Raw genomic sequence first — 72,089 nt, forward strand, 5'->3', positions numbered from 1 at the left:
TGAAAAAAATCTGAAGAATTCAGACAGGAAAACATCTGTATGGACTCTGTACACATGTATACCTGCCTGCATTTCTGAGATATCTTTGAGAATTCTTTGTACGTGAGATGCATCTTTCCAGAAAAGAGCAGTATACAATACCATGATACACTATAAAACATGTATGATAATTTAATACTGTAAAATATGGTGCAAGTCAGTAATAAATGTGGCGCAACTGTCGCCAGATTTTTAGCTACACTGTCAGGTAGCAACCTGTATACAATTCAAGTCTTTCTAAGGGTAGGCTCACATTTGCATTTAAGGTTCTCTGTTGGAACAGCCTGGCAGAGTTCATCGGATCCGGCCTAGATGGATACTGCCATTCACAGCCGGACCCCATAGACTATAATGGGATCCAGGGGGAGTTCCAGCTAAATGCCAACTTTGAACAGCATAGTCCAGTGATGGCTAACCTCCAGCACTCCGGCACTTGAATTATCGGACATTCTGCAGTCAAACGTATTCACAAGAAGTTGGTATCCTAGTGAATCGAAGGGGGATTCCAGGCTCCGGCTCTGCAATTACCACTTGACTTAACAGATTTTCAGCATACAGATATCCGTATTTTTGGGATTATAAGATACCCCCCTCGTGAGGGAAAAATGGCAGTGCGTCTTATAGTCCGAATGCTAATGGGAACGGTCATCAGCATGCGGGAGGTGTGGGGAGCAGTGAGGGAAATGCTGTGCTGGCTCTACTTCCGAGCCCCAATCTGCACTGTGTCCTGACTGTGTACAGCATCAGGATGTACTGCCCGTAGGCACGCACTATAACCTGACGCTGTGTAATGTCAGGTCATAGTGCAGCATGGCCCAGAAGAAGACCAGGGAGCGGTGAGTGAGTGGAAGCGTCGTCTGGAGCAAGCGAGGTAAGTTTATTTAACATCTGATCTGAGGTCTGATCCGAGTCTGATGGGGGTCTGATCTGAGTCTGATCGGAGTCTGATGGGGGTCTGATCTGAGGTCTGATCCGAGTCTGATCTAAATCTGATCGGAGTCTGATGGGGGGTCTGATCTGAGTCTGATGGGGGGGTCTGATCTGAGGTTGATGGAGGCTGGGGGTCTGATAGGTGGCTAATCCGAGTCTGATGGGGGTCTGATCTGAGTCTGATGGGGGGTCTGATCTGAGGTTGATGGAGGCTGGGGGTCTAATCTGATTATGATAGAGCTTGGGGGGTCTGATGAGGTTCTGATCTGAAGTCTGATGTAGCTTGGGGTCTGATCTGAGGTCTGACAAAAATGGGAGTCTGATTTGGGGGTCTAATGAGGATTGGGGTCTGATCTGAGGCATGATAAAAAATATTTTGTTTCTTATTTTCCTCCTCCAAATTCTAGTTGCGTCCTATAGTCCAGTGCATCTTATAGTCTGTAAAATATAGTATATTCACTGAAAAAGTGAGCTTCCTTCTGCATCAAAGGTAGATTCCGAGCTTGGTCTCTGCACTCACTCACTGATCTTTCTACAGTCAGACATATTCACAGAAGTGAGTTTCCGGCTGAATCAAAATTCAGATTCCATGCTTAGACTCCGCATTCACCACTGGACTTGACATTCACTGGACTATGCACAGTCAGAGGTATTCACTGAAGAAGTGAGTTTACTGCTGCACTAAAGGCAGATTCCAGGCTTGGTCTCTGCATTCACCACTGGACTTGACATTCACTGGACTATGCACAGTCAGAGGTATTCACTGAAGAAGTGAGTTTACTGCTGCACTAAAGGCAGATTCCAGGCTTGGTCTCTGCATTCACCACTGGACTTAAATTACTGCATAGCCCGCAGATGTATTCACCTAAGAAGTAGGCTTCCTGCTGTATCAAAGTCAATCTGACTCGACCTGTCTCGGTCTTTGCGCTAACCGATGGCTTTGACATTCAGTGGACTTTCCACAGTCAGACATATTCACAGAAGAAGTGATTTTCTTGCTGCATCAAAATGGAGATACCAGGCTTGGTCTCTGCATTCTCCACTGAACTTGACATTCACCAGATTTTCTGCAGTCGGACATATTTACAGAAGAGGTGAGTTACCTGCTGCATCAGAAGGCAGATTCCAGGCTTGGTCTCCGCATTTTCTAATGTCTTCTGCCGTCCTCTATGACAACTGCCTCTCATTTTACTCTACTGCCCAGGGGAAGGGCAGTCCTTTAGCCATGGTTCCTTAGAGGTTACCTCCACCTGGGCTTTTTTTAATCCTGAGTGCTGAAGGTGCTGAGTCAATGGCCCATCACCATCAGGACCACATTTAAGACTAGTGCCTTGACTTCTAATGAGAACATCTAAAATTAACACCTTGCAGGTAAAAAAGTCAGTGCACAGTACATGAAGTAGCAGTGTGTCTGAGCCTCCTTGTAGATCTTCACGTTACTTAAAGTGGTATTGCAGCTTCATATTGATGGCCTGCCCTCAGGACATCGTCAGTGGGGGTCCAGCTTACAGAAACCCTGCTGATCAGCTGTTTGAAGAGGTCACCCGTCTGCCTAATATCGGCGATGCATGGTAATGACATATTCGTCCTATTCACTTGAATAGGAGGAAGCTATCATTACCCACTGCTACTATGTTGGTACGATACATTGAAGAGGAGCAGCAGACCCTTCAAACAGTTGATCAGCAAGGGCGCTGAGAGTTGGACCCACATGGATATCATATTGACAGCCTATTCTGAGGATAGTCTATCAATATTGTGAAGCCAGAATATTCCTTTAATAGAGAAAAGGTGGTGAACCTCAGGTTTATAGTTACAGGCGGTGCAATATTGTAATAATAAAATTGCGTAATTTGTCTATCATAATTTATCATAAGTTTATAATACGTATTAATGAAAACTGTTCATTGACATGCCTGTAATTAGTGTCTGGTAAAGCCATGTGCCGGGCTATCGTACCTCCTCATGGCTCTGCAATAGTGATGAGCAAATCGCTTCGTCTCATCAGTAAGAGTTCTTCACCTGTGAGGGGTTGTCCCCGCTGGAGAAGAAGCTTCCCCTGCCACTTGATTGACAGGGTCTCACCCAGTCCTGACAATCTCCCGTCAGAAGAGGATGCATCCCTGGACAGCTAAAAAAAAGTTCCCTTTAAGACCTTATAAGGGTTCATGCACACAAACATTTTCTTTCCGTGTCCGTTCCGTTTTTTAGACGCTGAACTTAAAACACACGTTCGCTCAACACTACTGATGAGTCCACAACAAAAAGCCGCACCAAAGACGTATGCTGATGAAAGGGGTTTTCTAAGATTTTTTTATTTTTTTTTATTTTTTTAACTGATGAGTAGTGTTGAGCGAACGTGTGTTTTAAGTTCGGCGTCTAAAGTTCGGGTTATCGAAGAATCGCGTTATGGATTCCAAATTCCGTTATGGTCCGTGGTAGCGGAATCCATAACGCGATTCTTCGATAACCCGAACTTTAGACGCCGAACTTAAAACACACGTTCGCTCAACACTACTCATCAGTTAAAAAAATTAAAATAAATAAAAAAATCTTAGAAAACCCTTTTCATTAGCATACGTCATACGGCTTTTTGCGCCAAAAAAAAACAAGACCCTGTAGGAGCGTTTTAGGCTCTTGGAATAGGTTTCAAACTTAACCGCGCGACCATTGACGTCAATAGCAGGTGGAAAATAGACATGAAATACACAAAAAAATAAAAAATAAATTTATTTAGCAGAGATTTCTGGGTGGCTAGAATGAGTAGAAGCCACCATGGGTGAACATCCCCTTTAAGAAATGTGCAGACACTGGCAGGCAGGCAGCATCCGGGCTGAATACATAAGGAGGGCTGTGGTGGAGGGCAGCACAATGCAGCATTTCAGCCGAGGTCCCCTGACTGGTGGGAGGGTTCCCCGGCCTATAGGGTGATCCCCCGGCCCCTGGCAGTGACGTGGCGCCGGCCACAATCATTGTGGAGGAGCAGCAGCAGCAGCAGCAGCCTCCCGCTCATCGCATGGGGGAGGGTCTGCAGCCAGCCTCATTCTTCCTGGCAGAGGCCGGCAGACATGCTGAGGTGAGGGAGGCTGCAGCCAGGGAGGCTCATCCTGTGCACGGCCTCCTCGCTCCCCCTGGATGCATGCATGCCCCGGCCCTGCCTCCTCTGCAGCATCCCTTGCCCGTCTGGATCCCGGGCTTGGTGTGCCTTCACACGGCGATGTCTTCACTGCAGCAGCTCTGGCAGCACAGGGACATCCTCATCACTTTCGTGCTGCCTCTTCTGCTCCTGCCCCTGCCACTGATAGCCCAGACCAAGGTAAAGTGCCTGTGGGGGAGGGGGTGCTGGGTGAAGGCTGCTGTCTCCTCAGCTGAACCCTGGGCTACTGTCATTAAAGTTTCCAAGCTGATGGGGGGAGGGGAGCACAATGTAGCATGGCAGGTAACAACAAAGGTTCCTGCTGGTACTGGATGTAAAATGGTATTTTTTTTTCAGGCCTGGAATAAGGAAAAGGGGGGATCGGGGGGGGGGGATTTATTATCCATGATGTGTAGCCCCCAGCACGGTGCCCGCTGCTGCGCATCGCCGGGTCGCTCAGCGTTAGAGAAGTGGTGGAAAAGTTGGATACAATGGAGGCGTACGGCACGAGCAGAAGGCCAGGCTTCCTTTTACTTACGCTTGTTAAATATGGCGCTGTTTTATACGCGGAGGCGCAAGTAAATGGCAAGCGCGGGTATGACCGATAGCGAGGGCGGCCTGAATGGCGTACCTTGGCGCTTGATGAAGGGGTCATTTTTACGCCTATTATTGGCGTAAGGACTAGTGTTGAGCGAACTTCTGTTTTAAGTTCGGCGTCTAAAGTTCAGTTTCCGGTTAGCGGAGAATCCCGATATGGATTCCGAATTCCGTTGTGGTCCGTGGTAGCAGAATCAATAATCGGCCGATTATTAATTCCGCTACCACGGACCACAACGGAATTTGGAATCCATATCGGGATTCTCCGCTAACCGGAAGCCGAACTTAAAACAGAAGTTCGCTCAACACTAGTAAGGACTCGTGCACATGTACGTTTTTGTTTTGTTTTTTTTCATGTCCATTCCGTGTTGTGTTTTTTTTTCTTTTTTTTTTTCTATGGGTCCGCAAAAAATACGGAAATACGTGTGCATTACGTTTCTGTGTGTCCGCAAAAAAAAAAAAGGTAGAACTTGTCAATTTTGTGGATAAGGATAGGCATGGTTACTGTGGGTCCGCCAAAAAAAAAAAAACGGATGTAATAAGGATGTCACATGGATGTCCTCCGTATTTTATGAGGACCGCAAAATACATACGGTTGTGTGCATGAGCCCTAAAATTGTCACTGACTTTTTTTTAATTGCCCACGCGACCATTCGTGGCACAGTGGTTTTTACGCCATGTTCGTCACACAGGAGCGTTAGAAAGGAATAGTAACAGCCAGGCTGGGGCTGGGAGTTCGGCTCTGGCAAATGACTACTCCAGAAAAAATGTGTAAAAATTGCAGAAAAACTAGATTTTCCGGCAGGCCCACAGACTATCGAAGATGCGTCTAATTTCTGACGAGGCGCACGCCCTGCATCGTCTATCGGCCGCGCTGTCATAAAAGGAAAGCAAAAGACTGTAAAAAAAATATAAAAAATGACAGTCTTGATAAGTGACCCCCACTGTGTCATCGTAGCACGTCCGCCTGTAGCTTTCCCCCCCCCCCCAGGAGGATGTCCGCTCTTTAAAAATGAGCCCCCATTTGGAAAAGTGATTGTCCTAATGATTAATGTTAAGGGTGGGTTCACACATGGCGGATATGGTGCGGATTCCCCACCGTGGATTCTCGTGGGGCAAATCCGCAGTGTTTTACAGTATCAGCAAAGTGGTCAAGACTTTTTAGAAATCTCAAACACATGCTGCGTTAAAAAAATAAAAAATCGGCAGCGTAAATTGAATTGCGGATCGCCATCTTGGATTTCATCTTTTGCAACAATGGGAGTGGGGGATATCCAATGCAGCAAAACCCCCCCCAAAAAAACGCATGTAATTCAAGTCGCAGATTTTGCTGTTGTATTTTATGTTCCATGTGGATTTTTTTTTAAAAAATTTTTTTTATGGGATTCTAGGGGATGGGGGGGGGGGGGGGAAACAGTATGGATTTAAAATCCACGTCATTTCAATTTTGGTCATACAAAAATTGCTGAACGCAACGATTTTTATCTGCCAGAATCCCGGCAAAATCCTATTAAGGCCTCTTGCACACAACCGTGTGTCCCCCGTGGCCGTATTGCAGCCCGCATACAGCGGGTCCGCAATACACAGGACACCGGCATTCTGCGTCACGGATGCAGACCCATTCACTTCAATGGGTCCGCATATCCAGAGATGCGGAACGGAAGTACTACGGAGTGCTTCTGTGGTGGTCCTTTCCGCAAAAAGATAGAACTTGTCCTATCTTTTTGCGGAACGGACGGATCGCGGCCCACAGTCGGTGCCCGTGCATTGCGGACCGTAATTTGCGGTCCGCAGCCTGGGCAGCACGCGTTCGATGTGCAAGAGACCTAACTGTCAGAACAGCCTGCCAGATTTCTTTGACTCCTGTGTAAATGTAGCCTTACATGCCTCATGACACCGTGTTCTCCTGCCTCTGTGCTCCACTCTGTCCATGGATATAAACTTCCGGTTTAATGCAACTGCAGCCAATTGCTGGCTGCAGCGTTGATCTTCTCTACTTGTATAACATGATAGTTTGTCATGAGGCAGCTTCGGGATCGGGTTAGTATGCTAGCTAAGGCCAGGTTCACATCACTGTGTGTATATATATATATATATATATATATATATAATATATATATATAATTTATTATTATTATTTTTTTCACTCTTCTGATCCATCAGAAGAACAGAAAAGGGAAAAAAAACAAACAAACAAACGGATCCTGTATTTTAGGATCTAAAACACTGGTCTTAATAAATGACCCCCCAATGTGTTTTGCTGCTTCATTGCCAATCCTTATGAATGTGCCCTTAGGCTACCTTCACACGTTGCAGGTTTTCGTGTGGAAAAACTGCTGCATAAGACGTCATGCACTCGACTGTGCTCGTCTTGTGGTCTGCAATATTTGCAGTGACTTCAAAGTGTCTGTGGTCTGCATTTACAGACATATATTCTATCTTTTTGTAAAACGGACATACGGATGCAGAAAGTACACGGATAATCCGTGTGTCAGTTCCACAGGGGGATAGAACATGTCCTATGCTTGGCCGCAAGATGTGGACCACGGACTTTAATGGGTGAGCAAAAAACAATGCGGCTGCAACACGGACCATATCCGTATTTTGTGGATCCGCAATTTATAGTTGAGTGTTTGAGGCCTAATACAGTACTTTAAATTAAATGCAAACTATTGTCCTTCTGTCGCAGTCGGCATAGAAAGTCAAGCGAGGCTGTCTGCCCTCCCAAAAGTCCAAACCAGGACCGGAAGTAGAACACACAGAGCGACTTCAAAAGATTGAGGGTCATTTACAAAAGACCAGCATTTTTACGCCGGTCTTAATTTCCCTGCTGGAGGATTTGGCTAATATCTAACGAGGCGTGTGCCTCATCATAAATTAGGCGTACCTCCTTGAGTCCATGTTCCCGGAGTGAAAACAACTCCAGCCCCTGACTGGCTTCGTTTTCAATTCATTTATGCCTGGCGTAAAAGCTGTTAAAAAAAATAGCTGCCCCCGCCACTCCAAAGTCACTCCAAAGTGGCAAGAACATATATCCAGAAAACCACCCACCCGTTTTCTTATTTTATTAAATTTTTTTAAAGATCCATATTCTTGCATCAAAAATGTTAATGGTAGCTTGCCTTAAAAATGAAATTCTCATGAATGAGAAGCCCTTTAAAGGGAACCTGTCATCCACTTTATTCTGACCTCACTGACAGCAGCATAAAGTAGTGACTGACATGTTGATTTCAGCCGTGTGTCACACATGAGCTAAAAGTAAGTGGTTGCTGAGAACCAGCATCATAATCATTGCAGCCCAGGCCTGGAAAAGAGTCACATCTACCTGAGAAGAGTCCTGGTTATTCATAATCTCCTGCTCTCTCACCCATCTGCTGATGATCGGCAGTTCTCTCCTAGAGAGAAAGAGAGAAAACTCGGTAGAAGACGGTCAGTCACCAGCAGGAGAGCAGGAATTCATGAATAACCAGGACTCTTCTCAGGTGGCCGGGACTCTTTTCCAGGCCCAGTCTGCAATGATTGTGATGCTGGTTCTCGGCAACTACTTACTTTTAGTTGATTTGTGACACACGGCTGAAATCAGCATTTCTGTCCCTACTTTATACTGCCCTCAGTACGGTCGGCATAAAGTTCATGACGGGTTCCCTTTAAAGTTTTATTGTTGAGAAATTAAACTAAAGGCCCCCATGCCTTTTGCAAAAATGAAGCAGTTTTTTATAAAATGAAGCAGAATTCTTTGCAAATGTAATGTAAAATGTAACTTTTTTTATTTATTAAGTTATTTTGTCCGTGCAAAAGTGGAATACATTATTTTGCGCTCGGTCACGTCGTACAGTCAGGCAGTCCTCTGATGCAACGTGTACAGTCATCTCGTCTGGGCAGAAACCTTATATGCAGAAGGAACGTCTTCCTCCCCGGACACAATGAGGGGTCTGTTCTGGTCTCTATGACCCCAGTGTTCGGTGGCAGCTGAAGGGCCCACGTTCATACGAGTACAGGGAAGGCCTCAGAGTGGAGCAGTATTAAAATTAGCGTGCGGAAAACATTAGAAATCCGTGGTGTGACTTTCAGGAAGTTTGCTCGCTCGTGGTTACTCATCGCTCAGTCAAGACTTACAGTCGGCGCTTGGTTTCACTGATCACTGAATCATTCATTCGCTTCGACAAATCAGTCTAGTATGAGATTATTTTTATAATTTTTTTTCCTAGCTATAAAAGTCTTTCTCGCCTTCAGCTGACTCACAGCTGTGACATACGGAGCTCTGGATATGTTCATTGTCTGGAGTTTTAAGGGGATACTAGATCTCCTTATGGAGAGTGCCTAAACGGCGCGAGGAGTCTTTAGTACATTTCTATGTAATTAAAAAAATATAAAAAATTATTATATAAAAACTAGCACACAGACATCATTGGTTGTGCACACAGTCAGTTGTATTAAAGACTTGTCCCGCCCCTCCCAAAACAGCGCCACTCTAATCCACAGGCTGCGTCTGGTATTGTACTTTGGCTTTAGCCAAATGAATGGGGCTGAGCTGCAATACCAGGAACTGTCTATGCTATTAAAATATATAAAAATATTTTTCCCGTATGGCAACAGGAAAAAAGTAAAAATGTCTGACTTGCATTTTATGGTCGCTTCACCTCTCACAAAAAAATTAAATAAATAGATATCAAAAAGTCGTACATGCCTCAAAATAGTATCATTAAAATCGCCCCGCAAAAAATTTGCCCTCACTCGCCTTTGTACATGTAACTACAAAAAAGAGGGGTCAGAATATGGCGATGAAAAGAAAAGTTTTTCTAAATATGTATGATATATATAATTTATATATATCTATATTGTGTCTAAACGCAAGACAAACCATACATATGTGGTATCTCTGTCATTTTACTGATCTGGAGAACAAAGGTAACAGATCAGTTTTATTGCATAGGAAATGTTGTGGCAGAATGTGTGTGGTGTTTTTATTTATTTTTTAATTTTTATTCCACCCCATTTGGATTAATATATTTTTTATTTTTTTTTCACGCTTCCCACCACATTTTATGCAGCCATATATGGTGCCTTTTAGAAAGTGCATCTTGTCGTGGAGAAAACAAGCCCTCATGTGGCCATGTGAATGAAAAGAAATAAAAGTTTAAACTCTATTACATTTTTTCAATCAGGTTAATGAGATGATTCAGTCTAGTACATCTCTTGGAAGGTTAGGTCTAATTTGGGCAAGGAGACCCTTGTTTGGTTTCTCGGCAGTATAAAAGAGGGAAGATTCAGCAATCCAGGTGACACTACCATTGATCGGTATTGACAGGACAGTGACAATCCACAGCCGTCAGCTTAGCGGACGCGTTTCAGATCATACTAAGCACTATATCCATAGCAATACCAGAGTTCAAAGGCTGCATGACTTTTCCTGTTTTGCTTCTTTTATCTCACAGAATTGACACGGAAATGTTGGCAAGTGGACGGCTGACGTAAAGGGGACCCATCGGCTTTCCTGCTACGTCCGTTGTATTTCAGGCTACTTTCACACCAGCGTTTTCTGCGGATCCATCATGGATCTGCAAAAAAAACGCTTCCGTTACAATAATACAACTGGATGCGTCATGAACGGATCCGGTTGTATTATGTCTTCTATAACCATGACGGATCCGTCTTGAACACCATTGAAAGTCAATAGAGGACGGATCCGTTTTCTATTGTGCCAGATTGTGTCAGAGAAAACAGATCTGTCCCCGTTGACTTGCATTGTGTGCCAGGACGGATCCGTCTTGCTCCGCACAGGAAACGCTGTCCGCGATGGGGACGCAACCAAATGGAACAGAATGCGTTTTGGTGCATTCAGTTTAGTTTTGTCGCCATTGACAATGAATGGAGACAAAAACTGAGGCGTTTTCTTCCGTTATTGAGCCCCTATGACGGATCTCAATAGCGGAATTGAAAACGCTAGTGTGAAAGTAGCCATATGGTAGTGTGAAAGAGGCCTAAGGCTATTTCAGTGTTTTTCTGTCCGTTTTTCACAGATCCGTTTTTTTTTTTGTTTCCGTTGTGTTTCCGTTTTTCCGTATGGAATATACAGTAGTTACATAGAAAAAATTTGGGTTGGGCATAACATTTTCAACAGATGGTTCTGCAAAAACGGAACAGATATGGAAGACATACGGATGCATTTCCGTATGTGTTCCTTTTTTTTTTTTTTTTTTTTTTTGTGGACCCATTGACTTGAATGGAGCCACGGAACGTAATAATTTGCGGGAGCGTGTCTACACTAAGTGTACGGTATTATAATATAGGGACAGACCCTGTTGCTAAAGGGCATGGTAACACCCTTTTTCCATTTATTTTTTTTCCCATACATTTCCATGAGGAATACCAGTTGCATGGTGCAATGTAGACTTCTAAGAAAAGATGCTTTAGAATTTTACAGCATAGAAATAGACATTTTATTAAAACCATTATTTGGGGAAAGTAAGCAGCTCCTCTTTATTTTGTAATTTTATAAGTTGTCATTTAAAGGGGTTGTCTTATCTCGTACGTATATAACTAGGGTATGCCACCTATGTCAGATAGCAGCGGGTCCCAGAGGTGGCAGCGCACATGGCCACCACCCATTCACTTCTATGGAGTTCGCTTGAACTCCCATAGAAGTGAATGAAGAGCATGCGCAGTGCCTGGTTCTGGACATAGTTGCCAGTCCTACCTCTTGCACCTGCTCCTATCTGATATTTTTGGCATATACTGGCGATATGCCACCAGCGTATGAGATAACACAACCCTTTTAAAGTGTTTTAGGATTTTTATATTGATGGCTAATTCTTGGGCTAGACCAGCGGTGGGGAACCATTTTGCTGCCAAGGGCCATTTGGATATTTGTAACATCATTCGGGGGCCATACAAAATTCTCAATAAAAATTTTTTACTGCTGTATTTGGTCAAACATATAATTGACTTAGGGATAAGTTACAGAAATTGCACTTCAATTAAAATAATCTAGAGGGCTGTATTTTTGCAGCACAAAATAGCGCCTGCACTATATATATACAGTATATTACATACAATACAGGCGCCATATTGACCACACATAGCAGTCTAATTTTTAAGTTCAGAATGTTACTTATTTGACATTAATGGCAGGAAGCTAAACCCAGGGGGTCCAGAGAGGGGTTCACCCAGCTTTCACTCTCCCTGCCTCTTTCTTCGCAACTGTCCCTGCCTTTGTCCCTTTCTCAGCAAAATATCTGCCCCCACCTCCATCAGCCTGAAATCAGCCTCCTATCAGACCCCCCAGGCCTACATCAGCCTCCTATCAGACCCCCCAGGCCTACATCAGCCTCCTATCAGACCCCCCAGGCCTACATCAGCCTCAGATCAGACTCCCATCAGACCTCTAAGCCTCAGATTAGACCCCAATCAGACCCTTCCTAGCTTCAGATCAGACTCCCATCAGACCCCCAGCCTCAGACCAGACCCGGATCAGACGCCCAGCCTCAGATCAGCCCCCATCAGACCCCCCAGGGTCATATCAGCCCCTATAAGACCCCCCAGCCTCAGATCAGACCTTCATAATACCCTCCCTAGCCTCAGATCAGCCCCCATCAGACCCTCCCCAGCCTCAGATCAGCCCCCATCAGCCCCCCTAGTCTCAGATCAGACCCCTATCAAACCCCAGCCTCAGATCAGACACCCCCAGCCTCAGATCAGACCCTCCCAAGCCTCAGATCAGACCCCCATCAGACCCTCCCCACCCTTCTTTAGCCTCAGATCAGCCCCAATCAGACATCAGATCAGATACTGTATTTAAGATAAACAAATAAACTTACCTCTCCAGCTCCGTACGGCGCTGCCTCTTGGCAGATTCACTTACCCTCCCTGTTCTTCTTCCTGCCGCACTATATTGTCACCTCACACCGCACAGCGTCAGGTCATAGTGCACGTCTACGTGCACTGCGTCCTGACGCTGGATGTGTCAGGACACAGTGTGGGGCTGAAAGAAGACCAGGGAAGGTGAGGACAGCCAGTGCAGTGCTGTTCTCACCTTCCTGTGCCTCCCGTATGCTAATGACCGCTTCCATAATGGAAGGGGTCATAAGCATTTTCACATTATGTTCTGGCAGGGGGCCGGGGGCCACATGAAATGATACCGTGGGCCGCATACGGCCCTCGGGCCGGAGGTTCCCCACCCCTGGGCTAGACCATCAATATCAGATCTGCAGGGGTCCGCATCCCGCCAGTCGGCTGTTCCCAAAGTTATTTCTGGCGGTCCCATAGACATGTATGGAGTAGCACTGCACATGCTCGATCAGCCGACCATTCATTTCTGGGGTCCCCCGCAGTGTACACGGCCCACGCTCTTGTGATTGGGGGGGCCTGGTGATTGTACCCCCACAATCTAGTTGCTATCTTTTTATCTTGTGTATAGAGGATGAACTTGATGTAACAGAAGTCATTATGTTTTACCCCTGTTTTCTGTGTTTTTCAGGAGGCATCATGTGCTTATATATTACTGATCACAGCAACCTTCTGGATTTCAGAGGCCATTCCTCTGGGTGCCGCAGCGCTGGTTCCTGCATTTATGTTTCCACTGTTTGGTATCATGAAATCAAGTGAGGTGAGCGATTCCTTACTAGACTCCTGTCCCGGCCGCAGTCGTGGCATGATACATACGTAAAGGTGTTTCCTATAAAACAACTATTTTTGCTGTTTATACAGGGATGTCCCTTTTTATAATTTTGAAAATACCCGTACTTTACTTATCGTGCACAGAGAGAGAGAGAGAGAGAGAGAGAGAGAGAGAGTTACTACACATCTCAAAATGCATTGTTTTCTGCCGGTTGCCACTGGAAACAGTCAACAAGCTCATTGACAGACAGAGTTCCTATAATTCAATGTTCTGTGCTGCACTGCATTCTGGGAGTTGTTTTTTATCTTTACATGAGCTTAGGCCTCTTTCACACGACCGTATGGCTTTTTCAGTGTTTTGCGGTTGGTTTTTCACCGATCCGTCCCATTTTTTTTTTTTTTCTGTTTTTCCGTATGGCATATACAGTAATTGCATAGAAAAAATTGGTTTGGGGCGTAACATTTTCAATAGATGGTTCCGCAAAAACAAAACGGATACGGAAGACATACTGATGCATTTCCGTATGTGTCCCCTTTTTTTTTTTTTTTTTTTTTTTTTTTTCGCGGACCCATTGAAATGAATGGTTCTGTATACGGAACGCAACAAAAATGGCTCTTAAACGGGGAAAAAAAAAAGTTGTGTGAAAGAGGCCTTACTGTACAATTCCTGGTATAAGAACCAATCTTCCTAAAAGTTACCCAAGCAAGCCCCTAATAGGGAATACAGCTGTGGAGTTGTAGTACATAATGTAACTCTGGTCTATAGAAAAAGAAAATGCGATGTATTTGCCATCTCCTGAAGGAAGTCGCGTGTCGTGAGCTGGCTTGGTTGGTATATGAGGTGTGCGATCGGCTGTCTGCACACACATCCCCGCGCAGTGTGAACTGTCCTCATGCTGCTGTGATGAAAGTGTCCTGAGTGGACAAACTGCGGAGCACCACGTGCAATTGATGTGAGAGGAGAATGTCTGTTACGAAGGTGCGAGAGTGTGGACTGATGCGCTACAGTGGATCAGCTCACCTCCAAAATAAACCAATGAGCTACCACACGTGTCTAATACAACAGTTCAGCGAACCCTACTGCGTATGGGGCTCTGGAGCAGATGGACGGTCAATGCATCTCTGCTCACAAAGCTGCATCGGTAGAAAAGGCTTCAGCTTTCGTGGCTGTATGGGCATCGGACCTCCACTGAGGGTTTCCTTCTCCGATGAGTCACATTTTCTTGCTTCATGGAACGGATGGACGTTGGAAACATCGGAGAACAAACACCATTGCTGCAAGAACACAAGCTGGTGGGATCAGCGTTATGGCCTGCAGAATGTTTTCGTGGCATTCTCTGGGCCACTCGTCCATGTGGAGAACACCGATTTGCGTATGAATCCATCCTTGCAGATCAGGTACACCCATACATGCTAATTGTCTTCCCTGGGGCAGATGGAAGCTGCCAGCAAGACAATGAGACGTATCGCACGGCTAGAAATGTCTGACATTGGTTGGGAGAGCACGAACAAGACTTCCAAGTACTACCCTGGCCCCCTAGTTCCCCAGACTTGAACCCAACTGAGCATCTGCAGGACCACCTGGATCACCATGTTCACACCATGGATCCTCCCCCCTCACCCTCCTGAAGCTGTGGGATGCACTGCAGTCATCATGGCTCCAGATACCTGTGACCACCTACCAGGACCTTGTTGGTCACTCCCAGCCCGTCCACTCTGGACATTGGCTGGTGGTCATAATATTGTGATTCTACTGTTCATTAAGACATGGTTTTTTGACCTGTGTTAGTGAAGGGTGGCCATCATCTGGTTGTCTGTGGAGCACTAGCCTTTTAGACTTGAAGCTTCTTACTTTTAATAGATGCCGTATCTTGCTGTAGATTTTTTGATGTGCTTGATTATTAAAGGTTTATATAATCCTCTTTCTCGGCTTTGTTTTTGCAGGTGGCATCTGAATACTTCAAAGACATCCATCTGCTGCTCTTTGGCGTTGTCTGTCTGGCATCCTCAATCCAGAAGTGGAATTTGCACAAACGCATAGCACTTTGGATGGTCCTGTCTGTGGGAAGCCAGCCTGGCTGGTAATGCTCTGTCATTTTCTTACTCTGAAGTGCTCTCTGCTTGCTCTGACACGTCAATATGTAGATGACAATTAGCCTCCGCACTCAGGGACTGCATTCCCCATGGTTTCTGAGTACCAGCAACGCTTGTTCATAGAACCGCAGGGCAAGAATAGTATCCCACCTCTTATGTCAAGAGCAGGAACACAAAGGTCTTGTTTCAGATGTTTCTTAGGGCTCATGCACACTGCCGTTGCTCAGCCGTCCCATGCATTGGGGACCGCAGTTTGCGGTCCCCAATGCACGGACAACATGCGTACGGATTCCGCAGACTGATCCAGACTCGTTCAACTTGAATGGGTCCATGGTCCGTCCGTACTGCAAAAAAAAAAGAAAATGTTCTCTTTTTTTTTTTTTTTTGCGGTGTGGAGGCACAGAGAGAAAACCCACGGAAACCTCATTCAAGTGAATGGGTCCGCATCCGTGATGTGGGGTGCACACAGCCGGGGCACATATATTGCGGACCGCAGTACGGGCAACAGCTGTGTGCATGAGCTCTTATGAAAGTCATTCGCCTTATATCTGAGAAATAGAGCATGGGGAATGGATCCAATTGGCATCCCTCTGTAGTTTACCCAATCAATACCCAGAATTTGCACATATGTATAGTATTAAAGGAGAAGTCCATCGAACATAATGATGGGGAACTATTAGGCCTAGTTCACACAACCGTATGGCTTTTTCAGTGTTTTGCGGTCCGTTTTTCACGGATCCGTCGTTTTTCCGTATGTGTTCCGTTTTTTTTTTGCGGACCAATTGACTTGAATGGAGCCACGGAACGTGATTTGCAGGCAATAATAGGACATGTTCTATCTTTCAACGGAAACGGAATGCATACGGAGTACATTCCGTCTTTTTTGCAGAACAATTGAAATGAATGGTACCGTATACGGACCACAAAAAAACAGCCCATACACTCGCAAAAAAAACGATCGTGTGAACTAGGCCTTAGGCTTATGTGTTTTGTTCAATGTTGGATTCTAGGTTACATTCTCCTCTCCGGCTGGCAAAAAACTGTTGCGTGCAATGGTTTTTGTCTGGCCGAAACCCGTTGTTTATGCAGAAAAGCATCCGGGGCACCTCCGGACCTCATTTAGTCAATGGTGATGTAGAGAATCTGGCACGGCCTGCTCGTCAGTGGAGATGAAGAACTGGATTTACATGAGTGATCACCTCCACTGTATGGGGACAAGTGACGGATACTGACATCGCTCGATCTCATACCGATTCATTGTTTTCGGGCAGCAGATCACTGTTCACAATGCATAATCTGCTGCCCAGAAACGACGATTGAGGTGTCTGCTCGAAAGATCATTTCACCCTATGAAAAAGCGCTATGCTTGTTCATCAGGTGATCGGCAGCACATTTACATGGGCCTGCTATCGGGACAAGCGTTCGTTCCCCAAAATTGGGCCATGTAAGTCCAGCTTAAGATGAACTTTAAATGCAGTCAACGCTTGTGGAGATACCATTGGTGATGTGTGTGTGGTATTGCGCCACCATGGATGTACAGGTCTCTATAGAGGCACGCTCAGGTGTTTTGTGGAACGCCTATAGAAACTAATGGAGAGAGCCACGCATGCGCAGTCTCCTCTCTGCTCGCTGAAGGATGGAGGTCAGAGAACCACCATTCGGGTGATAGGTGTGACCTGCATCTATCAGATATTTATGGCCTATCCTGTGGATACCCATAAGGCCTCACACACCCGACCGTATGCCACTCGCAATTTGCCATTCCGCACATCCTGCACTATTGTAGAAATGAATATTCTAGTCTGCAATACGGACAAGAGCAGGACATGTTCTATTTTGCAGAGCCACAGAACGGACATACGGTTGTGGAACGCACATGTGACTTCCGCCTCTTTCGCTGCCCCCTAGAAATGAAGGGGTCCACAGAAAATGCGGATTGGATGCAGTCATGTTTTATGAGGCTTAAATGTCTGGGATAGGAACAGCCCTTTACCATTTCCTACAAAAAAAATGACTACATAGCCAGGTTTGTGGCTAAAATCTGACTCGAGGAGAGGCGCAAGTCTTGAAAATAGGGTGTAATCCTGGTATCCTGGGCTTTCATAGAGTATAACCTAATCGCTGGCTGTAATATTCCAGTTGGGGCAGGTGTTTAACATTGTAGTGTATTACACGTGTCCCAGACAGTGAAAGGGTTAAAGGGGCAACCAAATTCATTATATTGTTCCAGTGCATCTAAAATGAAAAAAGAAGCAACTTGGCAAATAGTTTTAATTAAGATTCACCCATCGTTTGGTGTCTGCAGCTTCAGTGCAGACCGATATACTTGCATGGTAACAGACCAGCTCTGCAGGCGGATTCCACTGCCATATTGTCATCCGTCGGTTTCCTCTTCTTGCCAACTTTACCATAGGTTGGCTAATTAGAGATATGTCCTGAGTGCTGAAGCCTCTGCACTGGATAGAGGGTCTGACGCTGACCTGCGACCGTCTGTGCACTTCTGTAGCGAAGCAAGAAAAACGATGGATCTCTTTAATGTTATAGACATTGCATTCAAATCTGGGCGCCAACTGGAACAGCCCTTGAAGTCTCCTGCACTTCAGTATTTTGACTTCCTGGCAGTGAAAATAATGTGAATATCCTTTTTTTTTTTTTTTAATCTCTTATGCTAGGAGTTATGTCTTCTCCTCCCGAGAACGAGCATTTAGTACCTTGATGACAGTAAAACGTATTTTTTCCTTCTAAATGCAGTCGGTGACATCTGTAACGGATACTGTAAGATACTTATCATTTTGTGGAATCTCCTGTACCCGCTATCTGGCTTTAAACTTTAATGCAACAGAAATCTGATAATGAAGATAGTTCTGCTTTGAGGAGAAGACCTTTATGTAAAGTGCCCTTAAAGAGGTCCACTCACTTCTTCAAATAGCATTTATCATGTAGAGAAAGTTAATACAAGGCACTTACTAATGTATTGTGATTGTCCATATTGCCTCCTTTGCTGGCTTCATCCTTTTTTTCTTTTCCATCACATTATACACTGCTCATTTCCAGGGGCTATGACCACCCTGTAATCCAGCAGCGGTGGTCGTGCTTGCACACTACAGGTAAAAGTGACGGCCTCTGTGGTGGCCGGGACTGTGGGAGCGGGCATAACTCAAGCGCAGCAGCACCCGTCCTGACTACCTTGTATCCGCTCTGCAGCGGTGCTCATGAAAACGAGTAGTGTCTACTGTGATGGAAAAATGAATCCAGCCAGCAAAGGAGGCAACATGGAGAATCACAATACATTAGTGAGTGCCTTGTATTCACTTTCTCTACAGGATAAATGCCATTTGTGGAAGTGAGACAACCCCTTTAAAGTGAACCTCCACTTTTTTTGTGCCCCATGTTGTTTTTAGGTCCAGCATTTTGTAAATTTTTGGTATGTCTTTATAGCGGTCAGTGCTCAGTGTTTCTGACAGAACTTCCAATCCCCTGCATAGATGTAAAATTATGGGTTCCTTCAGCCACCACTAAGGCATCTTTCACACTGGCGTTGCGGGAAAAGGTCCGGGTGCGTTGCGGGAACATGCACGATTTTTCCGCGCGAGTGCAAAACATTGTAATGCGTTTTGCATGCGCGTGAGATAAATCGGCATGTTCGGTACCCGAACTTCTTAACAGAAGTTCGGGCTTGGGATCGGGGTTGTGTAGATTGTATTATTTTCCCTTATAACATGGTTATAAGGGAAAATAATAGCATTCTGAATACAGAATGCATAGTAAAATAGCGCTGGAGGGGTTAAAAAAAAATAATAAAAAAATTTAACTCTCCTTAATCCACTTGATCGCGCAGCCCGGCATCTCTTCTGTATCCTTCTTTGCTGATTGCAGGAAAAGGACCTGTGGTGACGCATGGTCCATCACATGATCTTTTACCATGGTGATGACCGGAGTGACGTCACCACAGGTCCTTTTCCTGCAATCAGCAAAGAAGGAGACAGAAGAGATGCCGGCTGCGCGATCAAGTGGATTAAGGCGAGTTAAATTTTTTTATTTTTTTTTTAACCCCTTCAGTGCTATTTTATTATGCATTCTGTATTCAGAATGCTATTATTTTCCCTTATAACCATGTTTATAAGGGAAAATAATAATGATCGGGTCTCTATCCCGATCATCTCCTAGCAACCGTGCGTGAAAATCGCACCGCATCCGCACATGCTTGCGATTTTCACGCAGCCCCATTTACTTCTATGGGGCCTGCGTTGCGTGAAAAACGCACAAAATAGAGCATGCTGCGATTTTCGCGCAACGCACAAGTGATGCGTGAAAATCACCGCTCATGTGAACAGCCCCATAGAAATGAATGGGTCCTGATTCAGTGCGGGTGCAATGCGTTCAACTCGCGCATTGCACCCGCGTGGAAAACTCGCCCGTGTGAAATGGGCCTAAGGGGTGCTTTGGAGCAAACTGCAGTCGTATAAAATAGCCCTCTGGGCTCCCTCTAGTGGTGGAGGCACCTCCTAAAAATGTTACAGGAAGTCTGTCAGCCCCAAATTCACCTTTAAAGTGTACACACAGCCTGATTGGTTCTGGCAGGCAGCCCTATCATCTGTGGGTGGGCCCTATTCGTTCAGTGCACCATAGCTCTGGCCCTTTCCACTGCCATCCCTTTGACAGGGCTAGGCTTTCGCCTTCTCATTGTGCCTCTGCCCACACGTCCCCAACCGGTAAGACTTTACTGCAGATTACTAGCAATTCATTCAGGAATAACAGAGGGATGGCACAGCATAGTCATAAGAGTAGATGCTCCAGAATTGTTGTTACATGGGGATGCAAGTAGTTACTAAATGAGACTTGTCCGGAGAGGGGACGGGTGCCCTTTAAAGGAAGGATGGATCCACTTCTGACTTTAGCTCGAAAATTGTCCTCCAAATCTGCTCCCAAAAAGTCTGTGAGAATTTACCCGTAGAAAAAACAGGTATTTTTTTCTAAAAAAATAAAATAAATCATTAAATGCCCATTTCGAGAAAATGTTGTAGATCATCAAAAGCAAAGAACCTTTTTTATTTTTGCTATGCTGGCGCCGCAGACGGAGAAAAAAAATCTATATTTCTCTGCAGGTTTTGTGGATGCAAGCACTGGCTTTGCGTGCACTTCACCCTCTGTAAATACCTGACTATTAAAGGGATTTACAGGGTTAGGCTAAAAAAGAAGGGTCTGCTACCCCCCCCCCCCCCCCCCCCCCCCAAAGCAACAGCACCAACATAGGCAGTGTCTGGTATTGCAGCTATGTCCCATTCACTTGATTTGGGAACGAGCTGCAGTAAGACACAGGAGTGCAATTATAAAATATATATATTCTATTTGCAGTCCAGTGTCTTGCTGCAGTAAGACACTATGTTGGTGCTGTTGCTTTGGGGGGGAAGGGTGGGGGGGGGGTAGCATATCCCCTTTTTTTTTTCTTCTTCTTCCCCCTTACCTTGTAAATCCCTTTTTAAATGTCAGGTATTTACAGAGGGCGAAGTGCAAAGCCAGTGTTTGCATCCACAAGACCTGCAGAGAAATATAGATTTTCCTCCGTCTGCGGCGCCAGCCTAGCAAAAATAAAAAAAGGTTCTTTGCTTTTGATGATCTGCAACATTTTCCCGAAATGGGCATTTTAATGATTTCTCAGGAGAGAGGAAAATGAAAAGCTCTTAAAATCTGCAATGTGTTTTGTGGCTCTGGGCATTTAATTGCGGTTCCATATGGTCCTATCTGTGGTGATCTGTGCAGGGGTCTCACGTGGGTGTTCACCAATAACCGGGGGTAAGACGTCACCTGCTCCAGTGTCATGTTACAGGGTGATGATCCCAAGGTGGGAACTGTACGCCGGACTACTGCACACAGCATCGCTGCTTCTAGTGGGGAGATAAGCGGCTGCCCTGACATTGTCTTATTCATCGTGCGCGCAATGGCACTTTTCTTAAAGCTTATAAAAGCGATTTTATTGTGATCCACACATAGTGAAAGAGGAGGAATAATAGAAGAGTTATAGAAGGAATAATATAAGTTATGAATGAATTACTAGCAATCTGCAATGAAGGTCCAGCTGGGTGTTACCAGTTGGGGTTGTGTCCCTGCACAGTTTGACATTGGAAGCACTTATCAGATAATGTCAGACTGTGCAGGGACAAATCCACAACTGGTAACACCCAGCTGGACCTTTATTGCAAACTGCTAAAAATGTATTCATTACTTCTAGCAGGAATAATAAACGACTGCTGCACCATAGAGTCATAAGAATAGATGCTCCAGAATTGTTATTACATGGGGAATGCAAGAAGTTACTAAGGGTCCATTCACACTTCCGCAAGTGGTTTGCGTTCTGCAAATTGCAGATCCGCAAAACGCTGACACCAGCCATGTACATTCAGTATTTTGCAGACCGGACATGGCCGGCACTATGATAGAAATGCCTATTCTTTTCCGGGGCTGCAGACAAGAATAGGACATGCTCTATATTTTTTGGGGGGCTGCGGAATGGAATTACGGATGTGGACAGCACACGGTGTGCTGTCCGCATCTTTTGTGGCCCCATTGAAATGAATGGGTCCGCAAAATTGCAAAAAGGATGCAGACCCATTCATGCGGACGTGTGAATGGACCCTAAAACAGACCTATCAGGAGAGGTGACGGGTTGTCTTTTAAGTGTTTTTGGATATCCTCTTAACTGCATATATGGGAGGTAAAGTGAAGATCAAGGGAGCAAAAAGTTTTCTTGATGCCTTAGAAATGCAAGTACATTCAGATAAGATAAATTTAAAGGGGTTTTCCTCTCTAACTTTTCTCTGCAGAAAGGCCTCTGAAACAGAAGATTTATACTTGCGTGGTCCTCGCCTCTCCGGTGGTCCTCGCTGCCTCTGCTCTCCATCATCCGGCTGGCTATGGACATGGTCACATGCATCTCCCCAGCCAATCACTGACTTCGGCAGTGATGTGAACACAAGCAGCATATCGCTGCTGAAGCCAGTCATTGGCTGGAGAGATGCCTGTGACTAAGTCCATGGGCAACCGGATGTAAACAATACCGAGGGTGGAGGCAGCGCGGAGCGACGTGGAGTATGGATCTTCTGTTTCAGGGGCCATGCTGCAGGAACTTAAAAAAAAACAAAAAAACTGTTTTACCGGAAACCCCTTTAGGGCTCATTCACACGACTGTATGGCCGTGGTGCCCATATTGCAGTCTGCAATGCATGGGCACCGGCCGTGTGCACTCCATGCTGCGCATGCATACCTATTGACTTGAATGGGTCTGCGATCCGCAAAAAATAGGAAAGGGACTATATTTTGGCAGCTAAGGCACGGATCAGAAGCCACGGAAACGCTCAAAAGCACTTCCGTAGGCTTTCGGGTCTGTTCTTCTGTACCGCAAATGATAGGACATGTCCCATCTTTTGCGGTATTTTGCAGATTGCGGACCCATTCAAGTCAGTGGGTCCGCACCGCAATAAGGGGTGGAGGGGAGGAGGGAGGGGGTTCTCCAGATGGACAGACACATTTTGTAGGGGGCTCTCCGCCCTGATTAAAAGGGGGCCTCCGACTATTATATTTACGTGCCCTAGCAGAGCATATGACTAGGGGCTCTCTTTCCCAGACAACCCCTTTAAGTCCACTTTGCATTGCTGTACAGGGCTGTTGCCACTGATTTAAGAAGGATTGCAAGAACTATTCTTGCTCTCAAATACCGAAACCCTGACTGCAAAGTAAAGGGCTCCCTTCAAGTCACTGGGATTTTCCGGTATCCTTCTGAATAAACGGATCCAGCCTGGATATTATGTATGGCTTTCACAAGCCTTGGTTCCCCTGTCTTTCCTAGACTTCGATCAGGGCGACATTTTACGGTGATATATATTCAGACGTTAATTAACATGAAATGCAGAGAGCCACCTGGGTAATGACGCGCTGTATATAGCCTATGCAGATGCGCTCTGCACTATGTATGCAGCATTCAATTTTGATGCTGTGTACATTTGTACACGGCTCCTGCCTCCAGACGGGGGGGGTGCGGTGACTAGCATTTTGCTGTAGTCCTCCAGGCTGTTTCATCACTCAAGTGCAGGAACGTGTCATCTGTGACCACATCGTGGTAGCTTACGATTAATGTCGGAACACAGCGCCACAGGTCTCGCTGCAGTAAGAAGCTGACCCCGTTTTATAGAGAGGATCGTAGTGAGCCGGAGAAGCTACAGATTGCACAGCTGGTAACCGGCATCTTGTATGTGTGCCCAGCACAGGTGAATAATGTGGTGCATAAAAAGCCTACCACTTTGAAATAAAGTGGAGCAGAACTTAAAGGGTTTTTTCCAAGACTTTGATATTGACAACCTATCCTTAGAATAGATCCTCCATATCATATTGGTGGAGTCCCACTGGCATTCACCCCCCCCCCCCCGATCCGCTGACGGCAGAGCACACAATGCACTGGATCCGGGCACAGCTCCATGTACCGCGTCATGGCCGCGTCTGGTTACAGCAGCTCAGTCCCATACAAGTAAATGGGGGCATAGCTGCAGTAATCAGGCACGGACACTATACGGTATATGGCGCTGTGTGTTCTGCAATCGGCTGATTGGGGGGGGGGGGGGGGGGGTTGATGACCTAGTCTAACGATGGTGTAAAATATGCCAGTTGATATCTGGTTAATACTGACTCTAATGGGTTGTCAAGGCTTAGAATAAAATGGTATGACTTATTCACTTTCATGGGAATGAGCTGCAGTAGCAGGCTACTCAGATAAGAGTTGTACTGTTTCAGGGGGTGGAAAAATCTGAATTTTTTTTTTTTACTTCTTAAAGGGGTTGTCCTACGAAACATATTCTACAGTTTTCAAACCAGCTCCTGGATCTGAATACTTTTTTTTAATTGCATGTAATGAAAAATTTAGCATAGCCACTGAGTTGTGCAATAAAATGTATCTGTGTAGCGCCAACTGCAGTTTGTTTTTCTTCTTATTTTTTGTCCGGCTCACTGAGATGGTCGCACATGCTCAGTTTCATCCTTCAACTGCCCCCTGAGCTGTGATAGGGAGAGCTGAGACACTCCTCCTGAGCTGTGATAGGGAGAGCATGGACACGCCCCCTGAGCTGCAGCAGAAAAGACACTCCCCTTGAGCTGTCAGCTTGATATAAATCTATCAGAGCAATGAATGGGGAGATCTCTGGATCCATGTGAGGTACAGGGCTGGTTCTAGCTTTGTTAGAAAGAGATTGTCATGTACTATATGATGTCAGATTTTTATTTTTTACATTAAACACCTTTTAAGTACTGGTTTCTTTTGTCTCTCAGGCTCTTACTGGGATTCATGAGCTGCACCTCTCTGTTGTCCATGTGGTTGAGTAATACTTCTACGGCAGCTATGGTGATGCCCATTGTGGATGCCGTTCTGTGCCAGCTCAACAGCGCTGAACCCGAGGAGAAAGCCTTAACCAATACTAGCCCAAGCCGGCCGCCAAGCAATGAAAGTATGTGTAGAGAATCTTTGATATATGTGAATAATGGAGAAGTTGTCCAGATTCATGAAGAGACCTTTACTTGCCTAGCAGGTCCTGCGCTGCTGTTTCGCTTCTTCTGGCTGGGCTATGTTAACCCGTCTACAGTGGTGACGTCACGTTGCACAGCTGAGGTCAGTCAGTGGCTGCAGCAGTGACATCATGTCAACAACTCGTGACCACTGCAGCCAATGACTGACCTCATCTGTGCACTGCTTGAGGGCAGTGATTGGCTGCAGTGGTTGTGTGTTGTGGCATCGCTACTGCAGCCAGGTTAACATAGACCTACTAGGAGAAACAGAGCAGCCGCACTGGATCAGCAAGGTAAGTGTTAATTTTTTTTTTTAAATTTTTTTTATATACACTGCTCAAAAAAATAAAGGGAACACTTAAACAACACAATGTAACTCCAAGTCAATCACACTTCTGTGAAATCAAACTGTCCACTTAGGAAGCAACACTGAGTGACAATCAATTTCACATGCTGTTGTGCAAATGGGATAGACAACAGGTGGAAATTCTAGGCAATTAGCAAGACACCCCCAATAAAGGAGTGGTTCTGCAGGTGGTGACCACAGAACACTTCGTAGTTCCTATGCTTCCTGACTGATGTTTTGGTCACTTTTGAATGCTGGCGGTGCTTTCACTTTAGTGGTAGCATGAGACGGAATCTACAACCCACACAAGTGGCTCAGGTAGTGCAGCTTATCCAGGATGGCACATCAATGCGAGCTGTGGCAAGAAGGTTTGCTGTGTCTGTCAGCGTAGTGTCCAGAGCATGGAGGCGCTACCAGGAGACAGGCCAGTACATCAGGAGACGTGGAGGAGGCCGTAGGAGGGCAACAACCCAGCAGCAGGACCGCTACCTCCGCCTTTATGCAAGGAGGAACAGGAGGAGCACTGCCAGAGTCCTGCAAAATGACCTCCAGCAGGCCACAAATGTGCATGTGTCTGCTCAAACGGTCAGAAACAGACTCCATGAGGGTGATATGAGGGCCCGACGTCCACAGGTGGGGGTTGTGCTTACAGCCCAACACCGTGCAGGACGTTTGGCATTTACCAGAGAACACCAAGATTGGCAAATTCGCCACTGGCGTCCTGTGCTCTTCACAGATGAAAGCAGGTTCACACTGAGCACATGTGACAGAGACGTGACAGAGTCTGGAGACGCCGTGGAGAACGTTCTGCTGCCTGCAACATCCTCCAGCATGACCGGTTTGGCATTGGGTCAGTAATGGTGTGGGGTGGAATTTCTTTAGAGGGCCGCACAGCCCTCCATGTGCTCGCCAGAGGTAGCCTGACTGCCATTAGGTACCGAAATGAGATCCTCAGACCCCTTGTGAGACCATATGCTGGTGCGGTTGGCCCTAGGTTCCTCCTAATGCAAGACAATGCTAGACCTCATGTGGCTGGAGTGTGTCAGCAGTTCCTGCAAGACAAAGGCATTGATGCTATGGACTGGCCCGCCCGTTCCCCAGACCTGAATCCAATTGAGCACATCTGGGACATCATGTCTCGCTCTATCCACCAACGTCACGTTGCACCACAGACTGTCCAGGAGTTGGCAGATGCTTTAGTCCAGGTCTGGGAGGAGATCCCTCAGGAGACCGTCCGCCACCTCATCAGGAGCATGCACAGGCGTTGAAGGGAGGTCATACAGGCACGTGGAGGTCACACACACTACTGAGCCTCATTTTGACTTGTTTTAAGGACATTACATCAAAGTTGGATCAGCCTGTAGTGTGTTTTTCCACTTTAATTTTGAGACTCCAAATCCAGACCTCCATGGGTTGAAAAATTTGATTTCCTTTTTTTAATTTTTGTGTGATTTTGTCGTCAGCACATTCAACTATGTAAAGAACAAAGTATTTCAGAAGAATATTTAATTAATTCAGATCTAGGATGTGTTATTTTTGTGTTCCCTTTATTTTTTTGAGCAGTGTATATATCATTCATGCCCTGAGTGTTGTCTCGTTTCTGCCTGAAAACTGACAACCCCTTTAACTGTTCCTCAAACCAAAGATTTCTGCATATAAAGTCAATAAAACATGCCAAGCAAAATGTCTTTAATCCATCATCAATAAGACCTGGTGTGTGCCAGATAATCAAATATTATGGATTATTTGAGTATAGAAGGGTGTATATAAAGGACACCAATAAGAGTAGAGGATCTAGAGATAGATGGCCTAATTATATATATATATATATATATATATATATATATAATGCAATATATGCCATGCTAACTTTTATAAAACGGAAAATGCTTCCTATTTGGAAGTCTTCTGCTCCAGGTCCTAACTATTTACATTTATATTGCTTTTTTTTAATAGAAATGCATGCTGGATTACCGGACTTTTTGGAGTATTGGATGCCAGCTAAAGCAATTTCACAGTATATACTTACATTTTTAAGTAGGGGTGTAACCCAGAGCAGTATTCTTATTGGACTTTACCCCCTACCTCTCCTGATGTGATCTGCATTGTATGTAGAGGGAAAGCTCTGATACCAATTTGTCTTATTGTAATATTTTATCGAATATTTACTTATTTTTAAATGTTATTTCTTGTCTATGTTTCCTATTCAGACACTACAAAGATTGATCTTGCATCTTTGCCTGAAAGGTAAGAGTCTAGGTGGAGGTATCTTCTGACATGTCAGAAGAATAGTTAAAGGGCTTGTGCCAAGAAAAATATACTACATTTTTCAAACCTGCACCTGGATCTGAATATTTTTGTGACTGCATGTAATTAAAACATTTTGTATAGTCGCTGAGCTATTCAATAAAATATATCTGCATAGCGCCACCTGCTGTTTGTTCTTTTTATTTTTTTTATTTCTTGTCCACCTCAATGAGGGGGTCGCACATGCTCAGGCTGGTTCTAGCTTTGTTAGAAACATATTGTCTTGTACTATATGATGTCAGATTTTTCATTTTTTTTGCATCAATCATGCCATAACTCCTTTTAAAGAGGACCTGTCACTAGTGTCTGTTTTTGTAAATAATTGTGTTCAACATGAAATGGCAATTTTTCAGCATCTAGTCTTATGACACTTATGATGTTCTGTTCCTCTATTATTCCTGCTAAAAGTTATGAATAAATTACCAGCAGTCTGCAATAATGGTCCATCTGGGTGTTACCAGCTGTGGTTGTCTCCATGCACAATCTGACACTATCCAGTTATTGCTGCTAGTGTCAGACTGTGGTAGCACTCAGTTGTACATTTATTCGTAAAGGTTTATCGGGATTAATAGAGGAACAGCACAACATACAGTTATGAGACAAGATGCCTCAGAATTGTTAATGCATGGGGAATACAATTATTTATTAAAATATACATGTCAAGTTTGGTGACAGGTCAGTTGAGCCACATCCTATTTAGTCTGATAGGGTTCACACGGGTAAATGTACTCTGTTAAGATTAGGGAAACATCTCCTCCTTAATACGCAGCTATACAAGTGTAGGGAGTAATACTGTACCTCTAATTCAAGGTTTGGTATGAATCTGACTTTTGCTCTACTTTCCAATGGATACTGTATTCCTTCTTGGGTGGAATATCTCTATAATATAGAGTCATACAGAGGCACCATATGGTGGCATAGTGCCTACGGTTCTGTAGTAGTAGCTGCAGAGACATCTGTTCCATACAAGGTCCGTTCACATGTCTCTGCTAGTCATGAGGCCTTAAAGGGCATCTCAGCAGATTTGCACCTATCCAACAAAAGTAAGTGTGGCAAAAACTAGAAAGTGAAATATGTCCAGCCAAGTCAGAAAAACACTGGTTAGTAGTGTTGAGCGAGCACTAAAGTGCTCGTGTGGTCAGGCCGAAAACATCGGTATGTTCATGTGTTCTACCGAGCACAATGGAAGTCAATGGGAGAACCCCAGGCACCCCCTGCTCGGAAGAGAAGAGGGTGTCTGGTTTAGAAAAAAAAGTTAGAAATTGATGGAAACCCCATCAAAATGGTTTGGAAACAGCATTAAGAGGATAGCTGGATGCATCTTAGACTCCTATTATGTACGACATACAATGGACAACCACACCAAGACTATATGCCAAAAGCCAGGTATGTGCAAGACCTCAATCTATCCATGAGACGGATAACGGGCTGAGTCAGCATACCTTACAATGGCAGCCTTGTGCACTGAGACATGCCAAACCAGCTGTCATCTGACTGAGAACCAGTAAGCCTCAAAGTTATTTTGCATCTGTTGGATGGCTTGGGTGGACCTGCGCACCTAGATCAATATCATTAGGGTGACAAAAGGTTTTCTGATTGTCCAAACATAAGGCTACTTTCACACTTGCGGCAGGACGGATCCGACAGGCTGTTCACCCTGTCGGATCCATCCTTCCGCAAGTGTGAAAGTACCCTAATATTCTATAAACTTTTCTATACAGTTTTGTCATGTAAAAACTCATTTGCATAAACATGGGCATATGGGAAAGACATGCAAATGAGCAGAATCTGCCTTGTTTTTCAGCTGTCCTAAGACTATGAAAACCAATAGATGGCGCTATTGAGTTATGAACAGCGCCATCTATTGGTTTCATAGTCTTCTGACAAGAATATTAGACTGAGTCTTATGACAAGCTTATTAGTGTAGCCTTTTGCATGGAAAATTCGCGATTTAGAATATTCGTGATCTACACTGATTTATTACCCAGCTTTCCCAGTGTCAGATATCATCCTAGTGTAGATCAGGAATATTCTAATTGTCAACTTTTATTGAGAATTTTCCATGCAAAAGTCTACACTAATAATAAGCTTGTCATAAGACTCATAGTCTAATATTCTTGTCAGAAGACTGTGAAACCAATAGATGGCGCTGTTCATAACTCAATAGCGCCATCTATTGGTTTTCATAGTCTTATGACAGCTGAAAAACAACGCAGATTCTGCTTATTTGCATGTCTTTCACATATGCCCATGTTTATGCAAATGAGTTTTTACATGACAAAACTGTATAGAAAGTTTATTGAATATTAGGGTACTTTCACACTTGCGGAAGGATGGATCCGACAGGGTGAACAGCCTGTCGGATCAGTCCTGCCGAAAGTGTGAAAGTAGCCTTATGTTTGGACAATCAGAAAACCTTTTGTCGCCCTAATGATATTGATCTAGGTGTGCAGGTCCACCCAAGCCATCCAACAGATGCAAAATAACTTTGAGGTTTACTGGTTCTCAGTCAGATGAGAGCTAGTTTGGAATATCTCATAGTGCACAAGGCTGCTATTGTAAGGTATGCTGGCTGTTATCCGTCTCATGGATAGATTGATGGCTTGCACATACCTGGCTTTTGGCATATAGCCTTTGTGTGGTTGTTTATTGTATGTCCTACATAATAGGAGTCTAAGACGCATCCAGCTATCCTCTTAATGCTGTTTCCAAACCATTTTGATGGGTTTTCCATCAATTTCTAACCTTTTTCTTGTGACCCAGACACTCTCCTTTCTTTAGAGCAGGGGGTGCCTGGTTTGATGCTCAAGTCTCCCATTGACTTTCATTGTATTAAATTGTACTTGAGCACCCAAAGTATTCGGATCTGCTGAGCATAGCGATTCTTGAGCCGAACAGCAGTTCGGCCGAGCATGCTCGCTGAACACTACTGGTTAGAGCTTAAAGGGCATCTGTCAGCAGATTTGCACCTATGAAACTGGCTGACTCGTTACATGTGCACTTGGCAGCTGAAGGCATCTGTGTTCATATGTGCCCGCATTGCTGAGAAAAACAATGGCTTAATGTTTTTAGGACTTGTCTGGACATATTTTGCTTTATAGTTTTTGCCACATTTACTTTTGTTAGATTTGCATGAAATCTACAGATACAATTGATGCAGAACAAGCATTTCGTTGCCTGTAATTTCTTCAGCTGTAATTCTGCACTGGTGAGGGGGAACGGGAAGCAGCCTGAACATCCTTTAGGAAAATGAGATTGACTTTTGAATTTCCAATTTATTTATTTTTTACCTTTTTTTTTTTTTTTTTGTTTCAGCAATAATATTCTGGATAATGGAATTGCAAACACTGAAGAAAATGAGGTTTGTTGGATCTGTGCAGCCTCGCTCGGCCATTCTCATTCCTGTCTCATGTGCTCCCCTCAGAGGGTTCTGTAACCTCGTCAGGGGGAAAGTTACTGTCTTGTTTTTCATTTTTCTCATCAAAGTAGATTTAGGTTTCGAAATACCGTCCCCGTCAAATGAGGTTTTATTCATATCCCGCAGTGTATCATTTGTACTTCAGTATCTAATACCATAAACTGTTGTTTTTTCATAATTTGTAGGAAATGTGTAGTGTTCTGCTTTCATTTGTTTGCATTGGATTGGTCACTTTCAATTGATGGCTTTGTGGCCCTTTTAACCACTTCCGACAGACAATTTTTTATTTTTTTTCCTTTATCCCTGCCTTCCAAAAGCCATAATTTTTATTTTATTTTTTCATACTGCATTGTACTCATTTATGAGGTAAATATCATTTATTTATTTTTTTTTCTGTCGGTCTTTATTAAAAATATGGAGCCCTTTTCTCTGTACAGAGCTGAGATGCTCTTTTAATAGGATGTGAATTTTCTCTCTTCCGTCAGGCAGGAAGCTGAAGGGCTCTTTATCTCTGCTCTCTGACCTTATAACCGCTCATTAAAACTTTATTCTAATTTTGAGAAAATGAATTTTTGTAATATACTATATACAAATATCACTGGTACACTGCTGACATGTCAGTGCACTATTGGAGTACAGATTCCACTGGGGCTGCAGTGGGTAATATAGAGGCTAGAGCTCACATCGCTGCCTCTGCCTGTTCCAGCTTATCTCACTAAGGGCTGTTTCACACGAGCGGATGCCGTGCGTGTCAATGACAGCCAAGCCTTGCACTGGACAGCAGAGACACGGATCATTAACATGATTGATAATGCTCCGTGCCTCTCTGCTCTTTTTACTACAAAATCACAGGGAGCTAAAGTTGTCACTGTGATTTTGTAGTAAAAAGATCAGAGAGGCACGGAGCCTTATCAATCATGTTAATCTGTGTCTCTGCTGTCCAGTGCGGGGCTTGGCTGTCATTTACGCTGCGGATGACACGCACGGCATCCGCTCGTGTGAAACAGCCCTAAGGGTTCATGCACACAGCCGTTGCCCGGCCATACCTGTATTGCGGCCCACAATCCAATTCACTTGACATGTTCTATTTATTTATTTTTTTGCGGTGCGGACAGATCATGGACCCATTCAAGTTGAATAGGTCTGCATCGGTCTTTGGCAGCCGCATGGATGGTTCCTGTGCATTGGGGACCGCAAATTGCAGTCCCCAATGCACGGAACGGCCGGAACATGAGCCCTAAGAGCTCTGCAGTAAGATGACAGCCCGGAGCAGGGGTGCACCTAGCCTTTCTGCTGCCTGAGACGAAAAGGGAAATTGCGCCTCGCCGCCCAATGCCAATTCCTTTACCTAACCTCTTCCCTTTGGCTGCCCCTCTCTTGCCCCTACCTGGTGCTGCCTGAGGCTATTGCCTCATTCGTGGTGCACCCTTAGGCCTGAGAGCTTTCAGTAGATTCCCTGACTGTGATGACAACCAGTCTGCACATTATCTAGAAAGAGAAAATCTAAGGGTTTAAATGACCAGGATCAGAGTTATCTCCAATCCTGATCACTACACGTGAGTGTCAGCTGTATAACATAGTGGGCACCTACTGAACCCAATCTGTATATCCCCTTCTGGCTTCTGGTGTGTGTGTGTGTGTGTGTGTGTGTGTGTGTGTGTGTGTATGTATATGTACCGGTATATATTTAGTGGATATTGGTAAGGGGTCAAAGGGAACCTGTGATGTTGAATATATTCTCCAATCTGAGGAAGCATGTTATAGAGCAGGTGAAGCTGAGCAGATTGATATATAGTATTGTGGGAAAACATTAATTACAGCTTGAAATGTATTGATCTAGACCTCTGCTCCTTCTTTAGGAGTCCAGTGGGCGGTCTCACTCAATGACTGACACCCTTACCTGTATGGGCTTGCATCCTGAGTTCACTATCTGTCGCAGTCCCTGATTAGGACAGTCCCGTGGACTGACCTATTTCCCATAAAACTATATATCGATCTGCTCATGTCTGAAGGTTCTCATTTATCCAGGTCATGGTATATCTGTACAGAATAAATCAAGGCAACTGGACTTACTGTAGATTTCTTGGAAACGTTTCACTCGTTCTTCCAACGAGCTTTCTCATTTCTGAGTGACTGTACAAGAATTCTCTGGGAATAAATATGTAACTGAATCAACATCTAGTAATTATACCCAGCATGGGGTATCCGGATTGGGCCTTTGTCAAAACAGAAGGAAGGAGAAGAAAGAGCGCCAAGACTACCAGTGAGGGCGAGAAGAATGACAGACGCAAGAATATGGTTATCCCATATGTAGCTGGGGTGTCTGAGAAACTCAAAAGGATTTTTAATAAACATCACATCCCTGTCTGCTTTAAACCCAGCAACACACTGAGGCAACAACTGCTTCACCCCAAAGACCCAATGCCTAAACACAAGATGGACATCATTGTGTACGCAGTCCAGTGCAATGAGGAATGCTCAGAACTGTATATATCGGCAAAACAAAACAACAACTACATCAGCGTATGGCTCAGCATAGAAGAGCCAAAACCTCTGGTCAAGATTCAGCCGTGTACTTGCATCTAAAAGAAACCAGGCACACCTTTGAAGACAGTAAAGTACGTGTTTTGGATAAGGAGGCCGATTTGGTACAAACGAGGTGTGAAGGAGGCCATCTACGTAAAAATGGAGAAGCCAATCTTGAATAGAGGGGGGGTTAGACATCTATTGTCTGCCACATACAATGCTGTCTTGACACCTTTTTCTGGGAGGTCATTATCACCTACTGACTCCAATTAGGATAATGAAATCAACACCTTTGACCCCATGCTGGGTATAATTACCAGATGTTGATTCAGTTACATATTTATTCCCAGAGAATTCTTGTACAGTCACTCGTTGGAAGAACGAGTGAAACGTTTTCAAGAAATCTACAGTAGGTCCAGTTGCCTTGATTTATTCTTTACAGATATCGATCTGCTCAGCTTCTCCTGCTCTATAACATGCTGCCTGCAGAATGGACTCCATTTCAATGTGACACGTTCTGTCCTTTCTCCTGACAAGTCTGTTTTAGTAAATAGTGGTTTGTTTGTTTTTCTCCAAAAAATTTCAATGTGCATCTTTCCTTTTAGAACTTTTTTTTCTATTTTCCATTTCTGTTATTCCTCCTTTAAATGCTTTTCTGAATTGACAACTGATATCTGATTAAAAACGACTGTTTTACAGGAGGAGCCAGCATTTGAAAGCCGGAGATATTCCAAACAGGTAACTTGTCCTATGTAGGTGCTTCACAGTCTCAAAATGTCCATATGTTCTGGTGGAACCTGTAGAAATGGACTGTCTTGCTGACAACCCCTTTTAAAGAGATCGCACAATGTAGGCAGATAAAGCCCTGCAAAAAAAGTGTACACCGGACCATACGGCCGCTATATACAGTATCTTTGTGCTTGTCAAAGCTACGGTAGGTTCTACAATCAAGGGTCATATGGGTATCATTGACGATATCTCCAGTGCATCTGGAGTAAGACACTGTATAGTCATTTATTGGCTTGCACTTGGGCTCTGGGTGGTGATTTTTGGAGTGTTTGTGTCCTCAGTATTTCCGTAGACTAATATCTCCACCCGCTGTTTACTGCCGGGCAGTTAACTTCACCCAATATTTGCTCATACTTTCCCTATTACACCCTGTCTGACAGTTCTTGCAGGACTGACCTCAGGGACTCCGTATAATGGTGTAAACCTCACTGTTTTGCATGTCCTGAAGATTTTTCCATTGCCACCAGACAAAACAAAAAATTTGAGACCATAGTTGCTTGACTTGAAACAGCTGGTGAGAGATTAGAGGGGCATAGCACGGCCCGACGAGATTTAATAAGGGAGGGCGAATGCGTGGCAATACCATTTTATGTAGCAAAAGGTGCTGTGCAAAATCTCTAGAAGCCGATGCAAGTAGATGAACATGTACTGTAGACTGATATAAGCTTCTGTCAGAATAACCTCCCAGATAAGCCCATCCGCATCCCTTGCCACTTAGCAAAAGTGGTGAGAAATTAGAAAATCTGCAAATTATTGCAGGACCTGCACATAATTCGTGACTCTTACAGTGAATTTGGGGAGCAAATCAATTTATAACACCTCATTAATTGAAGTTATCATGATTTGGGGCAGGGTCTGTATGGATATATATTTAAATGCATTTTTATTTATTTATTTATTTTTTTTTTGCACTGGGGTTTTTCAGACCAAATCTGGGCGTTTCTACAGGACGAAACGTGATCACATGATGTGCAAAGCTTTTTCGCTGGGAATTGCGTATTCTTCCACCATTGGAGGGATGGCCACTCTCACAGGGACCTCCACTAATCTCATATTTATTGAACAGTTTGAAACGTAAGTAGCATTTCATATATTTAAAGTACAATGTAATAGACTTGTCTGCAGTACAATTCATATGTTTCTTAAAGACACCCAACATTAAAGGCTATGTACACCTTTGGCACTTTTTTATTGCATTTCACTCACTTTGAGCTAAAAATAATTTTTTAATTTGGTCTTTATAAAAAAATGTTGAGCGCCTTCCTCTGTACAGCCTTGAGATTCTCTAGTAGCTGCTCAGTTTTTTTTCTTGTGTTCCATCAGGCAGCTCAGCTGACGTCAGGCCTTCTAAACCCTCGTTATAGCTCAATTCTTATCTTACTGATAAGAATGTGGCTTAGGGCTGTATTACTCTTACGGATTTCAGACGAGTCATTGCTCAGGTGGCCAATTACACACAGATCTTTTGTTATACACACCAACTATTGGTCTAAATGGACAGAAATTGGTCAGATACTCTGTTGATGTAATAATACAGCCTGAAGAGTGTTTGACCTTTCAGTAATTTAGAGAAGTTTTATTAGTGGAAATACTGATTCACACAGCTAGACAAACAGTTAAACCTTTGTGGCAGAACGGTAGAATATTTTTTAATAAAGACCAATTGCAAAAAAAAAATTTTTTAGCCCAAGGTGTGTAAGATGCAATCAAAACAATTTCCCCCGAAGGTGTACATATCCTTTAAGCACTAGTGGGGGCATAAAATGAGAAAAAAAAACATTCTGTCCTCTGTTACTCCTTGTGTTACATCTATCATGGCTTCAGATAGGAGACACTGGCTGTGCCTGCCCACTCTATTCCCCTAAAGGGGTTGTCCACTTTGGTTCTGGCTTTCTGACAGACTCCTGTAAGTTGCTGGACCTGCAGAGGGAAGCATATTTACCTGCTCTGTTGCCAGGTTTCTGCTGCCAGCGACATGATGGGGTCTGGCTGAAAGTCCCCATAAGGCCTCATGCCCACAACCTAAAGGTGAACAAGCCCTTTAAGGTGTGTCGACCAGACTTGCACTGTGCTGGCGTCTAATCCACAGTGTAGGGAGCTTGTCAGAATTCCATTCCCTTTAGACCTCATGCACACGGCCGTTGTTTTGGTCCGAATCCGAGCCGCAGCTTTTGCGGCTCTGATGCGGACCCATTCACTTCAATGGGGCCGCAAAAGATGCAGACAGCACTCCGTGTGCTGTCCGCATCCGTTGCTCCGTTACGTGGACTGCAAAAAAAATATAACCTGTCCTATTCAAAAAAATATAACCTGTCCTATTCAAAAAAATATAACCTGTCCTATTCAAAAAAATATAACCTGTCCTAGTCTTGTTCGCGTTTTGCGGACAAGAATAGGCAGGTATATCAATGGCTGTCCGTGCCGTTCCGTAAATTGTGGAACGCACACGGACGCCATCCGTGTTTTGCGGAACGCAAAACACACAACGGTCGTGTGCATGAAGCCTTATACTGCCATTGCATAAAAGCATGTAGGAAATTTTTTTGTGTGGATTTTGTTGCGAAAACGCTATTGATTTGATGCAGATTCTACACTTTTTACATTACAAAGGGTGAAACTCATAATAAAAATTTGCAGCATAACTTGACATGTTGGAGCTTTAAAATGCCCCACGGGTCAGTTTCCACTGTGGATTTTTAATTTTTTTTCTGTGAGAATTATTAAAAACGTTACTTTGCTGCCACGGTACAACGCTGTGGGTTTGCTCCATGATAATCCTCAATTCTAAATCTGCAACATTTCATATGGAGATACAGATTTGCCATTGTAGATTCTCGTGCGCAAATCCGCCAACACCAGCAAAGCGGATGAGAAAAATCGATCTGTGGAGCAGATTTGAAATCTGCACCATGTCAATTTAGGCTGTGGCTCTCCATTGTGGATTTCACCCTTTGCAGTGGAGAGGGTGAAATCCACAGCCATTTTTGCCACGAATCAGTGTCACATTCGCAGCAAACTTTTCCACTGTATTTCCCGTACTCTAAAGGTTGTCTGATTCAAATATCCTATAGGGCATTCTAAGTTAATAGAAGGAAGTTCCTTATTCTCCATCTACTAGCTGTAGCAGAGGAAGGTGAACCCTGTCTGCCCATGTGTTACATAGACATTGCGTTGATTTCAAGGAGTTCTCCGAAATCTAAAATAAAATGTAGCTGTGGATGGGCATGTGCTGAAACCCAATAAAACACCCTGGGATCAGCTCATATTTGAGACACCCTTCAAATAAAAAAAGCCTTGTCCCAAGTGACCAGCCTGTCCCAGTATTACATTATTCAGACCGGCGGCATAAACGCCAGTCTTAATAAATGTGGCCCTTAGAGCTCATGCACCCGACCGTATATTTTGTTTTTCCTGCATCTGATCCGCAGATCAGACCGATTCACTTCAATGGGGCTGCAAAAGATCCATAGGTCCGTTCCATGGCACCAGAAAAAAAAATGTGTCCTATTCTTGTCTGTATTACGGACAAGGATAGGACAGTTCTGTATCTTGCATAGGATTTCTGCATTTCTTGCACTCTGTAGTGTTGTTTATAATCTGCAGATTAGACGTAGTCATTCTTTTCTGTATTTCTCTGCAGACGATACCCCGGATGTCAGTTTGTAAATTTTGGATCCTGGATTGCGTTCTCTTTCCCCATTGCCTTCATTATCTTAATATTTTCCTGGATGTGGATTAACTGGCTTTTTCTGGGCTTTAGGTAACTATTGATGCATATTAAATTTATACGGTGCAAGTATAAGTCAGCGGGGTTTGTAGTATGTCCTTTATGGCCTTCTTGAGTTTCCGTTTATAGTGAAAATCAATATGTGAACGGGTATCTCCGAAGGAAAAAGAACCATCTCTCCAGCACCACCTGATGGAAGTGGCTCCCGATGACTCAAAATCTAACTTTTTAACAAGCCTTGGGCCATGACAAGGGAACATAGCCAAGCCAATTATCTATCTGTAGACGGCTGTTTCAGGGTGCTTGCCCCTCATCAATATGGAGTAGAATTCTGGCTGGCTCAGTGCGATGCCTTGGATGCGACTTCAGTGTAGGGTACTGGTTCTCCTTAAAGAGACCAATCCTGTATGGAGACTTACAGGAAGTGCTCCATGGTATAGAGGCTTAGGGGGTCATTTACCAATCTGAAATACGTCTAAATGTGGCGTATTTCAGGCACAGATAGCAGCGCAACTAACATATCTGCAACTTCGCCCTGCTCACGCCAGGTTTAAAATTATGGGCGGAAGAGGGGACAGGCCGCCGGCAGGCCCGTTTTTATATGCCGACGTTATGGAGAGGCCTGCGCCTCTTCATAACTTTGGCGGATCCGCCGCCAGTTTAGGGCATCATTCAGACTGGCAGCATAAACTCCAGTCCTAATAAATGTGGCTCTAAGAGCTCATGCACCCGACCGTATATTTGTTTTTCCTGCATCTGATCCGCAGATCAGACCGATTCACTTCAATGGGGCTGCAAAAGATCCATATGTCCGTTCCATGGCACCTGAAAAAAATAATGTGTCATATTCTTGTCTGTATTACGGACAAGGATAGGACAGTTCTATAGAGGGCAGGATGTGCCATTCTGCTAAATGCGGAACGTGCACGGCCGATATCCGTGTTTTGTGGATCTGCTATTTGTGGACCGCAAAAACGGCTGCGGCCGTGTGCATAAGTCCCTATTGGCAGTGCTCCATGGGGAAACAATATGCATAGAGATATCTCCCAAGAAAAGAGAACCATCTGGCTGGCGCCGCCTGGTTAGAGCCAGTACTCCACCTAAGCTGCGTCCAAGGCATCACACTTGGCCAGAATCCTACTCTGTACTGATGAGGCAAGCACCCCAAAACAGCCAAGCCAAATATTCATCCATAATTGGCTATGTTCCCTTGTCATGTTCCAAGGCTTGCTAAAAAGATCTACTTGGCAGGAACGGCTTCAGCTCCGGTGCTCTCTGTGCCTTCATGTATTATATTGTCGTCCTGATTCTTGCCAATGCAAATGTATGGCTTAGATGAAACTTCCCTGGCATAGCTTATTGCCAGGGGCTCCTGATCCCCGGGGCGGCTGAAGGTCTTTGTATGAGCAAAAGTCTTTATCTCTCGTCACCAGTGTTTTATATCTGTCTACATCTGGGCAGTTAGTGGTGACTGAAGATACCAACAGTTATCTGTTTGCACATCTACAGGCCACATGTGATAAAAATTGTATATTTGTCTTCTTAAAGAGCACCTTTTAGCAACTACTTTCATCCCCCATTGTAAAAATTATTCTGGAGCATCTAATATGCTGAATGACACTCTGCAGGAGTGCGGATACGTCGCATTGTCACCTGCTGATGTATCCTTCGTTGGGATTTGTTACTAAGGCCTCATGCACACGATCATTCAGTTTTTTTTTTTGCGGGCCGCAAAAAACGGAAGCCACCCAAGTGCCTTCCGCAATTTACGGAACGGGCGGACCATTGTAGAAATGCCTATTCTTGTCCGCAAAACGGACAAGAATAGGACAGGTTATATTTTATTTGCGGGGCCATGGAACGGAGCAACGGATGCGGACAGCACACTGAGTGCTGTCCACATCTTTTGCGGCCCCATTGAAGTGAATGGGTCCGCACCCAAGCTGCAAAAACTGCGGCTCGGATGCGGACCTGGACAACGGTCGTGTGCATGAGGCCTAAGTGACAGCTGTTCCGGCCACTGGTGAAAAATTGTTCTTTCAAGAGTCTTTAAAAATAATGCTAAATTATATTGGGAAATTCCAGTTTTTCCCAGTGTCTTGCTTTACCCGTAGCCATATGTTGGATAGTACCTTAAGATAGGTCATCAATATCTGAATGGTGGGGGTCTGACTCCTGCACCTCCCCCCCCCAGTTGGCTGTTTAAAGAGACCGAGGCACTCTGAGTGCTGCATCCTTTTTCTAGGCCATTGACGTCACCTTCATTGGTTACATGACCTAGGTGCAGGTCAAGTGAATGGGCCTGGACTGCAGTACTGAGCACAGCCACTGTAGAATGGATGGCGCTGTGCTTGGTAAGCTGTGAGGAGGCCACGGTGCTCACTGGAGTGCTGCGGCCTCCCGTAAAAGCTGATCGGTGGAGGTCCTTGGCGTCAGGTCCCCACCAGTCTGATATTTAATTACCTTTCCTGAGGATAGGTCATCAATATCAGAATCTCTGACAACCCCTTTAATTTTGCTTTTGGCCACTAAATCAGAATATATTGTTATATGTATAGGATTGGGGCGCTTATTTTGTTGCATAATGGGGGTCTATAGATTAATATTCAGTAAGTTCCCTGTGTTTTGGTAAAGTAACTGTAGAGAAACTGCAGGAGAATATACACTTTATAGTAAGAAAATAGAATAAATTTAAAGTGAGCTAAGCTAGTGTTAAAGAGGACCTTTCACCTGTATAAACTATGTGAACTGAGTATGCTGCCATATAGAGCGGCGCCCGGGGATCTCACTGCACTTACTATTATCCCCGGGCGCCGCTCCGTTCTCCCGTTATAGGCTCCGGTACCTTTTGCTTTTTAAGTTATAGTAGGCGGGTCTTCTCTTGTCCTGTGGGCGTCTCCTTCTCCTAGGCTGCAGCGCTGGCCAATCGCAGCTCACAGCCTGAGAGGTTTTTTTCTCCCAGGCTGTGAGCTGTGCGCTGCGATTGGCCAGCGCTGCAGCCTAGGAGAAGGAGACGCCCACAGGACAAGGGAAGACCCGCCTACTATAACTTACAGAGCAAAGGTACCGGAGCCTATAACGGGAGAACGGAGCGGCGCCCGGGGATAATAGTAAGTGCAGTGAGATCCCCGGGCGCCGCTCTATATGGCAGCATACTCAGTTAACATCGTTTATACAGGTGAAAGGTCCTCTTTAAACAAAAAATCTGATGGGTACCCTTATTTTGCTGTAACAATACTGCGAATTGGGGGTGCCAAATGCACTTTTTTGCGGGCATTGCTGGGTGGTCCTAAGCACAAGGCTTAAATCCCCCGATTTTATTACTTTTTTAAATGTCTTTAAAGGGCATCTGTCAGCAGTTTTGTACCTATGACACTGGCTGACCTGTTACATGTGCGCTTGGCAGCTGAAGGCATCTGTGTTGGTCCCATGGGCCTCTAAGAGCAATGGGGGCATTGCTGTTACACCTAGAGGCTCTGCTCCTTCAGCACCTTCTGCACTTTGATAGGGCCTGGCAGTGAAAACATGTAAAAGTGCGGCAGTTGCAGAGAGAGCAGAGCCTCTAGGTGTAATGACAACGTCCCCGTTGCTCCTAGAGGCTCATTTGCATATAATAAAACATCATATTTCTCAGCAATGCGGGCACATATGAACATGGGACCAACACAGATGCCTTCAGCTGCCAAGCGCACATGTAACAGGTCAGCCAGTGTCATAGGTACAAATCTGCTGACAGATGCCCTTTGAGTGCACATCTGGTAAGTGGTAAAAGAATAAATGTACAGGTATTTTACAGGAGCCGGATAGCTCTGGGATAATCCTAGTGAATTACACATCCACATTATGATGGACAGGTTTTTGAAAACTGTTTATTTAACCTCATCCAGATGTGGGTGTTCATGGGTGGGTCTGAGATGGGTGGGGGGGTGCCTTTTAAATACCCCAATTTATCAACACAAATGTTTAAGTATGTCATGACTACCCTCAAGAAACAAGCAGAAAGACTTGCCATGATGAAATCTAAACTTGTATAACTCTGAGCAGAAATACGTTTCTTTACGTTCTACCCCCACGTTCATATTGCAGCCTAAAGGAAATGCGGTGTTGGCGAAAATCCAAGTCTCCAAGCCATGAGGATTCAAGAAACATTTTGAGACAAGAATATGAAAAACTTGGCCCCTTGAGGTATTTAGTCATGGCAGATATACCCTATATACATAATCGCGCAGTATATTACTTTTCACTGCACCAAAATGTACGGTACAATTGTTATCTATCTGCAGGATTATATTTACAGCTACCAGAGGATGAAGGAGACTGACTGGGAACTTTACTTATAGCTGACGTACGGAGGAAAACTGACTGGGGGCTGTATGTACAGCTGCCAGAGGGGGAAGGAGATTGATTTGGGGCTGCATTTACAGCTACCAGAGGGAGGAAGAAGATTGATTGGGGGGCTGTATTTACAGCTACCAGAGGGGGAAGTAGATTGATTTAGGGCTAAATTTACAGCTACCAGAGGGAGGCAGAAGATTGATTGGGGGGGCTGTATTTACAGCTACCAGAGGGAGGAAGAAGATTGATTTAGGGCTAAATTTACAGCTACCAGAGGGAGGCAGAAGATTGATTGGGGGGCTGTATTTACAGCTACCAGAGAGGAGGAGACGGTAATGTGGGGCAGGTAGGAGCGTTAGACACACAAAGGCCGTGCAGTGTGTTGATGGAGTTGTAGGTGCAAACAGAGAAATGGGCTATGTGACACTGTCCAGCCTGCCCACAATTGCACGGATTAGTAGTGCTGATGGGGATGAAAAGGGGAAATGGTGCAGAATTTTGGTAACAGGATTTTGGACCTTTTTTCAAGCACTTGATTTGTGGCATACCCCTTTTAGTTCTAAATTGCAGATTTGGAACTGTGTGTCAGAAAAACGGCACACATATGAAAGATAGATTAAGAAATGATCCAGCACAGAATTGTATTATTATAGTATTGTGCATATCTGGGCACCTTACCATGGTCCGGCATGCACAGTAAATGAGCAGGATGCAGATCGTGTGGTCAATAATTGATAGGATGACCTCTTTCACAAAAGCTCTCTTCATATTGTGCCGTTTTATAGCTCTGCTATAGGACTGACGGAAGCCTTTAACGAGCGCTACATTTCTAACCGTTTTTTCTTTTTTCCATATGGCATTGAATTGACGGATTGAAATATTATCCACCCTATTTTACAGCAGAACGTAGTGGATTGTGGTCCCCAGTCCGGCACCTGCTGAATATATGAAAGGGGCTATTTTACAACCTATTTCATATCTATATTTTTATCTTGCAGTTACCAGGAGGTGGTGACCCTTATGATCTTCCTGTTAATGGCCTTGTCCTGGTTCACACGGGACCCTGGATTTATCCCAGGTTGGGATTCACTGTTTGGACTGTGAGTTGTGCTAGGTGGATACAATTATATGCATATTATTATGTCATTTAACTGCTGTATCTGTTAAGGTCGGCCATTGACATAGCAATATTTCTGACCAAGAGCAATCTGTTGAAGGGACGTTCTGTTGAAAAAGTGCCTGATCGTTCTTTCCCCTGATATCTGACTATTTGTAACGGATAACCTCTGCTCTGTAAGGGCATCAGCATCTGATCGGTGGAGGTCCGAGACCCAGGACCCCCACTGATCAGTTTGAGAAGGCATGCCACTTCTGTGGGCGCCACAGCCTTCTCGCAGCTTACCCATCGGTCACGTGGCTTAGGAGCAGCTCAGCCCCATTCAAGTGAATGACGCTGAGCTGCAATATCAAGCACAGCCATTATGCAATGTATGGTGCTGTGCTTGGTAAGCTGCGAGGAGGCAGGAGCCTTCTGAAACAGCTGATCGGTGGTGGTCCTTGGTGTCAGACCCCCACTGATCAGATACTGACCTATCCAGAAGATCATCAGTTATAAATAGCCAGATAACCCCTTTAAAAGGCCCCCATACATACTGTTTATAGTCAGGCGATCCCTTTAATGGTTGGCTTTATGTAAGCCTTATGACCGCTGTTTTCTTTTTTTGCATGAAACGTGCTTTCAGAATGTCTAGCTGCACCTGCACAAACTGTAGCTTTGTCTTTCACTATTTACATGCATATTATATTCTATTATCTCTTAGGCCTCTTTCACACGGGCGTTGCGGGAAAAGGTCCGGGTGCGTTGCGGGAACATGCGCGATTTTTCCGCGCGAGTGCAAAACATTGTAATGCGTTTTGCACTCGCGTGAGAAAAATCGCGCATGTTTGGTACCCGAACTTCTTCACAGAAGTTCGGGCTTTGGATCGGTGTTGGGTAGATTGTATTATTTTCCCTTATAACCATATATATATAAAAAAAATTAACTCGCCTTAATCCACTTGCTCGCGCAGCCCGGCTTCTCTTCGGTCTCCTTCTTTGCTGTGTGCAGGAAAAGGACCTGTGGTGACGTCACTCCGGTCATCACATGGTCCATCACCATGGTAAAAGATCATGTGATGGACCATGTGATGACCGGAGTGACGTCACCACAGGTCCTTTTCCTGCACACAGCAAAAAAGAAGACAGAAGAGATGCCGAGCTGCGTGAGCAAGTGGATTAAGGTGAGTTTAATTTTTTATTTTTTAACCCCTCCAGCTCTATTTTACTAAGCATTCTGTATTCAGAATGCTATTATTTTCCCTTATAACCATGTTATAAGGGAAAATAATAATGATCGGGTCCCCTACCGTGGGACCTATCGTCTCCTAGCAACCGTGCGTGAAAATCGCACCGCATCCGCACTTGTTTGCGGATGCTTGCGATTTTCACGCAACCCCATTCATTTCTATGGGGCCTGCGTTATGTGAAAAACGCCCAAAGAGGAGCATGCTGCGATTTTCCTGCAACGCACAAGTGATGCGTGAAAATCGCTGCTCGTGTGCACAGCCCCATAGAAATGAATGGGTCGGGATTCAGTGCGGGTGCAATGTGTTCAACTCACGCATCGCATTCCGCGCGGAATACTCGCCCGTGTGAAAGGGGCCTTAATGTTACCTATACCTGCTAATAGAAAATGTCCATTTCGGTGCCTGCTGTAGAAAAGCTGGCCATGCACTTTAAATAGCTGTCAGCTTGAACGGTTCTTCCTCTCAACTACCCTTTCCCCACGCACACTCGGATCTGCTGAGCGTGCATGTGCTCTCAGTGGGGAGAGGGTGCCAAGATGGGAATGTTTGCTGGGCGTTTCATACACATGAGGTGGTTGTCTGGTCTTGCTAAAATCAGTGGGTTCAGGCGACCGCAGGCCGATTAATGGTGTAAAGACCATTCCCATATACTGGTCAGCGATCGGCCTACAGCCATCTTTGAGGTGGTCACGAAGATGATTTCTTGTCAGCAGCACATCTCCCCATGTAGACGGCTTGTGCGGAGGTGCTGAGCATCCATATGGACATGGCTCTTACCTGAACACTGCCCTCTCTTCAAGCTTCTGAATGGTGGGGGTGATGAAAATCTGACCCCACACCCATCAGATATAGATCAAAATCCTGATCAACCCATATAATGATTCTGGACGAATTCACAGCCAGGTCTCCATTGAACTCCAACATACTTGCCAATGTTTTTTAGGTTTGTAAAATTGGGGCATTCAAAATCTCGCCCCCTGGCAACGCCCACTTCTGGGCGGGGTTAACGTTAACCTTGTCCATTTTCGGCCTGTGACGGCCTGAATTTGTCAGGACTGTCTCTGAAAATCGGTCACAGTCCCTGCAAATTCGGGACAGTTGGCAACTATGACTATGAAGACTGTGGTGGCAACAATTTGACAAATATGGATGGGTGTGTGTATGGGGGGCAGGGGCATGTCTTAACCCTAGTTATCCTGGTAGGTGAGGGTCCCTATCAAGTGTTTATAGCATATCTCTTGGATTGCTTAAGAGAATACATTTTTGATGTTATATAAATTGTGTCATTTCAGTCTCTTTGACAAATCTTGTTACATGTTGTTATGTTTTTTTTTTCTTTGCATGAACAGGAAAGGTTATAAATCGGATGCTACCTCAGCTATTCTCTTTGGCTTTTTATTGTTTATTATACCCGGAAGAAAGCCCAGCTGGTGGTGCTGTAGATCAAAGGGTGAGTTTCCTTCTTTTAGGTGTTAGAAGGTTCATTGTACTCTATACAGATCTGCCAGTCTGCACTGAAGCAGCCATTGTGTTCTATGGCAGACACCAGAGAGCAGGGCATTGCGGGCGCTCAGATGACCTTTACACAGTCAGAGCTCGGCTCAAAACCATTTCCTCTGCACAGTCGCTCGTCCTATCAATTCCTATTATAAATGGTCCTTCAAACGTATCATTAAATGGAACCGGTAACGTCGAACGTGGTGCTAAGCTGCAGGCAGCATGTTATAGAGCAGGAGGAGCGGAGCAGATTGATATATACTGTAGATCAGGGATGCTCAACCTGCGGCCCTCCCAGCATGCCCTAAGAGCTGTAGGCTGCCCAGGCATGCTGGGAATTGTAGTTTTGCAACAGCTGGAGGGCTGCAGGTTGAGCATCCCTGCTGTAGATTATTTGGAAAAGATTCAGTAAAACTTGTGTTTTTATTATTTTACATTCCTGCTCATTCTGGGCTTTGAAGTCCAGGAGACGGTCCTATCCGTGATTGACTCTGTATACAGAGAGCTGTCAATCACTGATGGGACCGCCTCCTGGACTTTTAATCCCGGAAAGAGCAGGAATGTAAATGTATAAATTATACTGAATCTTTTCCCATAAATCTATTCAGCAGTCTGCTCAGCTCCTGACGCTCTATAACATGTTGCCTGCAGATTGCACTCCATTTTCATGGTGAAACGTTCCCTTTTAAGTGTGTCCACCTAACAGCACACCTACATCTAGCAAGTCCCGTTCCATGGTTTTAATGTAGAGTACATTAGGCTGGACTAACTGACAATCTAACATGTATGGGGAGATCTTGACTGTCCTGTGACTAAGTGACGACAGAGGAGAGATGGCGGGGGACGTTAAATTTCAATGCCCGATTCTGGTGTTCTCCCACCAGAGGTATCTGGTAACAGCTTTCCTCACTTTCCCTACTGAAAACACTTACACACTCAGTCGTTTGGGGGAGTCGGGAAAGCCGCCAGCCTACCGATTTATTCAGGCGATAAATATCAAAGGTGTCCGTGCAGTTCTTCCTAGTCAAAATGGCCAGGCATAGACTTTGGGCTTGTGTAGGAGATGCGCTCGGACCCTGTACTCTGTGCTTGTGTGCTTGTGTTAGGCACCATATTCTTCCCTAGAAGCTTTTATGGAGAATATACAGAAATATGGATGGAAAAATACACAGATACAGCATGGGCCCATAGGTTTCTGTTTGTTAGAGAGTGTCATAATATACTTGTGATTGCCATGTCCGTATCTGTGTTAGCGGGCGGCATGTAGGACTCGCTGTGAAATGTGCAGAGCGGCCAAATTTTTTATTTTTTTTTTATTTGAAACTTACATGTAGTTTTTGTTTTCCACATCCGTGCTGCCATTTATAGAAAAGCCTAGAGTGTCAGCGGCGGCAGAATCCACGCCAATGATCACATGGAAGGAGTTTGAAGAATGCATTCCCTGGCATATCGTCATTCTGGTCGGAGGTGGTTTTGCGCTAGCTAAGGGATGTGAGGTAAGTGAACAGGGGTGATCGTGCGCTTTCTCTTTCCCTCCAGAAACAATTAATTTATTAAGCTTAATGTGACAATATTGTGTTTTTAATTTGTGCCAGAAACCTGCATACATGCTTTGCATCACATATATATTTTTTTATTGTTTTTAAGGGCTTATTTACATGACTGTGTTTTCTCTTCTGTGTGCTGTCCTTTTTATAAAAAAAAAAAAAAAAGGGACCTCACATCGACCCACACAAGTCAATGGAGCTATTCTGTGTTTTGTTTTTTGTTTTTTTGTTTTGTTTTTTCTTTCTTCACGGATACGTGTTCCCTTCTGAGAATCTTGGTGCATCTCCTAATCTGATCTATTTTTCTGGATCAGACTTTCCCATTAAAGTATGGGAGCGAGATCAAAAACCATAATACTGCAGTGAACAGGTGACCCCAGTGCAGGTGTGGGGTGTCAGACCGGCACCGATTGGATATTAATGACCTATCCCGAGGTCATCAATATCAGGAGCCTGGAAACCCCCTTTAAAATGCACCAAGATATATCAAATTTTTGGCACAAGTCAAGCAATAGGTGGCGAACAGACAAGTGTCGGCTGTGCACCAAAATAATCATCCAGCTTAGATCACTGTGCATTTTAAGGCTCATTCAGACAACTGTATATTTGTGTCCGCATCTGTTCCACAGTTTTGCAAAACTGGTGCAGACCCATTCATTTGAACGAGGCCGCAAAAGATGCGGACAGCACACCGCGTGCTGTCCGCATCCACACTTCAGTTCTGCGGCCGCCGCAAAAAAGCTAGAACATGTCCTATTCTTGTCCACTTTTGTGGACAAGAATAGGACATGTTCTATCATGGGGCTGGACATTCTGCTCTGCAAAAATGCCAGTATCCTCGTTTTGCGGATTCACAACTTGCGGACAAATCGGTTACGGTCATCTGAATGGATACAGTCGTGTTAGTCCAAGTTTCCTAAATCTTAGACTGGATTAGAAAACCTGCCCTAATATAATATCCGTGTGATCCGATGTGTTGTGGACCATTTCTAATAGCCTTTTTCCTTTTTGTAGGTGTCTGGCCTGTCCGTGTGGGTCGGGCACAAGATGGAACCACTGAGCAGCTTGCCAGTCTGGGTGATTGTACTGATTGTCTGCCTGTTGGTGACCTCTGTGACAGAGGTGGCAAGTAACCCGGCCACCATCACCATATTTCAGCCCATCTTGTCTTCACTGGTGAGAGCATACATTAGGAGTCGTCTTCAGAATTTTAAGCTGTTAGTAGGAAAAAAAAAAGCAAGGCAGGTTCCTCATTTAGGGTCCTAAACTTTTAGACACACGGGAGAGCAGCGGTAGAGTGTCTTACTCTAAAGGGCCAGCACATCCATGCATTAAACAGCCAGCCCATTGATGTCAATGGAAACTGTGTAATACATCGTTTTTCCTTTGGTAGTACTGTAGAAGAACTTAAAGGGGTTATCCAAGAGTGTAAAAATCTCCCCCATATGCTGGGCCCCTCACAATGAATATACTTACCCTTCCCCCTGCTCCCTATGCCGCTCCTGGTCCCCGCACCGCCGCAGCAGCTTCTCCCAGTGCGCGGATGAAAACATCCGGTGTCGGGGGGGTTTAGAGAGCAGCCAATGGCAGGTGGGGATGGAGACGAGCCTCCCTATCCCTAGCATCGGTCGGAGCGAGAGAAGCTGTAGCTGCGGTGCGGTGCGGGGACCAGGAGTGGCGCAGGGTAAGTATATACATTCTGCGGGGCCTGGCATATGGCGGACATTTTTATACTCTTGGTTAACCCCTTTAATCCGATTTTACTATTAAATAAAGTGGCAAAAACCTAACAAGCAGCTTTTCTCACACCCATTGGATTGTCACCTCTATAGATGTATATACATGTATAAAGAGAAGTGTATATATTTCTGTATACCTGTGGTACAGAACGTGCAGGTTTTAAAGGGTAACTCCTGGTGGAATCGGGGAAAAAAAAAATGACCTATTTAAAACGTAGGCGCACTAAGTTTGTAATGCAAATAATACTTTGTTTTAATTCCTAATGATGATTTCTCTTTGTTAAAGGCTGAAGGAATAGGAGTAAACCCGCTCCTGGTCATCATCCCAGCGACTATAAGTGCCTCCTGTGCGTTCCTTTTGCCTGTTGCCAATCCACCAAACGCCATTGTATTTTCATACGGTCACCTGACTGTGACGGACATGGTGAGTAGATGCTTGTCTGTTGTCTCCCCCTAGTGGTTGAACTAGAGCATTTTGGTCTTTATTTTCCCACAATTTCCAGTAGATCATTTGTGTGTTTTTTCTTTAATTCTCCTCATCCACAGATGAAAGCAGGACTGGGGACAAACCTAATCAGCATGATAACATTGTGGTTTGGACTTTACACTTGGGGGTTTCCCATGTTTGACCTGAACACTTTCCCGGACTGGGCATCTCACAACATATCAACAGTGGCGACGCCGTGATCGACTTCTACGTCTCCGTTTCTGGCGTGAAGAAGGCAGATTCTGATTGACTTCTGGGGATGAATCCAAGCAATCTGCGTTCTCTGAATGTTCTTAGTCTGAGTATTATCTGCTAGCTGGGGTGGGAATTGGCTGAAGACATGGAGCATGCAGGTTGCTTTGTGGTTTAGTTAACACAGTAAAGCATTATAGATGGATTAGATGGAGTTTTTTTTTTTTTAAAGTATGAAATATTAATGAACCTTTTTATCATTCACAAAACAAAAGACAAATTGGCTGTGATGCACGCAGCCTGGCACTAAAGAACAGCAGCGCCCTTCCAAAAATACATGAGGCCTGTTCACTTCTTATGAGGGCTCGTTCAGACTAATGTATTTTGAGTTCCGTATACAGAACCATTCATTTCAACGGGTCCGCAAAAGATGCGGACAGCACTCTGTGCGCTGTCCGCTGCTCCCTTCCGTGGCCCCGCAAAATTATGAGTCCTGTCCTATTCTCGTCTGTTTTGCAGACAAGAATAGGCATTTCTATAATGGGCCTCCTGGTCCGTTTCACAAATTGCAGAAGGCACACGGGCGGCGTTCGTTGCGGACCGCAAAAAGCGCCACGGTCGCATGAACGAACCCTAACTAGTGATGGCGCCACCCATACTTCCAGGATTGCCTTACTTAATTTATGGTGGGACAATCCCTTTAACACCTATCGACAGGATAGATAAGTATGTGATCAGTGTGGGTGTGACTGCTGTGGCCCCCACCGATCCCAAGAACTGGGGCCCTATTACCCTTCGAGTAAAAGGAGAGACAGTCAATTACACCTGCTGCTGCTTCATCCCTCTAAGGGACCGCCAAAGAGAAGCAACGTACAGCGCCCTCCAGCAGCCCAACCGAGATGAATGCGGCAGGTGCTACTGGTTCTCATTGAAGAGACTTGCCTACAGCAATGCTCCATGGGTAAATCAGTATGCAAATGCATTAGCTTTCTTATGTTCTTCACACTTGGTAGCCACTTCTATCTATATGTATCCTAGATAGATTGACCAATCGCACCCCAGTTCTGCCCAAAATCAGAAGCGTATTGAGGTCTGCAGATCTTGGGTGAAGGATTGCGGATTTATGCTTCTCTATAGTGCCAGGCCGCAGTAAGGCTAAGTGCCCCATGGTGATGAATTGCCACAATCAGAAATCTTGGGATTGTTGCATGACTTTCTCCTCTCATAAGGAAACCTTTTAAAGGGATTGGCCCATCCGGGACACTAGGAGATGCCGTCAATGTCAGATAGGTGACGGTCCCACCTTTGCAACCCACTCCTATCTACAGAACGAGACCCATGAAGTAAACAGAGAGCAGCCGCACATGTGCAATTCCCCTTGGTTCACCTCTATCAGAACTGCGAACATATTTCCATGGTGGTGAATGGACGGGTGACCATGCCTGCAAGGTGTGCTCTCCATTCAACGCTATGGGACTTCCAAAAACAGCAGGGCGTGGCCATTCAGCTATTTTAGGAACTCCCCATAGTGATGACGTTGCACGGTGGGCTCTCCTTCACTTCAGGGTCCCGTTCTCTAGATAGATGTGGGGCCCACACCTATCTGACATTGATGCCATACCCTAGCGATGTGCTGTCGGTGCCCCAGATGGCCCAGAAGTAGACATGGAGCCATAGCCTATGTGTGTGTGTGTATACGCAGTCATGGTATTGCTCTCCCCAGGAAAACACACTATTAGTACATAACCTTCATCATTGGAAATGCCATCTGCAAAACCTTTCTGTGTCAGTGAAAACTGCTTCATGTTTTACTCTACTGGGAAAATAGATTGATTGAAGTAAACTTAATCTTCACTCTTTACAGAGCCGTTACCTTTGGTGCTATAGAACTTAACAAAAAAAAAAAAGAAGAGCGGAAAAATAATAAAACTTTAGATTTTGCTAATGAACTAGTTTTCCTTGTTTTGGTACCTATTAGCTGTACAGTGCAGGACTCACTGGTGGCGGGTATCTCTATTTATGTTCAGTGGGGGAGAGGTTAACACTATAGTAATGAGGTAGGGAGATAATTACTACTGGGAATTACAATATCCCTCTATGGGACAGGAGCATGACACACTTGAAGCTGTTCCCCTGATAATAAAGCTTTGATATGCTCTTGTTGAACTGGCATCAATCGCTGTCTGTGATCCGCAGCCGTATGCCCAGATCCATTGTACGTTCCTTTGGCATGTGCTGGACAATGCTTTCGTTTTTTTTTTTATTTGCACAGTAGGATAAAATAACTTGCATTATCACAGGTCAGTTGCACAAAGCTCATGTTCTGTTTTTGGGAGGTTTTGTACTATAAATTATGTATCTCAACATGGAGAGACTGATCCGAGACTCTCAAGTGTTTAATAATAATAATTTTGAATAAAATGCAATGATTGTATTAATTCTGGTCTTTTTGGACTTCTTTACTGTCGTGTGTGACAAAAATAATCTGCTTAGGCCAAGAGTCAAGAAATAATTTCTCTCTAGGCATACAACCTCATTAATACAAGAGCCATCACAGCGATCAGCTGATCACTGCTGGTCTGGATCCCTCTACATTCCTATACCTTTCTCCTGCAGCGGCCTCTGCAGGGGAAATTAAGTATTACATGTGGCCAGTTAAAAAGGACCTGTCGCCACAAAATGCGAAGCGATCTGCGGGCAGCAGGTTATAGAGCTGAGCAGATTCATATACAATTTTGTAGGAAAAGTGTCAGAAAACATGTAATTTATACAATTTTAAATCTCTGCTTTTTCTGACTCCAGTTGTACATGGGGAGGTGTTATCAGTTCATTTCAAGAGGACATGTCAAATGGAGTGCAATCTGCAGGCAGCCTGTTATAGAGCTGGAGGAACTGAGCAGATTGATATATAGCTTTGTGGGAAAAGTGAAACATATTATTTATACATTTAAATCTCTGCTTTTTCTGACTTCAGTTTTACACAGGAAGGCGTTATCAGTGACTGACAGATCTCTCGGAGAGCAGTGTATGTGCAAGTGTGTATACAGAGAGATCTGTCAGTCACTGATAACGCCTTCCTGTGTAAAACTGAAGTCAGAAAAAGCAGAGATTTAAATGTATAAATAATACGTTTCACTAACACTTTTCCCACAAAGCTATATATCAATCTGCTCAGTTCCTCCAGCTCTATAACAGGCTGCCTGCAGATTGCACTCCATTTGACATGTCCTCTTGAAATGAATGGCAACACGTAGATTATATGGATGGGCCAGGTCTGCCTTGTTAGCAGCTTGACACTTTGGCTCATGGAAGGTGGTCCCAAAGAAAAAGACCCCATTTTATTACAATAGGCCACATATGAAGAGGTTGTCTGGATTAGGGTTGGACGAGATCAAAAATATTCCCACGATAACGATATTAAGAAATGTATCGCGATAACGATATATATATCGCGATAAATGCCCATTTAGAAGAAAAAAACACTTGGGGCCACAAGGAGACGTTACACTGTATGGGGGCAGCCACAAGGAGACGTTACACTGTATGGGGGCAGCCACAAGGAGACGTTACACTGTATGGGGGCAGCCACAAGGAGACATTATACTGTATGGGGGCAGCCACAAGGAGACCTTACACTGTATGGGGGCAGCCACAAGGAGACGTTACACTGTATGGGGGCAGCCACAAGGAGACGTTACACTGTATGGGGGCAGCCACAAGGAGACGTTACACTGTGTGGGGGCAGCCACAAGGAGACGTTACACTGTATGGGGGCAGCCACAAGGAGACGTTACACTGTATGGGGGCAGCCACAAGGAGACATTATACTGTATGGGGGCAGCCACAAGGAGACCTTACACTGTATGGGGGCAGCCACAAGGAGACGTTACACTGTATGGGGGCAGCCACAAGGAGACGTTATACTGTATGGGGCGGCCACAAGGAGACCTTACACTGTATGGGGGCAGCCACAAGGAGACGTTACACTGTATGGGGGCAGCCACAAGGAGACGTTACACTGTATGGGGGCAGCCACAAGGAGACGTTATACTGTATGGGGGCAGCCACAAGGAGACGTTACACTGTATGGGGGCAGCCACAAGGAGACGTTACACTGTATGGGGGCAGCCACAAGGAGACGTTATACTGTATGGGGGCGGCCACAAGGAGACGTTATACTGTATGGGGGCGGCCACAAGGAGACGTTATACTGTATGGGGCAGCCACAAGGAGACGTTATACTGTATGGGGCAGCCACAAGGAGACATTAATTGTTATACTTTTATATGTCATATTTTTCACCATTTCAGGTATCTGTAACTAGTAGATTGACTTCTAGTAACAACAAAAACATTACAGGGTTAATTCTGTACCAGAACGAGTGGTTTATAGTAATCTTGTGTATCATCTCCTACTAGAAGGTGTATTGCAGGCTGTAAGCAGAAGTGTTGGTGGCGCTCCTGTCCTGTCCTGTCCTGCGCAGCCTCGCCTGTCATCTGATCCCGACGTCAGTGGGCGGAGCCTGCATGGAGGAGCCGGGGTAGCCGCTGCGGGCAGCAATTGGTATAGAATCATGCTGGGGCGGGCGGCCGCGGGCGCAGATTTTGAAGCGGTCAGCGCACATGACCACTTCTATGACGTCACAAAATACTGCGGTAATTAGGAAACAGCGATATCGCCGGTTTTTTAATACCGCGGTATATCGTGATACCGGTAGATCGCCCAACCCTAGTCTGGATAAGATCTCCTAAAAAGATGCTTACCAAAAGAAATCAAGAAGGATTAAGGTTTATTCCTATCTCTATTTCACTGCTTTATAATGGATGGGACAACATGTCGATCCTGACAATGAAGTTGTTGTAGTGCTGTATCCCCTTCACTGTTGACTCACAATGGCGCACCTCTCTATTCAAATAAATGGGGCAGGCTGCAATTCCATAGACAGCCAAGTGACCAGATGCACCAATGTGTCGGGGGACCTTAAAAAGAGACTTGGTGCTAGACCAGCGCTGCAGCCCCTTCATTGTCAGGTTTGGTGGGGAAGCTACAGGTAAGATCATCCCCGATCATAAAGTGATAATCTGTACTACCATATGCTGTCACTTTACAAAACTGGAATAACTCTTTAAACTGAAAGGTAAAAAATATGACCAGTCTCTAAATACCCATACTAGACTATATTCACACCTGCACTTTCCCTGTCTGCTATTGAGAAAATGTTTGGTGGATGTCTGGATGCAGAGACCCCTACCACTTGATAGAATGAAGGCTTCATACTTCTAGGTGGACATGCCAGCACCTTATGCATGTCTACAATCCTGATCATGCCACCCAAAATTGCAGTTCTTGAACTGTGACCTCATCACATGGTCCATCACATGATCCATCACCATGGTAAAAGATCATGTGATGGATCATGTGATGACCGGAGTGATGTCACCACAGGTCCTGTTCCTGCACACAGCAAAGAAAGAAGACAGAAGAGATGCCGGCTGCGCGATCAAGTGGATTAAGGCGAGTTAAATAATTTTTTATTTTTTTTTAACCCCTCCAGCGCTATTTTACTATGCTTTCTGTATTCAGAATGCTATTATTTTCCCTTATAACCATGTTATAATGGAAAATAATAATGATCGGGTCTCCATCCCAATCGTCTCCTGGCAACCGTGCATGAAAATCGCACCGCATCCGCACTTGCTTGCGGATGCTTGCGATTTTCACGCAGCCCCATTCACTTCTATGGGGCCTGCGTTACGTGAAAAACGCACAAAATAGAGCATGCTGCGATTTTCACGCAACGCACAAGTGATGCGTGAAAATCACCGCTCATGTGCACAGCCCCATAGAAATGAATGGGTCGGGATTCAGTGCGGGTGCAATGCGTTCACCTCACGCATCGCATCCGCGCGGAATACTCGCCCGTGTGAAAGGGGCCATATAGTGTTACTCTAGATCCAAAGCTTTGTAGTAATGGGGCTGTGCTTTGTCTGGTACAAACCAATGGGGACACGACCACTTTGTTCTTAGGATCCAAGCTGCTGAATCACCATTAATCAGGGATTGATAGCAAATCGGAGAATGGGGACAGCATTGGGCCATATGACAGCGTGAAAAGTTTTTCTTCCCATTTGTGTGTCTGTACGGGAGAAGGATTGCTGTAATTGACATTGGATAGAAACCATACAAACTTAAAGAGGATTTCAATTTTCAGAGGCTGTTCTGGCTAACCCCCTTCCAACATGGCATGCTTACCTGCTCCCCACTGCTGGTTTCTGCCTTCTTCACTCCCCGACACTTCTGCAGCATTTTGGTCCCCACAAGGATGTGATGCAAGCGGGACACTTCACTGCTAGAGACAGTGATTGGCTGAAGCGGGGGAGCAAAGGAGCCTTTGGACTTTGCGAAGCAATAACCTCAGCTCATCGGAGCCAATACATTCTAATACTGTACGGGGCTCCTGCTCCGTACAGTATTGGAACAAAGTTTTATGCGAATCGACTTCGGATGTTTCATACGAAGTCGATTCGCTCATTCCTAGTTATAATACCATATTACCAATTAGGGTATGAGTTGGGGGTGGGTGGCTTTTTTCTAGTAAAAACAAAACAAAAAAGAGCAATTGGATATCTGTTCACTCCCTGCGCCTAATCAGGCCACTCGACTCCAGCATCTGGATCTCAAAGCTTTTTGGTCTACTTAGTCCTGGTGAATATACTGTACATGTATGGACGGAAGTGGCTGTGCAAATCTTGAATAAAATGTTTAATTTTTTAGAAAATTTTGTGCATTTCAGGCTCAGGTCAGACTTTGTCACAACCTCTAAATATTTTTTTATTTTTTTTTTGTATTACATTTAATGAAAAATATCATGCAAAACATTTATTAGTACAAAGTGCCGGGTGGTGTTTTCACAATGTGCCAGATGACTACTTTTTGCAAATATATATGTATATAGGGTATAATATCACTTGTTTTTATGTAATATTAAAAGTGAAAAAACTGAACTTGCCGTGAAAAAGTAAAGTGAAAATTTCAGAATTGTGACATCTATGCTTCTTGGGAATAAGACATGGAAGCATTGACCTTTTTCTTCAATGCTTATGATCTTTAAAATGTTATCATAAACATCAACCCCCTAAAGGTCAATCCTGATAAACTCATGATAGTTACTGAAAATTAAAGTTTGGCTGTCGTCACTTGCTTTTCAGGTCTAATGTCTCTCTCCTAGATGGGGGACTGGGATTTGCATTCATACATCGCTTATGCCATGTAATATTCTATTCTGGAATGTGAGAGGGTTGGGAGACAGAGTGAAGAGGACGGTGGTGTTTGATCTCGTTGTGGTATTACTAGAAACCCACGCAACAGTAGATAGGCTCTATACATTGAAAAGGAAATGGGCTTCTTTTGAATATCAAGCTTACTTCTCTTCGTACGCAAGAGGGGTCAGCGTATATATTCACCGCAGGATGGAGTTTCAACCTGTAGATAAAATGATAGATAAAGAAGGGAGATTTGTATTCCATGGTTTTTGGAAAGGGCAGGAGATTATATTGACGTTTATTTATATCCCTCCACCATATAAATCAACTGTCTTTTCTCTATTAGCTAAATACATAGCCACAAAAAATCAATGTGCATTATTAGTAGCTGGAGATTTCAACTCGGTTCTTGATCCTGAGTTGGATCGTTTCTCCGCCTCTTCTGGGCAGGGTCGGACTGGATCGCCTCTGAGTATTATTTGCCAGGAGCTGGTGCTGGTTGATATCTGGCGCCACCTCTATGGCAATAAGAAAATCTTTTCCTGCTTCAGCCAGTCCCATGGGTCAATGTCCTGTATTGATCTGGCTTTTGCAAGTCTTGATTTGAGTCATCAAATTGTGAAAATGAAGTATGAACCTCATGGAATTTCAGATCTCTCCCCAGTTCTGATTTATGTTCAGAGAGGCGGATGCTCCAGTCTCGGGTAGAACTTTTAAACTGAACTCGCATTGGTTTGATGTGATAGGGGAACAATGCCGAATTGATCTGGATATACAGGAATTCTGGGGCTTTAATGTAGGCTCAACACATGTACACTATGTGTGGGATGCATTGAAGGCCCAGATAAGGGGCTTATACTTTACTAAAATCAATAGGTATAGATCTGAACTTCGTTGAAGGGAACAACAGTTGACAGAGGCAATTAGGAGCCTACGGGCTTCGTTAATTGCTCATCATAATCAGCAATATATAACTCAGTTAAAGGAGGCCAATCTACAGCTTAAGACACTTCTGTACAGTAAAGCACAACATAAGCTTCTTTTCCAAGGTCAAAATCGCTTTTGTGAATCGGGTAAAACGGGCAAGTTTCTTGCACGATTAGTGGCTAATCAGAGAGAGACTACTAGTATAAGGGAGATTAGGAAATCAAAAGGTAATAGGGTCAGGTCCTCAGAGGAGATTAGGGAGGAATTTGTGAAATACTATTCTACTCTTTATCAGTCTGATTCTATGTTTAGTCGGAATGATATGGATCAATATTTACAACAATTGGAGCTTCCCCAGTTAGATCCACAGGACAGAGAGATGCTGGATCGCCCTATTCTTTTGGAGGAGTTGCAAGCGATACTCCCATCCCTAAAGTATAATTCATCTCCTGGTCCAGATGGCTTGCCGTTTGAACTTTATAGGTACCACGCTAAATTGCTCCTTCCTCTTCTTGTGCGGGTCTTGAATGAATCCTCTTTATTTGGCTCTTTACCTCCATCATTTAGAGAGGCAGTGATCATCTTGGTGTTGAAAAAGGATAAAGATATATGCGATATGGGGTCATATAGACAAAATTTTTGCTAAAATTCTGGCTAATCGCTTGAAGAGGGTCATAGCCTCTTTGGTACACCCTAATCAGACGGGTTTTATTCTGGGCCGGCAAATATGAGTCTTTATAGGGTGTATCTGAATCTTTCAGTTGGGGGTAGTATATACCATTCCGTCCTGTCTTTAGATGCCGCAAAGGCGTTTGACAGGATGGAGTGGTCTTTTTTGTGGGCTACTATGTCTCAATTTGGTTTGGGGAACATATTTATGGAAATGACTCAAATGCTATATGAACAGCCGTTAGCATGTATTATTATCAATGGTATTAGTTCTTCTCCCGTTATGATGCTGCGAGGGATGAGACAGGGATGCCCCCTTTCTCCTCTTCTTTTTGCCCTATTTATTGAACCGCTGGCCTGTAAGATCCGTTTAGATAACCGTATAGACGGCTTCGGGGTGGCGGGAGTGAGCGATAAAATAAGCCTCTATGCTGATGATGTGATTCTGTTCCTGGATCAGGGATGGAAAATCCTTCCTTATGTGATAGAAGCAATAGAGGATTTTGGTAAATTATCGGGTTATTTGATTAACTGGACTAAGTCATCGCTCCTCCCGCTGAACCGTAAGGCCGTAGATGAGGGGAGTGGAGTCCGCGTTCTTGCTCCTAATGATACTTTGGACTACTTGGGGGTTAAGATTGGGGTTCCCATAAATAGGTTTTATGAGCTTAATTTGGCCCCGGTTTTGAATAAAGTTAAGTCTAAAATATGCGCTTGGCAGAAATTGATATTGGCACAGACAGATCGAATAGCATTGGTTAAAATGATTATCTTGCCTATTCTGATGTACGCGATGTGTGCTTCCCCTGTTTGGATCGATGATATCTTTTTCCATAGATTGGAGACTCTGATTAACGATCTAATTTGGGGAAGGAAGAGGGTGCGTATAAAACAAAGATATTTATGTCGGAGTCAGAGGGCGGGTTATCATTTCCTTTTTTTCAAGGATATTATTTATGTGCACAGATTCAGCGATGTTGTAACTTTAAAGAGAGTTCACTTGCACGATATTTGACTAAGGTTATGGATAAACCAATAGAGAATATCTTCACATGTTTGGAGTCTGGGTATATGGGATTGAGGAAGTCCCTACTGATCCCTTGGACCCTACAGAGGGTTTGGAATAAGCTTAAGGAGATTTTAAAAGTTTCCTGTTCTTTTGCTTTCACCCCTCTGTGGGAGAACAGGAGTCTGGTGGAATTCTTCAAAATCACAGACTTTGTTTACTGGTTACGTAAGGGGGTTGTCAATGTGTGCCACCTCTTTTCTTCGGCACATTTTAAATCGTTTTTGGAATTTAATGGCACTGATAGTTCATCATTAGATCTGTTCATGTATTCACGCTTAAAACACATATACAGTTGTGTTCAAAATTATTCAACCCCCAATGCTGTAAAGGGTTTTAGGGAATTTAGTGTACATTTGTAATTGTGTTCAGAATGAAATCTTACAAGGATTTTTTAAAGAACCAAATGCAACTAAAAGGGTTTTTTGTGATTTCTTCATTGACACAATTATTCAACCCCTTAAAGACTACCACTCTTAAGAACAGAGGTTCATTCAAGTGTTTTCGATCAGGTATTGAAAACACCTGTGGATGTCAAGGAGCAGCAATCAAGCATAATAAGCACCAATTGGGCAGATTTAAAAGGACTGTGATACTCGGCTCCTTCTAGACATTTACTGGTGTGTTTGCAAACATGGGGAAGTCAAGAGAATGGTCCAGGAAGACAAGAGAAGAGGTGATTTCTCTTCACAGGAAGGGCAATGGCTATAAGAAGATTGCAAAGATGTTAAACATACCAAGAGACACCATAGGAAGCATCATTCGCAAATTCAAGGCAAAGGGCACTGTTGAAACGCTACCTGGTCATGGCAGAAAGAAGATGCTGACTTCGACTGCTGTGCGCTACCTGAAGCGCAAAGTGGAGAAAAGTCCCCGTGTGACTGCTGAGGAACTGAAGAAAGATCTGTCAGATGTGGGTACTGAAGTTTCAGCTCAGACAATAAGGCGCACACTGCATAATGAAGGCCTCCATGCCAGAACTCCCAGGCGCACCCCCTTGCTGTCTCCAAAGAATAAGAAGAGTCGACTGCAGTATGCCAAAAGTCATGTGGACAAACCACAAAAGTGTTTTGTGGACTGATGAAACAAAATTAGAACTGTTTGGGCCCATGGATCAACGCTATGTTTGGAGGAGGAAGAACAAGGCCTATGAAGAAATGAACACCTTGCCTACTGTGAAGCATGGCGGGGGGTCAATCATGCTTTGGGGCTGTTTTGCTTCTACAGGTACAGGGAAGCTTCAGCGTGTGCAAGGTACCATGAATTCTCTTCAGTACCAGGAGATATTGGATAAAAATGTGATGCAGTCCGTCACAAACCTGAGGCTTGGGAGACGTTGGACCTTTCAACAAGACAATGATCCCAAGCATACCTCCAAGTCCACTGGAGCATGGTTGCAGATTAAAGGCTGGAACATTTTGAAGTGGCCATCGCAGTCACCAGACTTAAATCCGCTTGAGAACCTCTGGTGGGACTTAAAGAAAGCAGTTGCAGCGCGCAAGCCTAAGAATGTGACTGAACTGGAGGCTTTTGCCCATGAAGAATGGGCGAAGATACCCGTAGATCGCTGCAAGACACTTGTGTCAAGCTATGCTTCACGTTTAAAAGCTGTTATAACTGGAAAAGGATGTTGTACTAAGTACTAAGATTGAATGTCACTTGGGGGTTGAATAAAACTGATAATGATGTGAGCACAGAAAAGACATTTGTGGTTATTTCATTATAAATGTTATGTTATATTTGTCTGACTTACAAGTGCCTCTTTGATTTAATTGTAAACAAGATGACTGAAATGATCAAAATCAATGTCAAACTGGCCAAAACACTCAATTTCAGTGGGGGTTGAATAATTTTGAACACAACTGTATGAGGCCTCTAGGAACAAAGGCTACATTTTTCCACGAGAGAATTTATTCTTTGATTATTGTTATGCCCAGAAGGTTAGGATATCTAGATTATACTGCAAACTCCGAATGGCATTGGCAACTGTAACACTTTTTAAAAGCCCAAGTAAGTGGGAGCAAGAGTTGCATTGCTCTCCACTACAGTGGACCACCATTTACAGAAATGTAAGAAAGCCTACAATTTCCAATGCTCAGAGATTAATTCAATTTAAGATCTTGCACCGATTGTATTATACGCCAAAAATGCAAGCGAAATTCCCCCAAAATAAAGGCCGAGATTGCTGCTGCCCTAAATGTGGATATGTGAATGCGGATTACGGCCACCTACTTTGGAATTGTAGTAAACTAAAAAAGTACTGAGAACAGGTCTTTGTAACCCTACAAAAGGAGTCCTCTATGATTATATAATCCTGGGATGTTGACAGTGATATTGGGATACTTTGCTCCAGAAATGGTAATCCCGGTCCGGGTCAGACAGATCTGGATGAGGGGTTTGATGGCAGCAAAAGTTATCCTAATTAAACACTGGGGCTCTGTCTCCCCGGCGCCCTCGCTAAATGAATGGATCCTGTACCTTCAACAAATTAGAATGTTTGAGGATATGGAAAGGAAACGGAGAGCGGCACGTATGACTGTTTAGCTATAATTAATACTGTAATTGTGGGTATATTTGATAGAGCTGCTCTGTCGACAGCCAATCGGGGGGGGGGGGGGAGATGTTATAGTTGTACTCTCGGTATATCAATTTTGAATCTATAGTGATATTTATAATTTAGGCCTCTCTCTATAGGGTAGTTGATTGTTGCTTATAATGGCTACCCTGTGTTGATTGTCTTGCTTACAAAAAATGTACGGTTCTTCACTGTGTTTTTAAAAAAAGAAAATAAATATTTAATTTAAAAAAAAAAGTTGTTAAAACAAGATCTTCACAAAGCGCAATTTCCCAAATTGTTCACAAGAGGGCAGTAAAGAGACTTAAGTAAAAAATTCCAAAGAGAATTTCAGCCATTGGCAAATTCTATACCCAAAACGCCAACAAGTCACTGTGGGGCTTGTTAACGGAGAAGACCTTTTATTAATATTTGTGCTCTTTTTTTTAAACTTTAATCACTATAAAGTGGGAATTGATTAGAACAATTAACAGAAACTAAATAGTAAAAAGCACAACCCCAAGTAAAACCCCCTTTTTTTTTTTTTTAAAGAAAAAAATGTTTTTGCATTGCCGCTTCCCAAGACCCATAACTTTTTTTTCTTTATATGGAGTTGTGTGAGGGCTTGATTTTTGCGGGTCAATTTGTATTTTTCATTAGTATCATTTTGGAGTAAATTGATCTCTTGTTATTAAGTTTTTTCGGTGGCAACTAAGAATAAATTAGCAATTCTGTCTTCTTTTTTTTTCTTTTTTCTTTTTTACGGCGTTCACCGTAGGGGATAATTTACATTATATTTATGTAGCCCAGGTTGTTACGGACGCGGCAATACCAAACATATGGGGACGATTTTTTTTTTTCATTAAAAACGCATTTTCAATGGAAAAAAAGCATCATTTTTCAGTAGGATTTTTTATTGAATAAATAAGTTTTTTCTAAAAAGTTTTTTTTACCACCTAATAGTCCCACAAGAGGACTATAACAGACAGCTTTTTGATTGCTTTTAAAATGCAATGTACTATCCCTATAGTGCATTGCATTTAAATTGCAATGCTATTCTAACATTGACCAGCAGGCTGTATCAGAGAGGCGCAGCCTGCTGGAAATTACTGAAGGCTGGTCTGGGGCCTACATCAGACCCAAGGCAGCCTTCACACACATCGCCCCCCCGCGATCGCATTTGCGGAGTGCTGATGGGAGACAGAGGGAGTCCGCTCCCTCTGTCAGCACTTTACATGCGGCGGGTTCCATTGCCCAGGGTATGTAAAGTGTCAAACAGCCAGGATCGGCACTCCTGCCAGTCTGGGCTGTTAGAGCAGGGCCGCGGCTCTCATGTGAGAGCTGGGTCCCCGCTCCCCAAAAAAAGTGGCGGCCCAGCCTAAGGCCCCTTAGTGACCGCCGTAAAAACACGTATGGGTGGTCACTAAGGGGTTAATGTAAATAATAAAATAAAATCGGACATCATCTAGGACATAACCACTTCTTTCTGAGAAAGCTAGAACCAGCCCTGTACCTCACATGGATCCAGAGATCTCCCCATTGATTGCTTCCATTGTTGTGCTAGATTTATTTCAAACTGGCAGCTCAGGGGACGTGTCCTTTCTCAGAGGGTGTGTCCTGTCTGCTGCAGTTAGTGGCAGTGAAAGATGGAACTGAGCCTGTGCTTCCATCTCAATGAGCAGGATGGAGAAATTTGAAAAAGAGCAAACAGCAGGTGGCGCTATAATACATTTTTAATTACCGTATATGGCAAAATTATTTACAATATAATATTTTAGATGCAAATTGTTATAAAGGTCTCCATAGCCTTTAGGGGTCTTACCGGGTCCTTTATGCTGCCCTCTCTGTTGACAGCAGTATTTACCAGTACACACAGATGTGCATTTTGTTGCCAAGAGGCCCCGTACTATTGGTAACAGAATATCACCCAGTATGTAAAATGTGAACAGGCTTCTAACTAAATCAGATGCATGGTTACATTTAAAAGGATTATTCAAATGCTTGGTCAATAGATGTGGATTATGCAAGTTTATGACCAAAACTGATAGTTGTTTATTCTAGACTGGATATCAGGTAAAATTAACTCATTTATTAATTGTACCCTTGATCATGTTATATATGTGACATATATATGTGTATATACAGTGTGTCAATTTGCTACCAGTGAGTTCATTGTAAGAGCACCTGAGGTGTTGACTGACATATTGGTATATAGGAAAGTGTTCAGATACTAGACTTTATGCCAGGGATCAAGAACCTTCGGCACTCCAGCTGCTGTGAAACTACAACTCCCAGCATGCAAGCATGCTCAGCTGTTCTAACTTCCATAGAAGTGAATGGAGCACTCTGGGAGTTGTAGTTTCATAACTCCTGTAGTGCAGGAGGTTGCTGATCCCTATTTTATCCTATGACTAAGAACATGTTTTTTTTATTGTTCAAAACATGCGAGCGTCTGTATTGAACCTTTTTGATATTTTTTTTTTTATGTGTGATAATAAAAGCTTGATTTTTATTTAAAGGGGTATTCCCATCTTAGACGATAGGGGCATATCGCTAGGATATGTCCCCATTGTCTGATAATTGCGGGTCCCACGTCTGGGACCCGCACCTACAAGGAGAACGGAGCCGGGGAGAGTTGTGGCTGGAGGACCCCGGGTTACCCAGGGTCCGTCCACCACCAGGCGCAGCTCCCCGCCTCTCCCATTGAAGTGAATGGGAGCGCACTGCGCATGCGCGGCCACCACTCCCATTAATTTCTATGGGGCCGACGGAAATATCCGAGCCAGCGCTCTGCTATTTTTGGCGGCTCCATAGAAATGAATGGAGGGCGGCTGCGCATGCGCAGTGCGCCCTCCTCAACTTTCTCCGCTCCGTTCTCCTTGTAGGTCTGGGTCCCAGAGGTGGGACCCGCACCTATCAGACAATGGGGGCATACCGTAGCGATATGCCCCCATTGTCTAAGATGGGATAACCCCCTTTAAGTGCTGGAAGAAATTTTTTTCCCCTCTCTGTTTGGACATTAGCAGGAAGCAGTGACTCTGATTTCAGCAGTCTGTCACTTATGTCTTAGGCTGGGTTCAGACCTGAGCGTATTCGATATGCGCTTTTTACAGGCGTTTTTATCGGGCGTTTGTATCGGGCGTTTTTAATGGGCGGAAACAAGCAAACGCCCATTTAGGCGCGTTCCCGCTGAAGTCTATGGGCGGGAACGCGCGACAATACGCCCCAAAGAAGCTCCTGTACTTCTTGAGGTGTAGGGCGTTTTACAGCGCGTTCGTACGCGCTGTAAAACGCTCAGGTGAGAACCATGCCCATAGGGAAACATTGTTTTTTGCCTGTTGAGCGTTTTACAGCGCGTAGGAATGCGCTGTAAAACGCTTAGGTCTGAACCCAGCCTTAAAGTTGTTTTAAATAATTTGAGAGCGTGATTCCAGGCGCTGATTGAAAGGTTTCTCTGTAGCCACTGTGATAGGGAGAAACCTGTCAATCAACCACTGCAGAGTGTGGGGGAGTGCACATTTCATGAATATAAGTGGATACCTTGCTGGTAAGTTTAACATGTAAGTTCTTAAAACTTAACACATCAATGACCAGCATAAAGGATCTGACTGGTTACCCTTAAGGCCGTATTCACACTACTGCGGGCCGCCTGTGCAGACCGCCAACCGCGGATCTGTAAAACACAGGCACGGGCCATGTGCACTCCGCATCGTGGTGCGGCCCCTTGACTTCAATGGGTCCACAATCTGCAAGATTTGGTGAAAGATAGGGCATGTTTTATCCTTTTGCTGCACAGAGGCACCGACCCGGAAGCCTACGGAAGGGCTTTTGCTGCATCTTGTGTATTGCAGATCCAGTCAAAGGGTCCGCACCGCTATGCGGATTGTATACAGCCGGTGTCCGTTTTTTTTCTTTTTAAGATCTGTGGTCCGCAACAAGGGCACGGCATCCCCGCGGTTGTGTGTAAGCGGCCTAACAGAGTGGTCAAAGAGGACAACTTAAAGGGTTTCTGTCACCCCACAAAACTCATTTATTTTTTTTGGGATAGTTATATTCCTTATAGCGCGATATAGGAGAATATAATAGTCTTACTTACTTTCATGCGGCCGATTCTTTAGAAAATGAAGTTTTATAATATGTAAATCAGGGCTCTACCAGCAAGTAGGGCGTCTACTTGCTGGTAGCCGCAGCAGAAAACCGCCCCCTCGCCGTGTTGATTGACAGGGCCAGCCGTGATCTCCTCCTCCGGCCGGCCCTGTCAGTAATTCAAAAATCGCGCGCCTCTGGTCATTCGGCGCAGGCGCTCTGAGATGAGGAGGCTCGTCTCCTCAGCACTCCCTCAGTGCGCCTGCGCCGATGACGTCTTCTCTTTCGGTGATGTCATCGGCGCAGGCGCACTGAGGGAGTTCTGAGGAGACGAGCCTCCTCATCTCAGAGCGCCTGCGCCGAATGACCAGAGGCGCGCGATTTTTGAAATAGTGACAGGGCCGGCCGGAGGAGGAGATCACGGCTGGCCCTGTCAATCAACACGGCGAGGGGGCGGTTTTCTGCTGCGGCTACCAGCAAGTAGACGCCCTACTTGCTGGTAGAGCCCTGATTTACATATTATAAAACTTCGTTTTCTAAAGAATCGGCCGCATGAAAGTAAGTAAGACTATTATATTCTCCTATATCGCCCTATAAGGAATCTAACTATCCAAAAAAAAAAAATGAGTTTGGTGGGGTGACAGAAACCCTTTAAAGGGCCTTCTTCAGCCGTTCTGTACATAGCAGCTTATTGATCATGCAGTTATGTGTTCATTGCCAGAGCAATATATGAGTTTATGAGAATGATACACAGCCACAGGAAACCGCCATATGTTGTTTATGTAACGCTAATATTTTATCAGGGGATGGTTTATTCTTCTGGGGAAAGTTTATCATGATTTTGATAAGGGTCCCTAGAGAAATGGAATATACATTGTGCATATTTCCTGTAACTCCTTTGATGGTGCGGATTACTATGCTTTCCATATTGTGAGATATAAATATTACAGAAAATGTACTGTATGCAGGGAAAAGATCTGGCAAGGATAACGACTGGGGTCTGAAATCACAAGTGGCCAAATCTGTATCTGACTTCCATATAGCTGGTTCTATGGTACTCTCAGAAGTGGTGTGGATCTGTAATACAGCCATAACATAGAAATCATGGATTTTTTTTAATATTAACAGAGTTTTTTGCGATTTTTTTTTAAACTCTGGATAGGTCATCAGTATCTGATCGGTGGGGATATGACACCCGGGACCCTCGCAGCGTTCTCTCAGCTCACCAAGCACAGCACCATACATTGTACAGCGACTGTGCTTGGTATCAGAAGATAGGTCATCAGTTAAAAGATTTCGAAAAAACTTTAATCATAGATTCTTGGTCTCTTCCATTATTCCATTGACACCCATAGTTTTGGCCAATTCATCAGATCTATATATCCCTTTCTATAGTCCTAAGGCCTCTTGCACATGAACGTGTGTGCCCCGTGGCCGTGCTGCGGCCCGCAAAGCACAAACACCCACCGTGGGGCAGCTGCAGCGGATCGCGGACCCATTCACTTTAATGGGTCCGCGATCCTGCAGTTACACAAAAAGATAGGACATTGTCGTTCTATCTTTTTGCGGAACGGAAGTACGGGACGAAACCCCACGGAAATACTGTAATCAGTGGGTGTCCCAATGGCCAGATACTTTTTCCCTTTGCTGTGGATTCATGACTTGACACAACTCCTATAACGCCTATCCAGCAGATCTAGGCCAAAAGAGAGATGAATGCTCAGGCACACCTGCAAGGGCATGTACAAAAGTGCCTTAGTCTCTGTTCACATCTGCATAATGGTTTCAGTCTGGAGCGCTATTTTTCCCATCAAATATGGTGAAATGTGTGACGGAAATATCAGCATAAGGGCTCATTCACACGACCAAAACACGGATGCCGCCCCTGTGTGCCTTCTGCAATTTGCGGAACGGAACAGGAGGCCCAAAACGGACAAGAATAGGACATGACTCATAATTTTTGCGGGGCCACGGAACGGAGCAACGGATGTGGACAGCACACAGAGTGCTGTCTGCATCTTTTGAGGCCCCATTGCAGTGAATGGGTCCGCACCCGAGCCACATTTTCTGCGGCTCGGGTGCGGACCCATTCACTTCAATGGGGCCGCAAAAGATGCGGACAGCACTCCGTGTGCTGCCCGCATCCGTTGCTCCGTGGACCAAAACCAAGGTCGTGTGAATGAGCCCTAAGCCTTATCAAGTGGGGTTTCCCATCCGCATGTTATTCTGACACCCCTGGGTCACAGCTCTAGAGGCACTTTTAACCTAAATACCCAACCTCATTGCATCAATGAGGTCACCCAGAGACAACGGACAGACAGGAAATATTTCTATCAAAAGTCACCCACTTTTAGCCACAAGGGTAAATGATGCCCACTTCTCATTCTGCCAAACACTAGTCTGGATACATGTTTTGACTCATTAGCAGCATCTTCAAGGATCCTACCTACCTAGGCCAAAGGCAACAATACAGGTACACCTACAGGTAGCACTTAAAGGGAACCTATTGCAATGAAAATGCAACACAATCTGCAGGCATCATGTCATAGAGCAGGAGGAGCGGAGCAGATCGATATACAGTTTTGACAGTTTTGTGGGAAAATGTTCAGTAAAACTTGTTTCATTAATTTACATTCCTGCTCATTCTAGGCTTTGAAGTCCAGGAGGCGGAGCCATCAGTGATTGACAGCTCTCTCTGTATACACAGTAATAGAGGGAAGCCTGTCAATCACTGATAGGACCGCCTCCTGGACTTCAAAGCCCAGAATAAACATGGATATAAATCAGTTATACTAAATCTTTTCCCATAAAACTGTATATCAATCTGCTCAGCTCCTTCTGCTCTATAACATACTGCCTTCAACCCATACTCCATGTTCTATGTGGCAGCTTCCCTTTAAATCAGGGATGCCCAACCTGCCGCCCTCCAGCTGTTGCAAAACTACAACTCCCAGCATGCCTGGACAGCCTACAGCAGAGCATGGTGGGAGTTGTAGTCTTACAACAGCTGGACGGGCCTTTCTTTAAATCAATAACAACACCATTTAAGTTTGGCTTCTGCCCAAAATTTCTCACTGTCATTTTATGCTCCTGAACAGCAAATCTTCCCTTTACTACTCCAATCACAATACATTTACACATAGCATCTACAGCACATAGCACCTCGCTAGGCAGCATGGCGGCTCCATGGTTAGCACTGGGGTACGGATCCAATCAAGGGCAACATCTGTATGTTCTCCCTGTGATTGCATGAGTTTCCTCTGGGTATTCCTGGTTTGTCTTACACTTAAAGGATATTTTTAGTTTTTTCTAATATTATTTAACTGCTGCACTATCCTCTGGATACGTCATCAGTTTCTGATCGGTGGGGGTCCAACACCCGGGACCCCGACGATCAGTTGTTTCAGGAGGCACCAGAGGCTTGCAGTAGCACCACAGCCTTCTCAGAGCTTTTCCTAGGCCATGTGATGTCCCGTTCATCTGTCACATGGCCTAGACGCGGCTCAACTCCATTGCAGTAAATGGCGCTGAGCTGCGATACCAAACACAGCCACTATAAAATGCATGGCGCTGTGCTTGGTAAGCTGAGAGAAGGCTGTGGCACTTATCCGAGCGCTGGTGCCTTCTCAAACAGCTGATCGGTGGGGGTCCCAGGTGTCGGACCCCCACTGACCGGATACTGATATCTCTTCCCTTTAATGGGAACCTGTCACCTCAAAAATGCAGCTACACCCGCCAGCAGTACTCCATAGTAGCCCGTAGCCTGTTAATAATCATATGTTTCATCCTGTTGTCCTATGCTGCATAAGATCAAAAAACACCGTTTTATTCTCCATCAGCGCTATATTGCCTGAGAGTGACAGCCTGCAGTGCGGCCGCGATTCCCCAAGTCTCGCGCATGCGCATTGCTCCGCTGAAACCCAGCTGACACCGGCAACAGGAGATGAGATCGCGCATTACTACAGAGCGCACCGGCATGAAACATATGATTATTAACAGGCTGCGGGCTACTATGAGGTACTGCTGGTTGGTGTAGATGCATTTTTGAGGTGACAGGTTCCCTTTAAAAAATTTAGCGATAGATTGATTTCGAATTTAGATTGTAAACTCAGCTAAGCAATGATAATCTATATACAATCCTGTGAAATATAATGATTCGATATAAATAGGTAAAATAAATAAGTAGTAGTCATAGTCAGTTTTGTTTCTGTGGCTTTTTTAATTTAAACTGTAAATGGCATCTGATTTAAAAAAAATGAGCAAACAGCAAAATATTTCTTGAGCTTAAGATATTTTTTATCACTGCTGAAATGATCTGTCAAGCAATGGCTGCCAACAACAGGCTGATAGCAAATTGGACAAAGCCTTCCACTTCTTATTATGTGTGAGCTGAATGATGACTGCGTATCAGTTGCACTGCTCTAATGATTCTACCTTTACATCAGCTCAATAATAGTGGAAAATATTTGTTAAGAAAAATCACAACATTTATGTTATCTTATAAAGATATGAACAGTTGGCAAGATTTTTTTTCCTCTTTTCAAAGAGGTATTCCCATCTTATTAAGCAGGGGTGGACTGGCCATAGACCCTACAGGGAAATTTCCCAGGGGGCTGCCCAAAGCCCTCTTAACGGCCGCCAGTCAGGTACATAACGATCTGATGCTCTTAGCATTAATTAATGCTAGGAGCATCTGGTACTTATGTACCTGACTGGCAGAAGAAAGTGTCCTCCTGCATTCATCTGTATTGCCTTCTTCAGGACAGTGATAATGTTGAATGCTGCCGCACTGTGTATTTGGTTCTGCTGGGGCAGTAGTTTATGCTGAACTATTTATGTTGGTCCTGTCTTCTGTCAGTATGGACCTGCCTACAACATGGGGTCACTTTTCGTTTTTTTTTCCTAGGGCCACTTTAAGTTCCCGGTCCGCCCCTAATATAAAGGGACAGCATATCACTGAAACCCAACATACATGCATGGTGAACAGCAGAGCAGCTCCATTCAACTGAATAGGGCTGGCTGCAATTGTCCGCAGGCCATCACTTTAAAGGGCTTGTCAGGATTCGTCAGTCTTTGTATCTGCCCCCCTCCCAACCCTGCAGAGGGAAGTATACTTACCTGCTCCTCGCTGCTGTGTTTCGGCGCTGTGGTCCACCGCTCTGCAGGTCTGGCGCAGTCGGAGGCAGGGCATAGATATATTAATGATGGTTTGTTTTAAACAGTATAAAGGCTTCATTCACACATCCGTGTTCATGATGACATCAGTGACAAGATGATCAGTGGTTCATCCGTGATGGATTTGTGTTTGGTC

At 44.5% G+C, this 72,089-nt stretch overlaps 1 protein-coding gene across 1 annotated transcript; it reads left to right on the forward strand.

Moving 5' to 3' along the window:
• Window positions 1–3,923: 3,923 nt before the first annotated feature.
• Window positions 3,924–50,666, forward strand: LOC120980778 (solute carrier family 13 member 1-like). The gene is made up of 16 exons (XM_040410056.1): window positions 3,924–4,285; window positions 13,179–13,307; window positions 15,263–15,399; window positions 24,725–24,900; window positions 27,515–27,551; window positions 30,927–30,972; window positions 34,255–34,293; window positions 35,270–35,418; window positions 37,985–38,104; window positions 42,158–42,256; window positions 43,405–43,506; window positions 46,102–46,202; window positions 47,618–47,745; window positions 48,811–48,972; window positions 49,822–49,959; window positions 50,082–50,666. The coding sequence occupies exons 1-16, from the start codon at window positions 3,986–3,988 to the stop codon at window positions 50,220–50,222; spliced, it is 2,004 nt and encodes a 667-aa protein (XP_040265990.1). The 5' UTR covers window positions 3,924–3,985; the 3' UTR covers window positions 50,223–50,666.
• Window positions 50,667–72,089: the final 21,423 nt, after the last annotated feature.

This window comes from Bufo bufo, chromosome 10 (genome assembly GCF_905171765.1).
Source record: "Bufo bufo chromosome 10, aBufBuf1.1, whole genome shotgun sequence".
Lineage (NCBI taxonomy): Eukaryota > Metazoa > Chordata > Amphibia > Anura > Bufonidae > Bufo > Bufo bufo.

Excerpts from the sequence above, each read along its gene's own strand:
- LOC120980778 (XM_040410056.1), top strand. The coding sequence starts at position 3,986 with ATGGGGGAGGGTCTGCAGCCAGCCTCATTCTTCCTGGCAGAGGCCGGC. Across the intron at positions 38,105-42,157 it reads TGGCTTTTTCTGGGCTTTAG|CCTAAAGGAAATGCGGTGTT; the intron begins GTAACTATTGAT and ends TTCATATTGCAG. Across the intron at positions 42,257-43,404 it reads GAAAAACTTGGCCCCTTGAG|TTACCAGGAGGTGGTGACCC; the intron begins GTATTTAGTCAT and ends TTTATCTTGCAG.